We start from the raw sequence: 71,211 nt of genomic DNA on the forward strand, positions 1-71,211 counted from the left end.
AGAAGTGATTAAATAAACTACAGTATATTTTTATCTTACTCTCCTAATAATTTGTATATAAATTATAAAAGTGGTATATAAATTTTGATAAATAAAAAAGAGGAAATGTTCAGACTTTCAAACAGTGTGTTATGCCTGAGCCTTCATTGCTGAAACTCCCAACAGCATTTTCGGGCTCACAAGCACCTGATGAAGGAACCATTGTGACATAACCACTTCAAGCAGATATAAGGGGCAACAGGCTGTCAACAGTGGCAGTAGTTGGGAGCTCCCAGCTATTAAAAAGCCACAGGAAGTCTATTCTTTTATCTTCTTCAGCCTAGCCATTTGTTGTATTCCAAGACCCCTCATGTCCCAAACTACATCTATATCTGTATTTTGTTTCCCATTTATCTCGAAAAATTTCACAAACTTGATAAATGGTAAATGGTGTTTCCATGCGCTGCTCTGGTTCGCCAGAAGCAGCTTAGTCATGCTGTCCACATCACCCGGAAGCTGTACGCCGGCTCCCTCCGTCAATAAAGCGAGATGAGCGCTACAAGCCCAGAGTTGGCCATGACTGGACCTAATAGTCAGGGGTCCCTATACCTTTTACCTTTTAACTGATATATATTTCTTAACAGATATGGTTAAAAATGTTCAGCAGAGTTCACAATTAATTATTCACTAGTCTATTTTATGTCTTTTTTACTTGCAAATGGTGTCCTGCACAATACTTTCCACCAGGTATTGGGATGCTGTTGCTGTTTTAAAAAACAATTTTTATGGAGGCATCATGGTGGCTGCAACGGCACAAAACAGCTCCTGAAGCCAGCCATAGTAAACGGCTCCCAGGACTGCTGCTGCCAGCACTGCCGGCGGAAAGGAATCGGGGGTGCCTGGTGCGTCTATCAGAGGAGCCAAAACACCCTCCCATGACCTTGATTTAGCCGGGAAGGCATCCGGCCACCCACCCAACAGCCCAGAGGTTCTCTCCCAGTCCCACCAGGAGATGCTGGGGACTGAACCTGATGCCTTCTGCATGCTAAGCAGTTGTTCTACCACTGAGCTATGGCTCTAGCTCACAATATTGCTGTCAGGATAAAATGAAGAAGGTGGAGGCTGAAGTGTGTATGTTCTGTGGAGGAAAGGTGGGATAGAAGTGTAAGAAGAAATAAAGTCAGAAGAAATGTTCAGAGGTTGAAAAATTCTTGTAGGGAACATATTCCCTTATTAACAATTTCTATATGATGTAGTATCGCATCATTTAGCCTGCAATGGTCATAAGAATACCATTGTGATCTGATAACGTCCTTGCTTGGATCTCAACCTTTTTTACTCTAGTTGTCAGGTCTTTCAAAGCCCATAACAAGTCTTTTTTACTTGAAGAATTGTTGCGTTTGAGAAAAAAAAGTGGATTCCCGGACCAGTGGGTGTCTGAGACACCAAAGATCAGTTAGATCCATGTTGGCCACCATGTTGAAGAAAGCATTAGGTAGTTTCCCTTCTTTAAAGTCTGATTTTTTTATAGATCAGACAAAATCTAGGGACACCACACCATTCAAGTCACCCATCATTATTAATTTGCCATCAAATATCAAACAGTTTCTCTTCTATAGTTTTGAAGAATTCAGCTTTCTGCTTGTTAAGAGCATATACCATATTTTTCGCTCTATAAGACGCACCAGACCATAAGACGCACCTAGTTTTTGGAGGAGGAAAACAATAAAAAATATATTCTGAATCCCAGAAGCCAGAACAGCAAGAGGGATCGCTGCGCAGCAAAAGCAGCAATCCCTCTTGCTGTTCTGGCTTCTGGGATAGCTGCGCAGCCTGCATTCGCTCCATAAGACGCACACACATTTCCCCTTACTTTTTAGGAGGGAAAAAGTGAGTCTTATAGAGCAAAAAATGTGGTAATAGCCATGGTGGGTTCTGGTTGGAATTGGGATTCCTTCCTTTGGCTGGAATCCATCTGTCTTGGGAAACTGGAAGAGTGCACTTTTGGGGATGAAGTCAAACTGTTTGAGATTTACAGCGTCGGCTGCGTCTCTAGAGGCTGATATCACCCATCTCCCTTCTGCGCTATCTGAGTATAAGACAAGCCCCAATTCTGAACACTGTTTTCCAGTTAAAAAAGCTAGTCTTATACATGGAAAAGTATGGTATGTCTCTCTCCACACACACACACACCATTCCCTTGACCATCCCAACTGTAGGCCATACCAAGAAACAAAGCAAGTGGCCTCTAATTGCTCATCTAATTCCAGCACTCCAGCTCATTAACCCCTCATTTGCTGAATCTTCAGCAGACAGCGCATTTCCATTAAACCAGCGCTTTTCAAACTGTGTGTCACAACACATAGGTGTGTCAGCAGCGGTGTGTAGGTATGCTGTACAAATGCTCCCCGCGCTCCTCTTGGGGCTAGAAATTGAGGATTCTCAGGCAATCTAAACTTCACTGCATTGCAGGTCCTGGTGCATGCACAATAGGGTCAAAACACGTGTGATCCATTTAACCTGTTGGCTAATTCTCAGGGGCAGCAGTGCTATTGTTCTTTTTTAATGCTCCCTTGCATGCCAGGGCCCCCTCACCCCCAGTAGAGGGGAACAACCAGGCTTAGACAAGGAGTGTAAGTGAAGAGGGGGCCAAATAGGCCACAACTTTATTGTTTACAGAAGTGAAGGTTTTGCCTTAGGTCGTTGGGCATAACATTTGAATTCCAGTCTGACTGCTGGGTGTGTATTCTTGGGTAAACCCACTGGGGGGGGGGAGTGTCCTATGACCCACATCAAATAGAGGTATCCCCTCCCCCCAAAGTGTCCCTGTTTTAGGTGTGCTATGGCTCTAGGCCCTGCCTGGGCATCCAAAGAAGCAACTGCTCAACATACCAGTTTGCCAGTTGTTGCCAGTTGTTGCCCCGACAACGTCCACGGCCAGGCCAAGAACCAGCCAGCAGTCCATCTTGGAGGAAGTGAGATGCCTGCGCAGGAGCCCGCCTGCCATCGGCCCACTTGCACGGGGGCTGCAGCCCACTGCGGGATTGCGACGGAGTGGGGAGCGGGGCCAGGTCACAGCGGCGCCTGCGCAGTGAGGGGGCAAGCGAGCTTCCCTGATGACTCGAGGGAACTTTAAGGGTTCTTGTGGGGCCAGGCCAGCTCCAGGATCTGACGGTTCTCTCAGGCAGTGGAGCCAACAGGGCCGGAATCTGGGGCAAATGTCCATGGGCCCCAGTTGGCACAATGACCAGGACCCCCCCCCAAGTTAACTAGGCTGCCGTACCACATTTTAAATTTCATTCTGAAAACTCAGTATGCTAAAGAATGTTATTTCATTTTTAAAGGGGATGAGGAAGGGATGTATGTAGGAAGACACTCTTGGGAAATTTCCCAATGCTCCAGATATTTTGCATGTGTTAGACTAGGACCTTCCAAAGCAGGGTTCAAATCCCAACTCAGGCATGAAGTCCACTGGGTGACCTTGGGCCAGTTCCTCTCTTTCTCTCAGCCCAACACACAGTAACACATGAAACCGGTCCATTCAGTTCAGTATTGTCTACACCACCGGTCTTCAGCTAGTGGGTTGGCACCCACTAACATGCTGCAGCCCCATCCAAGGTGGGTTGCAACAAGAGAGTTGCAACACCCTGCCAATATATGGGGAAAGATTAAGAAATGGGTCCCCAAATGCATGTATGATTCAAAGTAGGTCCTGGGTCTTCAAAGGCTGAAGATACTTGGTTTGCACTGATTGGCAGCAGCCCTCCAAGATTTCAGGCGGGATCTCTTCCAGTCCCACCAGGAGATGCTGGGGACTGAACCTGATGCCTTCTGCATGCTAAGCAGTTGTTCTACCACTGAGCTATGGCCCTAGCTCACAATATTGCTGTCAGGATAAAATGGAGAAGGTGGAGGCTGAAGTGTGTATGCTCTGTGGAGGAAAGGTGTACGAAGGAATAAAGTATGTAAACTAGCCTAGAAGTGAATAAACTACAGTATATTTTTATCTTACTCTCCTAATAATTTGTATATAAATTATAAAAGTGGTATATAAATTTTGTTAAATAAAAAAGAGGAAATGTTCAGACTTTCAAACAGTGTGTTATGCCTGAGCCTTCATTGCTGAAACTCCCAATAGCATTTTTGTCCTCACAAACACCTGATGAAGGAACCATTGTGACATAACCCCTTCAAGCAGATATAAGGGGCAACAGGCTGTCAACAGTGGCAGTAGTTGGGAGCTCCCAGCTATTAAAAAGCCACAGGAAGTCTTTTCGTACTGCCTGAGGAATTAATCCCTTCTTTAACGTTCAGAGTTGCTGGATCGATTTAACAGGACTGGAGCTAACATTTTATTGGATTTGGCACCATTGATAGGGAACTGCCTGCTGCGTCCTCCGCTTTGAAATCACCCTGGTCTTTGGCCCTGAAGCACCTTCTACAGCATGTCCAACCCATCTAAGAGGCGTATGATAATGGTGTTCTACTGGGTTAGAAAGGAGCCCCTGACAGAGAAGCCGTGCTCTACCACCTCGGCCAGACCTTCTGCCTCTGCGCCAGCTTGCAACACTCCTCACATTTCACCCTACTTCACGAGGAGCAAGGCACAACCCGCTCCGCTCAGGAGGTCCAGCAGGCGCAAGGTGCCGCGACTGCCGAATCTCACCGACCCCAAGTTTTTAAGATCGGTCATTGGCAGCGTTGGCCGGAAGAGAGCCCGCAGGCGTGGCAAGCCAAAGAAGGCTCCAGCGGGAACAAGAAAAGGGGTGAGGGCTACCCTTAACCAAGGAGGGGCAGGTGGAGGCTACAATCTGCTCTCCATTTAAAGACTAAGGCTGACCGAATGCCCAACCGCCTTACCAAGTTCTGACAATTGCTACGGGTAGACGAAAGCCGCAGGGCCAGAGCCTGTTTGCCAAGCAGAAAAACTCCTGGCCAACCCCGAACAGGGCAAGGACAACATCCACGGCCAGGCCAAGAACCAGCCAGCAGCCCATCTTGGAGGAAGGGAGATCGCCCTCCGGGGAGCGGGGCCAGGTCAAGCGGCGCCTGCGCAGTGAGGGGGCAAGCGGGCTTCCCTGACGAGATTGAGGGAGCTTACAGAGAAAAACAAGCTCTAAACATAGGAGGAAAACAATTTTTAAAATAATAAGAATTGAATATGGATAGACTTTATAGGCTGCGAACCGCCCCGAGGCCTCCAGAGGAAGAGTTGTATATAATAAATAGTAATAAAATACATAAATAATTACAATATAAACGACGCTAGCAAAAAAATATATTCCCTGTTTTGTTTTATATTTTTATCTGCCGGCCTTTTCCTTGACAGGAACTCAAAGTCAGCGCCTCCGCGCCTCCGGGGGAACCGGTCCGGCGGCACACAGATTCCTCCGCCTTCCGGCCGGGCTCCCGGGGCCTCCCGACGTCACCTTCCCGCGTCGCCCAATGCGGGCGCCGGATGCGGAGGGGCGGGGCGAGCAGGCCCCGCCCCGGAGCGGCCTTCTGTTGCTAGGGCCGCGGAGTCGGGTAGCAACGGCGAGGAGAGGCCGGAGCGAGCGAGGCAGCGCGGGTGGGCCGGGAGCGGCGTGCCGGGGCCTCCTCGCTGGGCGCCGGGCCTGGCCGGGCTGCGGGGGCCATGCAGGGCTCCATGGTCCGCCGCACGCAGGAGCTGCTGGGGCGCGTGATCCGGAAGCCGCCCCTCACGGAGCGCCTTCTCAGCAAGCCCCCCTTCCGATACCTGCACGACGTGATCGGGGAGGTCAGCCTGGGCGCGGAACGGGGGCGGGGGGGGGACCGCCGAAACCGCGCGGCTTGCGCTCCCCGGTTGCCAGGCGACGAGCGGGATGGGGCTCCCCTCCCCCCGCGCCAGGATTTCTTTTCTTAAGCGCCACCTCCAAGCGGTTCACAAAAGAGGAATTCTCGAAGGTTAACAGGCTGAAGCAGATGATAAGAATTCGCCTCCGCGGTCCTGGGCATCCCTTGTTCTCGGCAGGCGGCGGAAAGAGCGCAGCCAAGGCTGTCTCATGAGGCAGGGAGTTCCAGAGGGCAGGCGGGTATCCATGCGGCGCCTGCAGCAGGGGAGGGGTCCCAGTGGGCACGTGCCGGGTAAAGCAGCTTCGTAGGTGAACTGCTCCCAAGTCCCTCAGAAGTGGGGGTGCCCATCACTTCGCCATCCCCCCAGCCCCGCGCCCCCATCACCATTCCCAGTTGTAGAATTCAGCAAGGTCGCCCACTCCCTGTCTGGTTTCTGTGCAGCTACCCCTTTTAGCAGACCACAGGTTCCAAGCCAATAAAAAGAGGCGCAGTATTATAAAACCTCAAAATTGTATATATAGCCTTTGATCTTTTTTTAAAAAATAACAATCACCCGGATGAAAAGCCCTCCCATATACGCAGGCATATGAAGCCATCCTTTCAGGCTTTTTAAATAAAAATAAAAATATGATAGTAGCAGCCAGGGTTATCCCAGGCCTAGCAGGCTAGCATAGTAGGTGGAATGCTGTTCTTTTGATTTCCACATGCCACGAAATAGCTTCACCTATGAATTTTTGTAGGTCAGGTTGCAGTTAAAGTTGCCTAGGCCACTATGGAGGGAGATAGGGGAGAGATCCTAGGGGCATTGAAGGTGGTGAAAGAATGGCATCCACCCTGCTATCCCTTCATTGCAGGTACAGTGGTACCTCGGGTTACAAACACTTCAGGTTACAAACTCCGCTAACCTGGAAGTAGTACCTTGGGTTGAGAACTTTGCCCCAGGATGAGAATGGAAATCGCATGGCGGTGGTGCGCCAACAGTGGGAGGCCCCATTAGCAAAAGTGTGCCTCAGGTTAAGAACGGTTTCGGGTTAAGAATGGACCTCCAGAACAAATTAAGTTCGTAACCCAAGGTACCACTGTAGTCTTTTAACACTGAAAAAACTACCAGATTCATTGTATCATAATTTTCTCCGCAAAATAAATTAGATGTTAAATTCTTCACTTTGGCTTGTTCCCATACTGAAAATCTTCAGAAAGACATCTAAGTAGTTTTAAGCATTTACTGAAAGTGAAAGAGTCCAGTTTGCTGGTTGATTAGTCTTATTTTTCTGTTGGCTTTCACATTTTATTTTTATTACTGCCTGGCCTTCATTAGTTACCAAATTCAGACTTAATTTTTCTGTGTTAGATCTCCCTACCCTTGGTGGTGGATCTCAAATAGTTTCCTAAGACTGTAAATGCTGACAACTTATTTGGGACTGTTCTATAGTTCTCTATTGAGGAAGGCTTCAAAAATGGCATCTCTAGAACACCGTGCAGATAGAAGCTTCACCTGCCCAAACCTGCACTTCGTTGCCATAGAGTCATATGACGTATCACACAGAGAATTTTGGAGCTCTTACATATTACCAGCCAATGATAACATAGCAACTGACCCATAATATCCCCATGACCTACTGTTGGCTTCTCCCCTGACATTTGAGCAATACCTTCCTGGTCTTGTAACTTACTAAAAACTGGTTTACTCATGCTTTTGTTTTACTCATCCAATTTACTATGTCAGTGCCTTAACTGCAAGTTGCATTTGAAATGGTAATGAAGAGAACCGTCTTCAAAACTAATTAGCACTGAAAAGTCACTCATTGTTTTGGAAGTTATCTATCATAATATTATCTGAACTGAAAATTCAAGACCATCCAGAGTCTCACAAGAATCCAAGTTCCGTTCACCTACCCATCCCACCTGCACAGATACGTATCCATGTACTTATAATATTAGTTGCTAAAAGAATGCTTAATCTCTGTACAGATAACAGTTGTAACCGAAGAGGAGTTTTGTTATAAACAAAATGTAAGAATACCATAGAGCAGAATTTCTCCAGAGGTTGTCATGCACTGTCATGATCATCTCTACCATTATCTGTGCTCCAGTAACAATTGTGTATGCTTTGGCACAACCCCCACCCCCTCCTGATAGAATTCTAATATATGTGAAGTGTCATTGAAAAGTCATAAAATCTGTAAACGTTAGAATTCCTATAGAAAATCAGACATCATAAATCAAGCTGCCTGTCAAATCCGGAAATGAAACACATTCTTTTCTTTTATAAAGGTAATTAGATCAACTGGTTTCATGAAAGGACTGTACACAGAAGCAGAGATGAAATCTGATAATGTTAAGGTATGAAAACCCTTTAATTGTTTAAACTTTTAAATTGAGAATATAATACACATGCACACTAATCTGATTATATGCCAGGAAGATCACAGTTTATGTTGAAATCTGGATAATTTTATTTAATTGTGTTGCCCTACCAGGATAAAGATGCAAAAATCGGCTTCCTTCAGAAAGCAATTGATGTTGTCATCATGGTGTCGGGGGAACCTTTGGCAGTGAAGCCTGCACGTATTGTTGCTGGGCATGAACCTGAAAGAACCAATGAACTACTCCAGGCAATTGCCAAATGCTGTCTTAATAAGGTAGGATCTCCACACAGAGCTTTATCTGTGGACTTAAATCTTACGCAAAGTTTCCCTGCAAGCACCATACCGAACTTGAGCTGGGGGGAAAAGCGAGGTTGGGGAGTCACAAGGGAAAGGCACCTTGGGGACAGTTGCTGTGGAAAAGCTACATGCCTCTCTCACCACCACCGCCACCAACTCAGTGCTTCCCTCTTGAGGTTTATCCTCCCAGTGCCCTTTGCAGTACTGTAGATACATAGCAACCAGGCATTTGTATACAAGAGTTGGCTAGTAACAGGTCTCATAACGAGTCTCCTGTTACTGAAGATCAGGCACTCATTAAGAATTCACTGTATAGTTAACTTACAGTACAATGGCATGCACTTCTACTCAAAAGGAAGTCTCTTATGCTTAATAGGTATCAATACATTGCCTGAAACTGGTTTAAAGTTAAAATCGCGAGAGCAATTTCAGAATTTCCCATCAGGCAATCTATTGCAAATCCCTGCTTGCCCTGTTGGCAGCCAGTATTGCACACTTCAATCAGGCCTGACGCTCACCCACTCTGTCCCTCCCTCCACAGCCCAGCTGCCGGCCACGGTATCAGGGCCTCGCTTAGCTGGGGGGCAGGAGACTCCCCACCCCCAAGTTGAACAGTTCAACGAAGCCCTGATGCCCCTCCGGCTCATGTGAGCCAGTGCGATGTTGGAGCTTAGTAGGGCTGGGCAATGTATTCTGGCTACTTCTTCCTCTAAAGTGGGGAGAAAGAAGCAGCCGATATACATTTAGCTGCTGATATATCACAATGTTGAAAGCCACGTATCGCCCAGCCCTAGTGCTTAATGGGGTTTACTTCCAGGTAAATGGGTACAGGTTTAGACTTTGGTTTAAGAGCCTCTCCACTGGCAAAACTTAGAAGCTGGACGTCCACCTAACTGCACTGAATTCAGTGGAACATGCTCCTTATTAAGCATAATTAGGGTTGTTGCCCTAAAAGGAATTGTTCAAAATTGAAAGGAATGATAACTAAGATTGTATACATATTTTTCTTTTAAGACAGAAAGAAATCAGCATTGTGTATAGGATAGAAATGACTACTGCCAAGATTATGCTCAGTTTAACAGGTTATCTCTTTGTAGCTATCCAGTGATGAAGCTGTTCAAAGAGTCCTTGCTGGGGAGAAAGCTGATATGAAAGGAGGGATATCATCTTCTAAAACCCAAAACAGAACAGAAGATCAAAGATCCCATAAAGAGGTGCTGTGAACAACCTTTGGGTTAAGGGGAGTATAAATAATTATTGTTGCCTGAGCAACTAGAGAGCAACAATTTAATATTTTTACATTTTATTATATAGGGAAGAGGTGACTCAGAAATAAAAGACCGAAACTCAATTCAAGACCAAAAACCCAAAGAAGAGATAAAGGAGGAAGGGAGCAGGCGAAAAGAAAGAGAAAGTGACAAACATAAGGATTACGAGAACCGGCACAAAAATCTTGATAAAGACAATTTTAAAGAAGGTGAGAAACATGAAAGAGAGAGAAATAAGAATAGGTCAAGCAAACAGGGAAGAGAGTCAGAGAAAATCAGAGACAAAGAAAAAGGAGATGGGGAAGAAGAAAAAGAGGAGCACGATAAAGAAAGGGACAGAGAAAGGAAACAACATGAGGGTGGAAGAGAAAAAGACAAATTAAGAGAAAAAGACAAAGAGAGGGCCAAGGAGAAGGAACATGAGAAGATCAGAGAAAGGGGAAAAGATCGAGAAAAAGATAAACGAAGGGAACGAGTGAAAGAGACGGAGCAGTCACGTGAACAAGGAAAGGACAAGGCAGATAAAAAGGTAAACGGATATTTTTTTTTAAAAGCATAAAGTAGCCATTGATGAGAACTGTAATTAGCAGATCTGTTGAACAATCTTTATATGTTTTTCTTTCGGTTTTGCACATGAGACTTCTGTGTGGAATAAGGCTTGCTTGTTATGAATACCTCGGGGGTAGGGAGGGTATCAAAATCCTGCACTGGGAAGAGTAAATGAATACAAATGTAACCTGGTTTGAGAGTGGCTAGTTAAACCAAAAGGCTACTGAGAGAAAAATAAGCAGTGGCTGCTTTCTCTTTGAAAACGCAAAAACTATACGAGTTTGTCGTATAAAGCCACAACGTGTGGCTCCCTTGTAAGACAAAGCTCAGGAAAAACATGGTTATCTTCATATTAGCAAAGCTAGAGATGGATTTTCAGAAATAAACCGCAGGAAAATCTAGGGGCATGCTTCAGTTGCTGAACTGATTAAGGGAGTATTATGGTATATAGTCTCTTGGTTAATAGGGTGCCCACCCTGATTGTGGAAAAAGTGTGTAAAATGTATATGGGAATAGATGTGTTAACTGTGTTTGAGGAATGAAATCCGTATTCCCAAATGCTTTTTACAATAATAGCCTAATACCTATGTCCAGTGAAGTAATGTGTGAAACAGTCCTGAACCCATCTTAGATGCTCCACCCACTTTTGCATCTGGCCCCACCCACCAGTGGCATGTAGCCCCAAAGGTTGCTCATGGGAGAATGTGACCTTCAGAATGAAAAAGGATCCCCACCTCTGGGCTAACAAACCATGGTCTAGCTCACAGCAGCAGGAGGACCAAGGGAGGAGAGTAGAACACTCAGTCTCCTAAGAACCCTCATGTTCTCATTTGGCTTAGCATAATTTGCAAACCAGCTCCTACTAACCATTGCAGTATAAAGTTCAGTATAAATATTTTTCTGTAGCTTTCAGGATCAGAGGAGAATGTAACTAAAAAACCGTTGGAACGATCTGTAAAAGATAAAGCTGAGCCTGATAAAGAAGTAAGTAATCAAGTATACGCATTTTGCAAAGCAGTTCAAATGTTTCATTTCTGTACTCAGTACAAGTGAAAATCAGCTTCTGATTTCAAAATATTAAAGCCATTTAAAAACTTACTTATTTTATTAACATATTTGGTTTGACATTGCATGAACAAACCTTGTTTTATTTATCTGTGTACAGCATTTATACCCCACTCCTCTGTCAAAAAGGCTCCCAGAGCAAACTACTGATCAGTAAAAAAAAAGACCATCCCTGCTCTTAGACCTGCAACTAAATGACACAGTACCAAAGGAAAAAGGGAGAAGAAGGAAAAAACCAAACTCAGGCCCCAGTTCTTATTTACAGAGTTCTTAGAACATTCAGCTGAGATGGGAGCTGTTCAGTGAGAGACAGAGTGAAGAGAAACTGGTCTCTGGCCAGAGTAAACGAAGGGGTCCTTCTTCCCATCTCCCCTCTGATGCCTGCAGCCTGATGCAATAGCTACTGCTGGGTGACGCAGTTGATGGTTTGGCATGTGAATGAATCCAAAGGAAGATGCTTTACAGTCAGAAACCCTTGATGGGGGTGAGATGTCCACTCAAGGGAAAAGGGACTATTCCTGACTATTTCTAATAGTCTTCCTGATTTTAATGATTCATGCTGTGGTCAGAGAAAAACATATTACAAAGAAATCACAACGTAACCTTTTTAGAATTGCGTTATTGGTTAAGTAAACCGGGTGCTTGTTCCATTTTTTTTCTTAAATATTATCATTTTACTTCTGAAAAATGCTCCCAATGTTTTTTAATATTCCAAAATTGTGTGATGCATCTTCCCCTCAAGTTTATGGGCTTCTGGGCTTGAGTGAAATTTGTAGTGCAGATGAAATGTCACAAGGGACTCAACTCCAGTTCATTGTTTGGTGCATAGTTGAAGAGATGGGTAGAAAATGGGTTCTAGATAAATTCCCATACTTACACTTTTACTGAGGTGGCCAGAGGTAAAGACAAAACTTTTAATAGTTACGTAAGAGAGGAAATTTCAGTGCCAAATAACAAGCGGTATCTGCCAAAACACAACTGTTACAAATGCCTTGTGCTCCTTTTTCGCTATATTACTCCTTCTGGGAGCTTCTCCTATTTATCTTCTTCTTCTTTATGGAAAAGTGTACATGTATTAATATAAAATATGCCATCTCTTTATCACCTCCTTCCTTACCAATAGGGAGGAGCAGCTGCTCTGACCACAGTGTTTACACCAGTGCTCAAATTAATGGGGTAGGGGAATTTATGGAATCCACACACCCCAACCCTGCTTCCTTCCCAAAATAGTAGCAAAGTGGGTTGCCACAGAAGATAAAGACGCCAGGCTCCTTCAGCACTGGTGGTGAATCTTGCTTACTCTGAAAGTGTGGAAAACTTCAGTAGACTGAAAAATTGTGAGTTGTGCCTTTTAAAATTGTGTGCTTTGTATATCTTTTCAAGAGTGAAAACGCAGCAAGATTATCAAGGCAACATTCAACAAAGGGACCAAGACAACGAGCCAAACCTGTTGGTGAAGGTAGCCAAAACAAGTCTTTTTGTTTCATTCTTTCCTTAGAATTCCTGAATTTGTAGCACTTCATAATCTACGGTCCACGTAAGGCACCAAGGAAGCCACGGTTTCCCACTACATGAACAAATGCTTCTCTTTTGTGTGCCAGAGGAGCTGGAAGCTTCTGCTTTTACTTTTTAACTAACTACAATTCTTTGTAACATGAATACAGATGTACCTTGGAAGTTGAACAGAATCTGTTCCGGAAGTCTGTTTGACTTCCAAAATGCTCAACTTCCAGGGCATGGCTTCCGATTGGCTGCAGGAAGTTCAGTTTCCAAAAGAACGTTTGAAAACTGGAACAATCACTTCCGGTTTTTTATCGTTTGGGAACCAAACGTTTGGCAACTAAGCTGTTCGAATTCCAAGGTACGACTGTAACTGTATCAGTCTGGTTTTGGGGTCAAGTGTACCCTAAGAAAGCTGGAATTACAAAGTGCTATAAAATAAAAAGCTATAAAAGTAAAGTACCTTTAGGTTACAGAGAAGTCATTTGGGGTCAGTAGGACCCCATGAGGTAAAGTACTTAAACATATAAGAAGGGGGTGTGAGATCTCACATATTTTAAAACACAAAACTGCATGTTGTTCAGTTAACATGTATATAACGTAATTAGAACAATTGCATAAACATAACAGTCTAATAATCACGAGGAGTTAATGATCCACAACAACAATAAACTTCACAGAACTTGCAGCCATGGCCCACACTACTTAAGCAGCCTGCGTACAATTTCATTTTCACACCTGTGTGAGTTGAATGGACAACATGAGTGCAAAGGAGATGCAAGGCCTTTCTCTTGGCCCCATCCCAGTCCTTTTGCAGCTCTTGTCAGCTGTTCTTGAGTTCAGCTGTAACTTCCACAGCAAGGAACTGCTACCTGGGAAGCTTACCATGTGATTTATGACCCTGGAAGATCAAGGTTCTTAATTGCAAGGGAAATCTACATGAACAGAAAAGGTCATGCGTCACAGGGACATGTACTTTAAAGTAAGAAGTGGAAATTTGCAATCTTTGTTTTGGTATGTGAAAGAGAAGGATAGGGGAGTAGGGAGCCGACTCATTCACATAGCAGGAAACTATGGTTTCCCCCCGTGTCTTTATCAGGTCTCTGCATATTTTAGTGTTTCTAAGTTTATAGTACTGGCTGCTGATGTTCTAGCAGGAGATATTTGTCAGTGTACAGCTTTGATAGTTTGAAGAAGTAGTAGCACAGCCATTTGATAAATCAGCTAGGTAACATTGTGGTGAAGATCTTGATGAAGTATCTGCATAACTCTGCCAAATCTAAACATGTCTAAATGATCTTAATAGCATGTAGTACACATTTCTCTGTGAATTCTCTCATGTCAGGGCGAAAGGAAACTAGTAAAAGTGTATCTAGTGGTGCAATTGAAAGAGCAGCTAACATGTTAAAACAGAAAATTGAGCCAGTTATTACAGCACAAGAGCCAGGTAAGAAAAGGCAAAGCTCTCTTGCTTCGTCTTTGAGCACTAACTAGATGTCAGTTTTTATAAGTGCTATAATTACAGCTTATGTTTTACCACGTATCAAATCAACATACAGTGTGTTGATGAAGTGCTTTTGAATCCAAGAGAGCTGATGTACTTTAGTCACTAAGACATTGTGCTACAAATCAAAAAGTTCCTATTGCAAACCATGTGTCTATTTAGATCTCACTGGGTGAGTCTCATTCAGATTCAGTCACTTATCTTCAGTATAGGATGATAATACTGACGTGGCCTACAATGTTGGAAGTGATGATAAGTATTTGGTAATAATACTTCTTTAATCTTTAATCGCAAGAATTGCTAATACGTTTAGGGCAGGAGTTTGCCAACCTTGTAAGTGGCAAATCATTGGGGACTCGCCAAATGCTACTGCCTTCCGTAGCAGAGACATGATGGCTAAATGGAAAATTTGCCAGCTCCTTTCCTGAATATCCCAATAAATTTTCTTCTCCTGCCTCTGATGAGAGGGAATTGGGAAGGGTATTCTGTCCCGAACTATCAGCCTAGAAACTGGAACTGTAGTTTTTGGGTTTCCAGAACTTTTGGCAAACATGTTTAGGAGAGAGTTTTTAGAGAGTGGAGGGTGAAAACTTGTATTGTCTTGAACAATGACCCAAAGTAATATATAGCACAGCAAGTTGTTTCTTTAACCAGCTTAATGGCTACCTACCACAAACTTTAATGCTAGGAATATTAATGGGAGCTAATATCATTGCAGCTACACTTGCAGATGAAAAACCGGCAACTGTTTTACATGGAAAAGCTGAGCCAGAAATTGCAGTAAAACAGAGAGGTAAGCAAAACAGTAGGCACTTTTCTGTGCTCTCTTTGGAAGGTTATCTTTTCAGAGCCATTGTTTCTTTGCACCGTAGGGCTTCATGTTTTGTTTTAACCTCTTTTTAAAAAAAATTCCCTTCCATGTCAACGCCTTCCAGGGTGTAACTTGAAGAGACTGATAGTTAAAGTATTAGCTTACCAGACATAATTATCATAATAGATTTGGAATTTTTGATTCCCCTGCCATATTTGTTGTAAAGAATAGACTCTTTTCAACATAGTTTTTTTTTTCTCTGAAGAAGAAATAGAGACTGATAAGGTCAAAAGCGGCTATTACTAATTAATAGCTTGCTGCCTGGAGCAATTTTGCCTGTTTTTTCCCTAGGGTGAAAATATGGCATCCCAGGACAAACTGAGGGAAACATGTTGTGTTTGATGTGTGTTTGCACTTTCCTGCTCCACTCCCCGAATCGTGCACCCTGACCTCACAGAATGTGAGGCTGTACCTTTCTAGTAGATGTACGGCAACAATCCAGTAATCAAGAAGAGTGTTTTGTGTTGCTGTCCTGCATAGAAACAGTGGAGTGTCTAATCCAATTTTTAATTTCTCCTAAGCATGAGGAATAATTAGTATGTATTTATGTTGCAGGTGACTCATCCAGTGATGCAGGTAAAAATTATGCTGAATTTTAACACGTAATCATTTTTTTTAATTTTTAAAGAGAATTTTAACTATAGTGAAGTAGAGCTTGGAAAGAGACAACTTTTTCATATTGGTAGATGGCTATTAATCTAATGTTAATTTGTTTTTACATTGGAATACAATAAATGTCACATAAGCAGTAAAGGAGAAATAGATTGCCAATTGGCCTTGGTTTCATATGCAATATTGAATTTATCTCTGCAGCATAATAATGACATCTGTGTGTGCTGGGAGGGGAAGTTCTGCTTATTTCAGTATTAGAAAAGAAATTAGTATTATTTATTGAATTTATATATGTTACCAGCATTTGGTATTTATACAGTTTTCAAAATGACAGACTGTTTTGTTTCATAGAAGGAGATGTTTTGAACACTGCTGCCCCTGAAAAAATTGTTGTTTCTGAAAATAGTGAAATTACTAATGAGCTTCCTCCTCAAGTCACCCAAAGGTATGTCTGTATCTTCCCTTTTATTAAAAGCTAAAAAATTTGGGGTACAATCCAGTTTATGTTATGCACTTAAATGCTACTTATTTCAGTTAGAAAGATTTGAACATTATTAATTCATTAATTTAAGTCAGTGGTGTGTAAACTTGCTTATGGTTTGGATTGTAACCCCATGAATTTAAACTGACAATGGCTTTATGACACATTAGATAGTAAATTGACCATAATCAGGGAATTCATCAGAGCCTATGAAATTGTAAAAGCTCAGATCAAACAGTAATACAGTGGTACCTCGGGATGCGAATGGGATCCGTTCCGGAGCCCCGTTTGCATCCCAAATGGAACGCAAGACGTGTCTGCGCACGCGTGGGTCGCGTTTCGCCACTTCTGCGCATGCACGTGACGTCATTTTGAGCGTCTGCGCATGCACGAGTGGCGAAACCCGGAAGTAATGCGCTCTGTTACTTCTGGGTTGCCATGGAGCGCAATTCGAATGAGCTCAACCCGAAGCACATTCAACTCGAGGTATGACTGTATTACTCAGTAAACTGTGATTTGCTAATTAAGAGGTAGCTAAGAGTTCCCGGCTCCTTTGCCCCCTTCCCCCAGAATAATTTCCTCCCTGCCCTTGTTGGCATTAAACATGGTTTAGAATTGCAAGTGCACAAATGCTAGCCTGAGAATAATAGAATTGTAGAGTTGGAAGGGATCCCAAGAGCCCTTTAGCGTTGCTAACCTTGGTTGTTAATCATAAACCACAATTTGAACCCATGGTTTGAATTCTTCTGAATTTTAGATTGTAGTTACAAGAAAACCAATTTAGGAGTAAACTGTGGTTAGCATCATGTGTATATATTTAAAGGACCAATAGCACACAACAATGGACATTTGCTCTGGAGTGGGAATGTATGTCTCCAAAACTCCTAATTTACAAACGATGGTTTTCAAGGAATCAACGTAACACCTGCACTGGACCACAATGTTGTTGAAATATGACTTACTCCTAAGTTTGTTGTTTTCTACTCTTTTGTCTTTAAAGTTTGTGGCACTTATTCTAATATGCATTATTATGCCTGAATAGAAACAACAAAGAGTAAAATTAACTGTAATACATAAATTTCAGATTAGAAACATTTGAGCTCTTACCTCTTTAGATGTAATCCAATTTGAAAGGTCGTCTTCCCCAATATAGCAGTTCCTTCTGGCATGGCATCCTTTGTTGTAATGAACGGGAGAGTCTGCGTCCAAGTCAGTGCATTCTCAGAGCTATGGAAAAAACAGTTCTTACGATGAATCTGATTTTGGATGCTCAAACTGAAACAAACATTCATATTAAGTGGAAGAAGAGCCTCCTGGAGAAGCCCAGTGACCTATCTAGTTACAGCACCCTGTTCTCAGAGGGGCCAGCTAGATGCCTGTAAAGCCTGAAAGGGCGGGCAACTGGCCTTCAGAGACTTACTCTGCCTTCTCTGCATGTGGGCCTAGAACATACCCATTGGGGCTCGGAGCCCTTGATTTCTCCATTGATTGCTTCATCCTCCCTAAGTCTGTTTCATCCTTTTTAGAAGCCGTCCAATTTCATGGCCATCACTACTACTTGGGGGAAATGCTGATTTGCATTATTAATATTAAGCTTATTAAATTATGCAAGTTGCATTCAGCAGGAAAAGATCGGCCTCGGGTTAATTTGTTATATCCCTTCAGTCATTTATCTACAGCATTGTATATCCAATCAGCATTGTTCAATCAAAATGAAATATATTTCAATTCCGTTGATTTCAGTGGAAGTGAAGTATGTGTTTTACTGTTTGGGATTGAAATCAGGGCACTGTACTGTACTTTGGCTGGATTTTGGGGGGAAGGGGGGTCTGGCTTTGAATCTCCTTGTGTTCTGATTAGAATACAATGAATTAAGAATTAAACAATTCTTTAATTGCATTGTATATTCTTTTTTAATGAAGGCACGCCACTGCTTGTTAAGATTTTTGCAAATTGCTCAAAATAAGTGGTCTCACACACTAATTTGTGTTAAGAAAGGAAATGCTCTTTACCTCCCTTTACAGAAGACTTCCACGACCCAGCAGTGCAAGGCCAGCCCCACCCCGGATAAAACGCCAAGAAAGTGCAGAGGTTTTAGCACCAGAGAGGTCAGGAAATATTTTATATTTCTGCTGTCAGATTGTTCTATAGTTTGTTTTATTATCAAATGTGAAGTCAAGTGTGTGTTAAACTTTCTAGGCCTTTAGAAGACTAGAAGATTGTCCCCAACACAATTTTTCCTATTGATGTGGTATATTCATAAATGCGGTTATTCCTCAAAAGGTTGACGTAATGTGATAGTTAGAGCAAATTAGACTGCAGTCCTACAGCATCCATGATGATGGGATACTCTTGAGTCTCTCCTGTTTCTGCATTAGAATGCTGAGAAACATAAGTGTTTCTAAGCTCAGAGGAGAAAACCTTTATTTTGTTTACAATATTGTCAATAGTTTTCATTTTCATATTTTTCCACATTTTTTGGGAAGTGGCCATAAGATAATGTAAGACTTTTCTCTGTGTGTCCCTTCCCCAGCTTTCTGCCCTGACTAGCATCAGATGAGCAGGGCTTTGGGTTTTGCAGTTCTTGTGCCACAGATTCTTTTACACCCACACACGACTGCTCTGCTCATAAATCAGTGGAACTTTAAAAAATGTAATACTAAACTGTACAAATTTCTGATCTGGTAAGTTAAAAATAATACATCTTGTGTTCTTAAAGTAGGTACAGGTTGGATCCAGATTTGAGTTATGCTTTACATTAGAATAATGTTTTACATTAGAATAAATGAGACTTAAGTTAATCGTTACCTACTGGTCCCATAGTTTTCGGTGTGGATCCAATTAAAAGTTAATGTTGTGTACATTTCAGTTCCACTCCTCACCCAACTTGCCATCTTTATGGGGGTAAATAGCTTGAAAATTCCCAAAACCTTTTTATCTGTAGACAGGACTGAATACACATTTTTCTTTTAAAGAAAGGATTCTACAGTATTTTCTGCCTTGGATGATCTCTTGCAACACCATGCCTGAAGTATAGTCCTGTTCTTCCTTTCTTTTAGAAATGGCAGTGCCAAAATAGTGACAAATGTCATTATAGACAAAGAGGAGGAAGAAGATGACGACCAGTTTGTTGTGGAGGCAGCACTGCATCTGCCTGAAATGGCAGAAATGGCAACGGTTGGTTAATACATTTTCTCATACAGATGTGAACCAAGCATTAACTTTGTGTTGTCTGCTGCTTCCTTTTGTCTCTTTCTGAATAGAGTTCCAGTGGTATGCTTTATGCTTGATACTGAAGCATGATGAATGGAAGTGAGTCTAAGCTGGAAGCACCCTCCAGCCCCATTAGGAAGTTTGTGTTGTCATAGTGTATGATTAAGGAGAGGAACAGTGAATTAACAGTTACAGGCAGCCTAGAAGCCTAAAGCCCTTGCTTCCATTTCATAATTTTGCCAGAGTATGAGGTGCCCCTGATTACCTTAGAACGGCTGCTGTGGGACCCCCTCCCCCTGTATTTTATATTATGAGGATCTGGCGCAAATCCCACTGATAGTCAAACCACATGTCATCTTGATTGGTCCATGCTCCAAGTTGTACAATTGTGCTCCCTTTTTATTTTACAAGGACGGATGATAGAATTGTAAAATACAGTTCTCAAGTTGGCAGATCAGTGGGTGTTTTTTGGTGGTAAGGTGGCAGGGAGGCAGTCGCTATTCTTAGAACAGAGAGAAAATGAATGGTCAGCTCTCGAGTATTATTGTCTCCTTACTTGTCTAGCTTTAATTTATTAACTTCCCTTTGATTTCTGTTGTTCAGGAGGCAACAGTAGAGTTGGAAGAAGATGAGAAGCATGGCAAGTCTTTTTATTTTTTTAAGGTTTTTCTTTACTTGCTTGTTTGTGATTAAGTCCCTCATAACTTGTCACTTCCTATATCCTTGTTCTTCCTTTCAAGATTCAATGCATATGCAGTCCAATTCATGCTTTCTTGTCAACTACTTGCTTTGACTTGGGATAACTTCAAAATCCCTTTCCATCCTTTTTGTTCCTTGTTCTTAATGAAATTTGGCACAAGTACAATGATTTTGACACTTGTCAGGTCTTCGATAGATCCAATGATTGTAATCCAATTAAAAATATGATGCCTTCTCTTGCTGACTTTTATTATACCTTAGTGGCCTTAAGTACATTATAGGAGTTTCAGAAAGAATGTTTCATTTCAATGTTCTCCACAGAAGAAACTAGTTGGGTGTATGAACCAAAACTGAGCCACTATAAGCACTTTTTTGCCTTTTTAGAGAGGTCTTTTGCAGTTAAGAACTATAATTTTTTATCTTCAACAGGTGGGCTTGTCAAAAGAATATTGGAAACAAAGAAAGATTATGAATTGTCCCAGTTGCCAAAATCTGCTGAGAAGGTAATCATGCAATGAACCTCAAAGAATTGAGTGTTCTTAGTTGCTTATTCTTCAGTGTTTTCATTCCAACCTCTTTTTCAACGTTGCATTGCTCTGTATCCTACAAAGTTAAACTAATGTCAACAGGTTTCCAAAGAAGGAACATTTTTAGTAACCTCTTATAAAATAAAATAAAAGTGGGACGCGGGTGGCGCTGTGGGTAAAACCTCAGCGCCTAGGACTTGCTGATCGTATGGTTGGCGGTTCGAATCCCCGCGGCGGGGTGAGCTCCCGTCTTTCGGTCCCAGTTCCTGGCCACCTAGCTGTTCGAAAGCACCCCTAAGTGCAAGTAGATAAATAGGTACCGCTTCATAGCGGGAAGGTAAACGGCGTTTCCGTGTGCGGCACTGGTGCTGGCTCGCCAGAGCAGCTTCGTCACACTGGCCACGTGACCCGGAAGTGTCTCCGGACAGCGCTGGCCCCCGGCCTCTTAAGTGAGATGGGCCCTAGAGTCGGACACGACTGGCCCGTACGGGCAGGGGTTCCTTTACGATAAAATAAAATCACCTAGCAGACACCGCCACGTTTTATGGAGCATGTATGTTCAAGGCTGTCCGGTTCAATAAAACCAGGAGCACTTTACTTCCCCCATCACTCCAGCAAACCTCTAGCACAAGTCATGTGTGCATCTGCTATGCTCTTGGAAGAATCTGCCCATTATCCTGTGCTTCCTAACAACAGACTTGTTGAGCCTGCAATAAGAAGATCATAAGAAACCCCACCAGCGGTGTTGGGTTAATGGCAGTGTGGGTTGGGCTGCACTGCTGATCTCCTTTCCCAGCATCGCATGTTGCTGCTGTGTTGCAGAGAAGGGGAGAGACGAAGCCGCAGAGAGCTTGGCACAGCAGCAGGGGTGTCAGATTGGCTCTGTTGCTGTGCCACTGCTAAGCTCCCTACTGCCTTGTCCCTCCCTCCTGGTAACTGGCAGCATGGTGCAGCACTGAGAAGCCTGATCAGCAGCTCCTGTTGGTTGCTACTGTTTGATAGCCAAACAACCATTGCTGTCATCAGGTGACAAAGTGACTTCAATATTCTTTGTTGAGTTTTGGTTATGCATAACTCTGCTGCTGAACATGCTGTGGCCTCAAGTTAGAAACCTTCATATTGACCCAAATGAATCCATCCTAACCCACAAGGCAGGGCCCAAACACAGCAAGTCATACTGGGAGAGAACCAATCATGGTTCTTTTGGACACAGTCCTTTCCTCAGGCAGGTCCAAGAGAACTAGCCTCAAAAGCACAGCTCCCTCTTCACTGCATACCCATCCTGTCTGCAGACATACCGTATTTTTCGCACCATAGGGCGCACCGGACCATAGGGCGCACCCAGTTTTTTTGGGGGGAAATAAAGGGGGGGGAAATTATTTCCCCCCAGGCGCGGGGCTGGGACGGGGGAAGCTCGAGCTTCCCCCGACCCCAGCCCCCAAACAGGCAAGTCTCCGCAAGCCGTGGGAGTGCTCCCGCTGCTTGCAGAGAGGTCCGCGAAGCCTGGACGCGCTGAGCTCAGCGCACGCAGGCTTCAGCATGCAGGCAACTCTCCGCAAGCAGCGGGAACCCAGTGCTGTCTCCCGAGTTTGTGGGGCTGGCGACGGGGAGGAGCCGGCTTCTCCCCCCACCAGCCTTCTAACCAAGTCGGGAGACAGCGGGATGGCGGCATTCCGCCTCCCCGCTGTCCCCCGAGCTTGTGGGGCTGGCGGTGGGGCTCTCCAGGCTTCAGCGAAAGCCTGCATTCGCACCATAGGACGCACACACATTTCCCCTTCATTTTTGGAGGGGAAAAAGTGCGTCCTATGGTGCGAAAAATACAGTATACCTTCTGTTGCAGGCTGCATCGTACTTATGCCCCACACATTCATTATATCTTTATTATTTGTTGAAATGTGTACATAAGCACAGTCATACCTTGGATCCCAAACGCCTTGCGACTTGAACGTTTTGGCTCCCAAATGCCGCAAACCCAGAAGTGAGTGTTCTGGCTTGCTACCGTTCTTTGGAAGCCGAATTTCTGACGCACCTTCTGCGGCTTCTGATTGCGTGCAGGAAGCTCCTGCAGCCAATCGGAAGCCGCACCTTGGTTGTCGAACGTTTTTGGAAGTTGAACAGACTTCCGGAACGGATTCCGTTCGAAAACCAAGGTACGACTGTACTTCATTGTTGCATCACTGAATCTCCCTGTGTGCTGGTGTGGATAGATTTTGGATAGATTTCCCCCAGGATTTTGACCTGGGGAAACCAGAGCTTTTAAATCCCCCTCTGCTGTGAAGCTAACTGGGTGTCTGTTTCTCAGACTGATGTACCTCACAGGAATTTTGTGGGAATAAAATAGATGGATGAGAGGAGAGTAGTTTATGCCGTCCTTAACTCCTTGAAGAAAGAATGGCATAAGAATCTATTATTATTATTATTATTATTATTATTATTATTATTATTATTATTATTATCATCATCATATGTATGTGCCATCCATCTGACTGGGTTGCCGCAGCCACTGTGTAGCTTCCAACAAAATATTCAAACACAAAAAACCTCAATCCTTAAAAGCTTCCCTTTACAGGGCTGCCTTCAGATGTCTTCTAAAAGTCAGATAGATTTTAATTTTCTTAACAGCTGATGGGAGGGCATTTCACAGGATGGGCACCACTGCTGAGAAGGCCCTCTACCTGGTTCCCTGTGTCTTTGCTTCTCACAGTGTGGGAACTGCCAGAAGGCCCTCGGAGCTGGACCTCAGTGTCTGGGCTGAATGATGGGAGTGGAGACGCTCCTTCAGGTATACTGGCCAAGGCCGTTTAGGGCTTGAAAGGTCAGCACCAACACTTTGAATTGCACTTAGAAACGTACTGGGAGCCAGTGTAGATCCTTTGAGACTGGTGTTATATGGTCCCGGCAGATCATAATGAATTCCTGTAGTGGTAGTAGTAGCTAGTGCTACTGAGGAAAAGCCTGTTGCACCCCTCTTACAGCTTTGTCATGTCCAGAGCAGGAAGCTCTCTGCTTGGAGAACTTAGTTGGTGGAGATCGCATGTAAGGTGTTTAGTCATATAGTAAGAGAGGCAGTGAACGTTAAATCCTAAGCCAAACAAGTCAAAAGCAGAATCTTAAATCGGCCTTGGATAATAATGGGCATACAGTAATGCAAATAATGTAGTTTTGGCTGTGTATCCTTTTGCATCTCAGTGCTTTAACAGAAGGTGTGCTATCTTTGAGATCATTTTTGACCATTGCACTATTTTCCAATGACAGACTTGGGCTAAGGTGAGCAATCTTTAATTATTAATTAGTATTGGTTTCATTGATGGTGTCTCAGAACACACCCATTTTCTATTTTTATCTTTTATTTTCAAATCTATCCCATATATTTAATTCACCCCTTAAACAGCAATTTCGTTCATTCGCTTCAGTCTATTTGTGTGTGTGTTTTTTAACAATTAGGAAAAACCACTTTTGTCAGAAGCAGCAAGGAGAAAAGAGAAAGATCTAGTAGCAAAAGAAATAGAGAAGTTCCGTGGATCCATTCAGGCCCTTTGTCGGAGCGCTCTCCCCCTTGGAAAAATCATGGACTATATTCAGGAAGATGTGGATGCCATGAAGAATGAACTCCAGATGTGGCAGAATGAAAATAAACAACTTGAAGAGGCCCTACAGAAAGAACAAAGGTGAGAATACTGAGAAGTTGCACGGTTGCTGCGCAATTGGTTAATCCAAAACAACATGCATAGAGTTTTGTGGTGCTAGTCAGGTCTGGGAGGGCCAGGCTGAGGGAGAAGGTGGGGCATGGAAGGTGTATCCCAGCAGTGAAGGCTTCTACTGCAGTAAAATATTATGGGCGGAATTAGAACAATCCCACAAACTTAAATGGTGTGAGCTAAGTATGTCATCATGGTAGTGGAAGCAAATGCGCAGGTGCTGTTGCCTCTGGGGTCATGTCACTGTATTAAGCTAAAGGCAAGTGAGCAACTCAGCAGCCTGACACAAGGCTTCCCACCACTTATGTGTTGACTGGCACCCAGCTGAGCAGTCAGCCAAGCTCTAGCTCCAAGGAGGTTGGGCAGGGAGGTGTAAGGAGTACAGCAGCACGGCCTGCCCTCTGCTCAAAGCAACCTCCCCTGAAAGTTGTGAGCCAAGGAGCTTCCTAGCTGCTGCCTCCACTGGGAATTGTGAGGAAGTTCCTTCCACCTGCCCTGTACACGAAGAGGACATTTGTTTGATTATATATATTTGTCAAGTCATCTCATGCAGTGATCCTCTAGGTAACATACAATATAAACATTGGAACATCCAAAATACAAACAATTCAGAATTGGGTGATTGCACTCAATCAACAATAAAGGACAAGTTATTTCCTCTGGCACACTCATATAAAAACGAAAACCCCTAAAACTTAATTTCCAGCAGATTAGAAACTAAAATTGGAGATGTTGAAATAACATTAAATTGTTAACAGGCCTGGGAGCATAAGAAGGCCACTGCCTGGTGCTGAAAAGACATTTAAATAGGTGTTAGGCAAATCTCTTTAAGGAGATGTTTCCAGATACAAGGAAGGGGCCACCACCAAGAAGGTCCTCTCTTTCCCACCTTCCTTGCTTTAGTATGAGATGACATTCATAGGAGGGCCTCTATAGATCCTGTTGGAGCTTAGGTAGGTTCACATGAGAAAAGGTGTTCCATTAGATGCTGGGGGCCCAAGTGGTGTGGAGGTTTAGAAGGTAAAGCCAGCACTTTGAATTGGTCATGGAAATAAATTGGATGTCACTGGAAGAAGGAAAGAATTGATGTAATATACTCAAAACACTTGTCCCAGTTAGCAATCTTATCACCACATTCTCCACTAGCTAGAGTTTCTAAGCTGTTGTTGTTGGCAACCCTATGAACGATACATTGCAGTTGTCCAAACGGAATGTTACTGCTGAAAGATGGACTGGAAACTTTATATATAAATAAATTCCAGTAGGTGGGCCATAAAGCAGTCAGTGGGTTAGCACTAGGCATAGGTGGGTGAGCAGAAACCCGTCAGGATTTGGGGGCTAAGACTGAAAATGCTTACCAATCTCCCTAATCTAGCATTTGTAGCTAGAGAACTACCCATATATAACAGAGGAAAGGTAGCTCTGTCAGTCACCAAACTTCTCTTTCTCTGCCTCCTGCCTCCTCTCTGCCTAGCATGCTCCCTTTATTGCATTCTTAGAAAACTCTAACCAGCGAACTTTAGAAGCCCTCCTGAGGCTACAAAACAGTTCCAAAGCCTCAGAGACAGTTATCACCTTGGACTGTTTGATATCTAAAGCAGTCTTTAGATTCTGAGGTGATCTGAATATCTCCAAGGTGGGGGTCCTTGACTCTGCATTCCATGGGAATACCCAGCCCTTCAAAGGAATTCAGGGTGTTAGCATACATGGATGATCTTGTTTTATCTGCAGGAAAGTCCTTTAATTAGAGATTGTGACTTAACTAAATGCTATTCATAGCAAGAGTATTAAAGCCCCCAATACTACTCCCCCCCCCACCCTTTTCGCAATGCAACACTGACTCTTCTCACTGGTATTAATGACAGGTGGATAGTACAAAGAAAGTTATGCGGCTGTTTCTCACCCCTGCTAGGTTATATAAAAACGCTATCTTTATGATTAGTATCTGCCTATGATGAGGTGTAAGATAAGGCTTAAGATAGCTATCATTCCTACTCATATCAGCTTTGTCAGGCAGATACCAACTGTTCTTGTTTTACAGAGTAAGATGCTTGCCTAAAATCAGTTGAGGGTTTCCCCTCTCTGAACTGGGATTTGAGTGTAGAACTCTCAGAGCTCATTCCAACCTCCTGCTTGACTTCCTCTTCCCCTACCCACTACAGTGGTACCTCAGGTTAAGTACTTAATTCGTTCCAGAGGTCTGTTCTTAACCTGAAATTGTTCTTAACCTGAAGCACCACTTTAGTTAATGGGTCCTCCTGCTGCTGCCACGCCGCTGGAGCCCAATTTCTGTTCTCATCCTGAAGCAAAGTTCTTAACCCAAAGCACTATTTCTGGGTTAGCAGAGTCTGTAACCTGAAGTGTATGTAACCTGAAGTGTATGTAACCCGAGGTACCACTGTATAGGCAAACATTAGAGTGTTTGTTGGTTGGTTGGTTGGTTTGTTTGTAGTATGTACTTTTAGTTTCTCCCCTTACATTTGCTCTCTTTGCTTCAGATGTGTTTGTCTAGCCATAATGGATTTCACAAGAATTTTTGTGTAAGTTCCGTGTTTTGTCTCAACAGTATTACAGACAGTGTTGTGGAACCATTGAAAGTAGAACTTGCGGAGCTGGATCAGTTGATCAAAGATGAACAAGATAAGATTTGTGCTAAAATGGCCAATGTTTTAAAGAATGATGAAAAAATTCAGAAGATGGTTCATAACATCAACTCAAGGAGGTGAACAATGGAACGTGAGAGCTGGAATGGATTTTCTTCTAAATAGAAGAAATAAATCTTTGTGTTGAAAGAAATCTGTTGCATACAGCAGCAAATACAGTTTCAAATAAACTTATTCACGAGATGGTGTATGGCCTCGGGAGATTTATATTGTGTAGGTGAAATTTGCCATTTATTCAATGTTTGTAAAAAGCTTTAAAAAACAGTCAATGCAAAACATTCGCTATATTTAACCTATATTGTGATAGGTTTTCTATTGTCAGCAGAGCTCACTTTCCTGGATTATTTAATAACAATATACTCTGATCAGGTTTTGTACCCTTCATGTCTGGTATATGTGTGGCATTTTGAGCAAGATATAAATATATTGTATGAAATTTTGGGTGTAGCTTGAATTTACTGTTGGAGTAGCTTGAAATATGACCTTTTGTTGGCAAACCCTTTAAGAAGAATTATTTAAAAATTCGTGCAGATCAAGAAGCGAAATTGGGTTTATCTGTATTTCCTTAAGTCATACAAATAAGATAACAAAACAAGTTTATCTGAACACGTTAATTATACTTGCCTTTATTTACGTAGTTAAGTACTTTTTCTCCAACTAAATGGCCAGTCATGTATGTTTTTACTTTAAATCATTCTGAGAGAATTTGAGCAGGGGGTGTATGCATTTTTGCATGGAGGGTTTTTTTTGGGGGGGTTCCATTTTTTTTTTGAAGAGTAGCTGCAGTACTTGCACTTGGAGACCCCATAAATCTTGGATGGTCTTGGTAATCAACCATATTTGTGGCTTCTAGCCTTGCCTAACGGAGTACTGTCTGATGTCATACTGAGTTGTGGAGATGTTCTTAAGTGCCTCTCATTGCAAAGTCAAAAATAATGCAGCTCTGGAATAGGCCTGAAACTTAACTGTTGCATTGCATTTCCAGGGTGCTAGGAACTCCTTCAAGGCATATTGAAGCAACAAATCCCAGCTCTTCTCCCAACACTTGAGACAAAAGAATCCCTGCTGTTGTCCTCTGCTTCTGGGGTGTCCCAAGCACCTTGGAAGCAAACACAACACATATAAGCCCATCCCTCCTTCTGGTTTCTTAGTTCAGGAAAGGGATAGTGTGTTTGTGCAGATCTTCTGGAGCATTTGAGTCTTTCTGAAGGGTAGCCCAGCTTCAAATTCATGAAGAGGGTTGGGACTTGTTCACGTTGCATTGCACTTGCAGAGTGCTTAGAGTGCCTTAGAAACAGCACAACTGCATGGATTTCCCATCCCACTTTAACTTCAAGCTTGGAAGGACACCTGAGGCAAGTCATGCTTGTCAAAAGCAGGTAAGGACACACCATGCTGTGTGTGCTTGTGGACTTGCTTATTGATGTCCCTGTGTCATATAAGCACAGACTACATATAATCTGAATCTTTTGAAGCTACGCCATTATTTAAGTGAATGTGATTCACGTTTCCATTCCGCCCCCACCCCGGTGGATTGGATTTGAGAAATCTCATGGTCTCTTCATTTGCATATCTACCATCTCTCCATTTTATCATAAAATTGTATTTCTTATGGCTTGCTGGATGTTGCACAGGAGAAACGTAATGTGGGATATGGTTTGAAACCTTGTACTTACTGACTGAGAAGTCTCAGAAATGTTTAAGGCTTGGAGAAAAATGCCGTGTTGCAATAGTTTAGCAAGCTATTTAATAAATTGTGTGCACTTTATCCGTCTGACGCCCTGATCAAAACATTTGGAAGTAATGACATTTATTTCCAATAAATAACACAGCTTAAGATAACAGTCTAAGCCCTTACTGAGGAATGTATATGATTTGTGTGCTGTCTAGTAGAGTTTTTGACTGAATGGTTCCTGCTGCCTTTATAAAGAAGCCATCCCAAAACTACTACAACAAATGTTTTTGCATATATTTCAAAGTAACTACAGAGCCTTAGTGTATGGTATGATTGTCATATTTGGAAAGGGATATTAGAAGTTAATTTGGGGAAAATGTCTTAAAAAGCATCAGCAGAAATGCTGAACTGTTTTCAGCTACAGTCTTTTCAAAATGCATATAATTGTATATAGGACTGAATTCAGCATTGAAAAAATCCCGTCACATTTAAGTGTGGATCTGTATATATGGTTAAAACTGTTTGTGTTAGAAGAATCCAGCATTTTCTGTATGTGAGTAAAAATGTACAGCCTAAAATATAATTTGTATTATAAATTTATTTTCTTTTTATATATAATAATTAAATGACATATTTTTTCTATGAAGAGTCGTGTTTGGATTGTAGTTATTTTTGAAAGCCAATAAAATGAGAAAGAAGACTGTTGATAGAAACAAAGTATATACACAAAGTATCAAATGTGGTGACAATAATAATAATGCAACAAAACAACAACACCATGAACTGGCTTATAAGTATAAAACCAAATTTACTAGAATAATAACTAGAATAGAAATAGACTAGTAACCATTCAAGCGGAGATACTGTAAACATGGAGTGGATAAATGTACAACTGTATCGTAACAAGTTATATGTGCAATAAACTTTATACAGTGGTACCTCGGGTTAAGAACTTAATTCTTTCTGGAGGCCTGTTCTTAACCTGAAACTGTTCTTAACCTGAAGCACCACTTTAGCTAATGGGGCCTCCAGCTGCTGCCGCACTGCCGGAGCACGATTTCTGTTCTCATCCTGAAGCTAAATTCTTAACCTGAGGTAATATTTCTGGGTTAGCGGAGTCTGTAACCTGAAGTGTATGTAACCCAAGGTTCCACTGTACAGACTGGATAAATGAACCATTCAACAAGTAGCATAAGTCCAATCACAGAACGGCAACCCCGTGCTGCCACAATGGCCAGAGTATATGAATATGAAAAACATTTTCAAAGCTGTTTTTCAAAGATTGAACTGGATGAGATGTTCTTCAATAGGTCTTGAGTTGGAAACACAAAGCAAGTGGGCAAAAGGAGACCTGTTCTCCGGATATATTACAGGTTTCGCTACACGCTGTGCCTGTGAATACTTCCTTATCCTGAGCAAACCATTTTGTATGACTGGCTTTTCGGACTTGATGAAGTGTGCTACCCTCGAATGGTTACAAGTCTATCTCTATTCTAGTTATTATTCTAGTAAATTTGGTTTTATACTTATAAGCCAGTTTGTGGTGGTGTCGTTTTGTTGCATGTTATGTAAACAGTCCATGGTGACTGCAGGGGCACTTGCTCCCTGCTGCAAGGTCTTTTCCACCTGGCCTGGAGGGCAAGGCCCAGACTCCAGCTCCTGGGGGGCACTCCTCCATCTAAACTGAAGGCTGGCCAGTCAGCTTCCTGGTTTTTTGGGGGGAGTGCCCAGGGGGCATGATCCTACCCTCTCTCACACTGAATGGTGTGAGGTCTTCTCAGCATCGCTCACACCTCCAACCAGGCATTACCCAAGCTATCTGGGCCCATGGACACATTTACAAGCCAAATAAACTCATGAGCACCTCGTGTGCTGCAACCAAGCACACATGGCAAGTGTGGTGTAGTGGTCAGAATGTTGGACTGAGACCTGACAGACCCGGGTTCAAATCCCCGCTGAGCCGTGAAGTTCATTACGTGACTTGGGGCAGTCACTGTCTCTCAACCTACCATATACCTTGCAGGAGAAAACGGGTAAGAGGAGAACCACGAGTGCCACTTTGAGCTCCTTGGAGGAAAGTTGGGATATATTTATTCCTATTTATGGAAAAACTTGAGGTCATCGCACAGCCCTTGCTGGAGGATCTGCAATGTCGCATCACAATCGACGCAGCAGGTTTTAAACAACTGAAGGGGGAATTACCATTTTAAACCAGAAGCAGTTTGACTGCTAGAATGAATGAGGTGACGCTGAGAGGAGGAAAGTGGCAGTTTAAAACAAGATTTGTATCTAGTGAGAAGGAAGTTTGGGAAGCACTCTGTTGTGTTAGCCTTTTGGTGTTGTATCCATCTCTGTTCTTTCTCTTTGTTCAAACTGGTTGGTTTTTCACTGAGCCTGGTCTAAATGTGAAATGGAACCATCCCACCACTTTTTATGCACAACTTTTCTTTCACACAAAAGCTCAACAGCTGTTCTGAAGCGAAAAAAGCAAAGCAAGCATTCTCCTACACAAACACACAGAGAGACAGAAAAAAGCAGGCAGGCCATCTGCCACACCTGAACAATGCCTGTTCTCCATCTAAAACGCCCCTCTAGATTTTCCAGATGTTGTTGGTGGGCTTGTGGAAAGGACCAGCAACCATAGTGAAAGCAAACATGACAAGATGCTGCGGATAATGCTGTGTTTACTTTCTCTAAAGTTCTGTGTATTTTGTACAAAACAACAGGTAACAAAAACTTAAGAAATGCTTATAGAATTGTTAGTCTATTTTTTAAAAATAAAAATCTAATATAAATGCTGCAGCGCTACAAAAACATGCAGATTTCTCTTCCATTTGTCTGGTTTATTTTTTACACAGCATTTTAGTTCTTGGAAGTTTATCATAATTTATTATTTATTACACAGAGCTCTCCAAACAACTTACAGCACATTTGTTTTATTATATTTTGAAAGCATGGCTTGAGGTAATAAGACCCCATATGTATACAGATTTCCTACTGTGCAGGAAAGTATAACCAGAGTTCCCACTTTTTTTCTTTCTTTTTTAAAAATTATAGACTCCTTTTCATCCATCAGATTACACAGCAGTGTTTGATAATAAAAATACAATACAGTAAAAACAATATATTCATCTGCCGGCAGAAGGACAGCAAAGAGGGAGCCAGACTTGCTTCTCCAGGGTAGGAGTTCCAGAGTCTGGGATCCGCCACCTTCAAATACCTGAAGGGCTGTCAGGTTTGTTAACCCTGTTGTTTGACAGACAGAGACAGACAGACAGACAGACAGACAGACAGACAGACACACACACACACACACACACACACACGAGGTGTGCTGCTTCTGAACATGAATGTTCCATTTAGCTACTGCAACCAATTGCCTTCAATCGGCTTCACCTTCACAAATTTGTCAAATCCCCTTTAGAACCATTTAATTGTGTAGTCACATCAGGTGCGAGTGAATTCCATGCATATGGACTGTGTGGAAGAAGAAGTTTCTTTTTACCTGTCCTGAATCAGGAGTGCCAACTTTGCCCTGCAACTGTGGGCACCTGGGGCTGTGGGTGCCATGAAGCCTGAGTGGCCCTGGCACCAAAGTCTGTGGGTGCCCAGCCCCTTCACGGACAAATTTGTGGGTGCTTGGGCACCCAGGGTTCCTCTGTCCTGAATCTACTGCCCATCAATCTCACTGGCTTTCTAGTGTTCTGATAGAGAAACGATTCTGTATTCACGTTATTAGTGTTTGTTTCATAAAAGTTGTTAAGTTGTGGGTGAACATATCAGACGACACAGCGATTCTTCAAACAGCTCTTGTTTATTCAGAGGCCAGAACAGAACTGAAATGAAGGGTTCAGCCAGCCTGCTTATATACAGCTCCACTACAACGTAACTGTAACAACTTTCTAAAACTATCCAATCACTGCACTCACTTTCAATCCCCTATTTGCATAAGTATCTACAGTACCCCCCTGCTGGCCCAGGGTGAGAACTTCAGTACATAACAAAAGTTATACACTGAAAGGATTTGCTGAATTAATAAATTAGAAATTGGAATACAGAAAGGGGAGGTATGAGGAAGTCAGGGAAGTAAGTTATAAGAAAATAAGGGATTGAAATTATACTTGTTTTTATTTTTGTCTGTATTATTGTTTTCTTTTGTTTTTATATAATTTTTGAAACTTTAATAAAAATCTTCTTTTAAAAAAAGTTATACACTGATTGTAAAACAAAACAAAACTTCAAAGCGTTCCCCCCCCAAAAGATAAAACAATAAAATTGTCAGAAATTTACAAGCAAACTTTAAAACACACAGGAGCTAAAACAGATTGACATTCACACCAGCTTTCTAATCATCTGGGCAAGCTTGTCTAAACAGGAATGTTTTTTTTAAGCAGGCCCCTCTGGAAAGAGCGCAGTGAGGGCGCCTGCCTGGTGTCACGAGGCAGGGAGTTCCGAAGGGCAGGCGCAGCCCCGCCAAAAGGCAGAGTTCTCACAACTTGACCAGCCTCTATCCTGTCTCCTCTCAGGCATCTTTTAAAAACGAAAACCTATCGAGCCCCCAAACGCTTCATGCTCCGACCCCGCGCGAAACCCAGAGGGGAAAGACTGCCGCGAACCACCTTAACTTCCGCGAACCACCTTAAGCCGAAGCGGGAATCCCTGGCGTGGTGGCCTTTCCGCCAATGGGGCGAGAGCGAAGGCGGCGCCGGGAGGAGGCGGCAGGAGAGGCCGGCCAGGCCGCGCTCCCTGCGGGGCTGATGGCCGAGGCGAGGCCGGCGGGGGAGGCCGAGGGGAGCCCCGAAGCCCCAGGGGCTCCTCCGGGGGCCGCGCGGGGCCAGGCAGGTAACGTCTTCCTTTCAGGGGGATCTGACACGCAAAAAAGGGTCAAACGCGTGTGTGTGTGTTCGTGTGTATGCGTTCATTCCTTCATGTCAGTCAGGGGCTGCCGACCCCTCAGGACTCTTTCCAGTAAGTGGTGCATATTTATTCCGATATTGAATTTTCCACTATCAGAGCGGACTTCGAAAACGCTGAACAAACAAAAATCAGGTTTCTGCTTAAATTTACCAGGATCCTCAAGACACTTAAGCGGCTCCCTGGGCATTGGAGGCACTTGAGACGCATCCAGTGCACATCTTGCTCCTATTCGCAACCTGTTACTTCTGATCCCCCACGCTTCTCTTTTGAGGGAGGGATGGTTTGCGCGTGATTTTCAGTAGTTATTCACTGGGAAATAGCCTTGCTAATGTAACTAGTTTCATCCTCACCATGATCTACTGGAGGGATTTGATAAGAGTAAGCAGGTTGTATGCAAAAGCCAGTGCTTTCAAAAAAAAGCTTGTGCTTTTTTGTTTTTGGAAACCCTCTGCTGGGTTACTGTGGTCACTTTTGTGGGCTGGGACATCAAATGACCTGTATTCTTAGCTCAGCTGCCAGATGAATCTGGGGGAAATGTTGCTCCGTGTCCCCTGCTATTTGTTTCGGTAAAATAGGGATAATGGTGGTGCCATGGGCGTAGCTGGGAGGGCAGGCTCCTCACCCCCCATCAATCAAAATTAATAAAAATCAATATAAATCCAAGGTTCTGTTCCCTGCTAACAAAATTCCTGGCTACGCCCATTGGTGGTGCTTTGATTTTCTATAAACATTGAATGCTGAATGCAATACAGCAATACAGAAGCCCTTGCCACTCCTCCTTGGGTTTTACCCTCATTGCAATAGTGTTCAGTGTGGTGGAAAGAAAAGATACAAATTTAATAAATTAACTAAGCACAGTTCTTTACTCTTATATTCAAAGGGTAAATTGGGAGACATAGCAGTGTGAGTATAGAATCTGCTTCCTCACCCAAATACAGGAAGCAAGGAATGTCAGATGAGCGTTTGTGTGTGGAAATGCTTCAAACAGGCTTTTCTGTGTATATCTGGGGCTTTGCTGAGATTAACTTTCATGAGCAAATTTAAATGAGCAAATTTAAGCAATGAGCAAATTTCATGAGCAAATTTAAAGCACTTTACTGTCTTGAACATCTACAGATATTTGCCTTTTTTGAAAAAGGCATCAGCCACTCCTCTATAACACCAGCAAACACACACACACACACACACACACACACACACACACACGAGAGAGAGAGAGAGAGAGAGAGAGAGAGAGAGAGAGAGAGAGAGAGAGAGAGAGAGAGAGAGAGAGAACATTGTATTATTAGTAGGATATGTTACAGAATACCTGCAGAATATTTAACAGGGAAATATCTCTGAATCTTACACATGCAATTATAATTTCATTTCACCTAATCAGATCACAGCGACTTGTTTGGGGAAGAAATGTAATTGTCTGCTAATGGATTCCCAGGCCGCACAGTTGTTCTCAGTCATTCTAGCAAATGGGTTTGAAGATTGTGGCTTTTAATGCAGCAAGCAATTATTCTTAATTCATGTTTGCTTTACTTCCTGGGATTCCCAGAAAATGTCGATAATAGATTTCATCACAGGTTCTTATACATAGTTACTAAACTAATTTTTCATGTTGTTTTCTAGATGATGTGGTGATAGATAAGTCTTTGTATTGCAGTCTGTATGAGTCTGAAGGAAAACACTCCAAACATAGGTTTACAATCTCAGTGAGAGAATTAGGACTCGATTGCTGATGTCTAATTATGTTAGTTTCCCTGTTTTCTCTAGGTAGTTGCTAATATAATTCAACTGAAAATTGGTTTTTGTGAACATATTTATTTGTATCTTGATCCTGTAGGCAAGGAGTGCCAGATGATTGTGTTCATTTACTTTTGTTCTGAAGCTCCAAGCTACGTAACAACTCTAAACATCACAAAGCACTTTGTATGTTACACGTATCTTTTGTCTGCATTGTGCTAGGTCACATCTCAAGGAGTCCTTGAGCAAAGGAGACTGCTCAGAATATATCTAGGGACATTTTGCCTCATGCCTATTTGGCTGAGTATAATGGAGGAGCCATATTATGAAACATGTTAGGCAACTTTACAAATCTTTGATATTTTTAAATGTGATGGTAAGTGGCTCAAACACCTATTCACTGCATGCAAAGGCATTTGTTTTCAGGACATATTGGATTGTAAAAAATAATTATTCGGATGTTTGGAGACAGTAGGATAGTGCTATGTCCCACAATGGTCTCTTGTCATATAGGTTTTGCTGATGTTTTAGCTGTTTTCTTCCCAACCTATAGAACCTATAAAAGTACACCTTATACTTGATAGTCCTGCCACATGACCTTCAAATATCTGGAAAAAGCAACAACCAGTCTGTACAGGGTCTCAAAGAGGTTGAAAATATCTCAGGCCCCACCTGACCCTCTTATGCAGGGCTTCTCCACACTTACCTCTCCTCTGTGCCTTTACCGCTGAATCAGAGCAAACAGCAATTCACAGAAAACCTGAATTGCCATTGGTCACACTTCAGCTTTAAAGAGCGGGTTTTTACAGATAATGTTTTGGGGCGAAAGAAAGAGCGGTTGGATATGGAGCTTTAAAGCACAGACCTGAGCAAAAGGTAAATGTGGTTGAGTCCTCTCTTGTGGCCCTGCTTCTTTCTCATCCGCAGTGGGGGGTTACTCCGGTGACCATAGCAGAACCTCCTGGTCAGGGCTGAGCTCCTGCTGAGTTTTATGAGCTAAAGCAGCAACAATCTCTCCAGCACAGGTCGCAATCTGAAGGAGTGGCTGAAGGAACAATTCTGTGACCACCCCATCGAGCACTGTGAGGACACCCGGCTGCATGATGCCGCTTATGTGGGAGACTTGCAAACCATTAAAAGCCTGTTGGAGGAAGAGAGCTTCCAAAGGTAGCTCTCAGTTTTACTGAAATGGAGCATGGAGTCTCAGGTGATAAATCAAACACTTTAGCCCTGAGTACATTTTAGCCTCATGCAAATAGTCACTGAGGAACACTGAGGGTTCAAAGGGATGTATGAAGATGGGGATCTCCTACTGATCATCCTCCTGGGCTCTGTATGTTCCAGGTTCCATCTGCACATTTATTCCATGTATCAGATCTGTTCTGTCCATTTTTGTACAGTTCAGATTATGGGTAGCCTTCCTTATGAATTACTCAGGCGTACGTAATTCTGGGTGTATGTATCTAAGCTGGGGTTGCGTAGACCGTATTTTTCGCTCTATAAGGCGCACCAAACCATAAGACACACCTAGTTTTTGGAGGAGGAAAACAAGAAAAAAAAAATCTGAATTTCAGAAGCCAGAACAACAAGAGGGATCGCTGCGCAGCGAAAGCAGCGATCCCTCTTGCTGTTCTGGCTTCTGGGATAGCAGCACAGCCTGCACTCGCTCCATAAGACGCACACACATTTCCCCTTACTTTTTAGGAGGGAAAAAGTGAGTCTTATACAGCAAAAAATATGGTAGGTTTGGGTGTGCATGTGTGCAGTCAGTGACAGACTGTTTGCATTAAATGGATACTGGACGGGGCTGATTGGAATTGTAGTCCAAAACAACTGAAGAGTGGCAGGTTAGCAAAGGCTGCATGTGATTGTGCCTTATATATCTATTTAGACGTGATTTTATTCCCACGTGGGTGGCGCTGTGGGTAAAACCTCAGCGCCTAGGACTTGCCAATCGTATGGTCGGCGGTTCGAATCCCCGCGGTGGGGTGCGCTCCCGTTGCTCGGTCCCAGCTCCTGCCCACCTAGCAGTTCGAAAGCACCCTTAAGTGCAAGTAGATAAATAGGCACCGCTTTATAGTGGGAAGGTAAACGGCGTTTCCGTGTGCTGTGTTGGTGCTGGCTCGCCAGAGCAGCTTCGTCACGCTGGCCACGTGACCTGGAAGTGTCCTCGGACAGCGCTGGCCCCCGGCCTCTTGAGTGAGATGGGCGCACAACCCTAGAGTCGGACACGACTGGCCCATACGGGCAGGGGTACCTTTACCTTTACCTTTATTCCCACGCTGTCAGAAAATTGTTGTTATGGATAACATAGGACATCCAGGGAAAGAATCCAGGGAGAGGAAAGTTGGTGTTTGTTCTCAATTTTTGCCCCACACTTGCTGAGAACAGTGCATGCTCACGGGGGGAAGCAAGGCAAGATCCAGGCACGCTCATGAATTACTTAGTTGTGCTGCTTTTGCTTTCTTCAGCCGCATCAATGAGAAATCCGTGTGGTGTTGTGGTTGGCTGCCTTGTACGCCGCTGCGGATTGCTGCCACGGCAGGACATGGAAACTGTGTGGATTTCCTGATTCAGAAAGGGGCAGAGATTGATCTTGTGGACGTGAAAGGGCAAACTGCCCTGTACGTAGCTGTTGTGAATGGGCATCTGGAATGCGCACAGATCCTTCTGCAAGCTGGAGCTGATCCCAATGGGAGCCGTCACCACCGCAGCACCCCCGTGTATCATGCTGCCCGGGTAGGCAGCACGGACATCCTGAGAGAGCTGATCAGGTAAGTGCAGAGTGATTTTGCTTCATCTTTGCCCAGGAGCCAGTTGCCGGTCAGCCAAATAGGGTATGTTTGTTCAATTCCAACAGGCAGCAATTGTCAGTGAGAGAAGATAGGCAGAGTTGGGGGAGGGTCCTCAGAAAATGGAAAGACTTGAGAATTCCATTTTTAGGGTAGGAGAAATTCAGAATCCTTTCAAATACCTACACTTCTTCTTTTTCTTCTTTGCAAAATTTAAGGTGTTACCATTCTGACAAAAACGTGCTCAAGACGGCACACTTCTATTCTTCCCTTCCTGACCATTCTGAGAATAAGAACATATATGAGTTATTCGCACAGCAGCTGCAACATCCCATGCTGATGGCTGACATGTGGAACAGGGATTGCAGGTCATAGAATCATAGAGTTGGAAGAGACCACAAGGGCCATCGAGTCCAACCCCCTGCCAAGCAGGAAACACCATCAGAGCACTCCTGACATATGGTTGTCAAGCCTCTGCTTAAAGACCTCCAAAGAAGGAGACTCCACCACACTCCTTGGCAGCAAATTCCACTGTCGAACAGCTCTTACTGTCAGGAAGTTCTTCTTAATGTTTAGGTGGAATCTTCTTTCTTGTAGTTTGGAACCATTGCTCCTTGTCCGCTTCTCTGGAGCAGCAGAAAACAACCTTTCTCCCTCCTCTATGTGACATCCTTTTATATATTTGAACATGGCTATCATATCACCCCTTAACCTCCTCTTCTCCAGGCTAAACATGCCCGGCTCCCTTAGCCGTTCCTCATAAGGCATCGTTTCCAGGCCTTTGACCATTTTGGTTGCCCTCCTCTGGACACGTTCCAGTTTGTCAGTGTCCTTCTTTAACTGTGGTGCCCAGAACTGAACACAGTACTCCAGGTGAGGTCTGACCAGAGCAGAATACAGTGGCACTATTACTTCCCTTGATCTAGATGCTATACTCCTATTGATGCAGCCCAGAATGTCCATTCTTGAAGGTCTGGCTTTCCATCTTCTCTCTTGTCAAAGTTAAACATTTGAAGTCCCATTTTGACCCCACCTCCCCACCCTCAAGGCAGCTGGTAAAGAATGAGTCATAAAAACATCAAAGATGGTTAAAAATATGTCTCACCACTACAATGACATTGTAGCCAGCAAAATTCAAAGAGAGAAGCAACAAAGCCAGAAACAAACCAGACAGATTACAGCCTTCACCAGTAACACATTGCCTTAACCTGGGGTCTGAAGGCAGATAAAGAGTTGGCATTCCAGGGCAAATACGTCCAGAGCCAGCCAAACAAACAAATAACCCCTGGGATTGCCACCTAGTGTGTACTCAAGAGCCACTCACACCACCAGTCCCAAGTCTCTAATAGGTGTGCCTTCCGATAAACTTGTTGAAGGATAGGAGATAAATGCCTACAATAGATAAGATAGATACACACTCTTAAACACCCATTAATTAAACACCACTTTACTTAGGTGTACACATAAAATTTTCTGTATAGAAATCTGAAAAGCTGATGTTTGAAGTGTCATGTTGCAGTGGAGGCAGCTGAGCCATTCAGTTCTGTGAGCCAAACCACATGTGATGGTGGCAGAACCACATGTCAGAACCACATCCAGGGTTTCTTGCATCTCTATGATCTATATGAATTTTGGTGTAAGGTGATGGTGTGCAGATTTATACTTCTGCTGCAAGGACTCTTAGCCAGCAATATTAAATGTAGACTTTGGAAAGCTTTCAAGTTTAAAATTAACTGACCCTAGCCAATATCTTCTCATTAAATAATTTCTCTTTCAAGATGACTATGCTAATACCAGATTGTCAAGTTGAAATGCAGCTATTAATCAGTTTAAATTGCTTTGTGGAAAGCTTAAAATATCAATTATGCCACTCATACTACAGAAAATGCACTCGTCCAATAAAATACAGATACATAACATATGCCCAGCTGCTAAAGCAAGCAAACAAAATTCCACATCCAGTCTAGCTTGACCCTAAGAATTATGACCTAAGCAAATATACTTTCGGGGGGGAAGGGACTGTCCTATGTTAGAACATCTCTCCAACATTTTTGACCTGGGTACATGATAAACCATCCATCTGACACATGCCCTAGTTTAGCAATGCATGCAGCTACACTGAAAGCACACCTGTGTCCCCATTTCCAATTCACAGAGCATGTGGCTTATCTGAGATGGCTTTTCATGTGTCTGTGCGGGAAAAGAAATATTAGAAGGTCTAAGGAGTGAGCTTCTGCTTCCCATCCCTCAACTAGACTGCAATACAGTGGTGCCCCGCAAGACGAATGCCTCGCTAAACGAAAAACCCGCAAGACGAAAGGGTTTTCCGATTTTTAGCGGCTTTGCAAGACGAATTTCCCTATGGGCGCCTTCTCCTCTGTTCCCGGACCTGTCCTAAGGCTTGCGGTGGGAGGTCTGGGAACAGAGGACAAGGCGCGAAGGGCTTCTCCTCTGTTCCCGGGGTTTGCAGTGGGAGGAGGGTTTTTCCTCCCCACCGCCAACATTCAGAACAGCATTCTTCTGAAGGCTGGCGGGGGGCAAAAGTCTTTGTCCCCCCTGCCTGCCTTCCCGGGGGCTTTTAAATCGCCCCGGGACAGCGGAGAATTCCTCCGCTGTCCCGGGGCGATTTTAAAATGCTGGCGGGCGGCAGCGCTGCCGCCCGCCAGCATTTTAAGATCGCCCCGGACAGCGGTCCCGGGAAAGCAGGCGGGGGGAAGCAAAGACTTTCGCCCTCGCCGGCCTTCAGAAGAGGTCGGGGGACAGACTGTCCCCGGACCTGGTCTGAAGGCGGTTTCCATAGGAACGCATTGATTTTCAATGCATTCCTATGGGAAACCGTGCTTCGCAAGACGAAAAACTCGCAAGACGAAAAGACTTGCGGAACGAATTAATTTCGTCTTGCGAGGCACCACTGTACAACTTTCCAGGTGCATGTCGGATTTGTCTCCTGACAGCCATTCAGAAGCAGGGACACCATTTTTTATTTGGGGTGGTGAGAAAGAAGGTTCACAGCAAGATTCAGTAGGCCATTCTTGGATGTTTTCAAAATTAAATTGCAAAACAAAAACAGTTGGAGCCAAAAAACCAGGATGAGCAGAAAGCAAATAGCCACTACCACTGTTTTGCAATTACTTGGGCAAGTGTTGCTCAAACTGATAAGTTCTACAGCAGTTCTTATCCTTTCAAACACTCGTACAGAATCAGAAAACATCTTACAGATTTAGTTTCACTTGTCAGCCTTTTCATGGGCAACACTCTGGCGTGAGAGGCCATGGATGCTTTAGCTAAAGATTCCAGCATTGCATGGGCTTGGGCTTGGTGACTGGGGTCCCTTCCAACTCCACAGTTCCAGGATTCTATCAGGTAGAACAGCCTTTTCATGAGTAGGAGGCTCTTTCCTCATCATGTGAAAGGGTTCTGGAGAATTCCCTCTCCTGAAAGGCCAAATCAGAAAACAAAAACTGTAAGCAGACCATGTGCCACCCCATGATTTCACGTAGCCTGACTAGTCTCTGAGCATGCAGATAGTGCTGACTGACTTCATAGGGAATTGTCTGCGTTCTTCAAAGTGGTATTTTCCAGCTTCGCAATGACTAGTAAGTTCTACATACAGACATAACCAGGACTTTCCCCCACAAACCTGGCACAGAATAATATCACCCTTTCCTTATTAACCAGGGAGTGGAGGTAGAATGGAAATATATAATTAGGAAAGCAGAACCTCATTCTTAGACTGTTTGGATGGGAAGGTAAAGTTATTCCTAAGTCATATAATTACTCCATAGGGACATTTGGAGACTCTGCTTAGAGTGGAATCCTCTTCCTGGTTACAGCAGAGCCAAACACAACTGCTCTGCTTCTGGTGACTTTTGCCTTGGCAAGCGCAACTAGTCTGCAGGATTTACATTTCAAACAAACATGTTGCTCTCAGTGATAGCTTTGAAATCCTGCTCAACTCTTTGAGATCTGTCTAGCAATAAACAGAAAACGAATACTTGGCCATTTATTTGACGAGCTGCCATTTCCCGCCTTCCCGTTTTGCTGCTGCTGTCCATACTTTTCTACTCTGCCAGCCGTTATTATCACAAAAGGTTGGTTTCCTGAAGGTGTGTGCATCTTTGTGTCTGTCAATAGTGAAAGTCATATGAGGAGATCTCTAGAAGGCAACAAGTTCGGAAATGCTGTTGGTGTTTGTGTGAGTTGACAGCACTGGAACAGTCACATTAAAGGGCCAAAGAGGCAGGACAAGTGGTAAGCGACCAAAAATGGGGCTACCCCAGTGGCATCCCCAATTCCCCCCCCTCTCCCCCTTGAGTTGGTATGGGATAGAGGAGGAAGATCAGCACAGTAATACTACTACTTCATATTAATAGAGTACTTCTAATATTCAAAGTACTTAATATGCATGATCTAAAACAGTCCTCTAGTGTTGTTATTATTATTTGCATATAGCAGGTAGGGGGAATGAAGGCAAAAGGCAGAGGCTTACCTAAAACCGTTTTGTGAGTTCATGGCTCTAGTAAGAATTGCACCAGCTGTCTCACAGCCCTGTCTCTTAGCCATTGCTCACTTCTGGTTAGGGAAGACGTGTGAGTCCAGCCCAGAGAATCTAGCCAAGGCCTATTGCAGCTCCCGCTGCTGAAAGCTGAGCTGCTCATGTTCTTTGCCTTTTTTATTGACTTAGCAATGACTGCCTTGTGGGAATTCTATGGTTGTGGTCAGTATTCAGATATCAGAAGGTAAAGTTAGTGTGTACATTGCAGCCACCAATTTTCCATTTCAAAACAGCATCAACTTGACCCCTGCACTCATTTCCAACAAGGCCAGGAAAGGTGCAATATGCCTTTTAATGCAGCCTCCTTCCTGAATACTGAGACACTGCATGACTGTGAATTTGTTTTAGGTTGACCCCTGGCCCACACCTATTTTTGGGAGTGGGAAGGAATTATTATTATTATTAATATTTTATTTATACCCCGCCCATCTGACTGGGTTGCCCAGGAAGGATTCAAAATACAGTGATACCTTGGGTTACAGATGCATCAGGTTACAGGCACTTCAGGTTACAGACTCCACTAACCCAGAAATAGTACCTCGGTTTAAGAACTTTGCTTCAGGATGAAAACAGAAATTGTGCAGCGGCGGCACAGCGGCAGCAGGAGGCCTCATTAGCTAAAATGGTGCTTCAGGTTAAGAACACTTTCAGATTAAGAACGGACCTCTGGAACGAATTAAGTTCTTAACCTGAGGTACCACTGTACATTACAGGGCAGAATCTCAAACCTCATGATCTTATCAGTAATAAACGCTGAAGGATTTTGTCAACACTTAACCTAAATTCTTCCGAAATCTCCCTTAAGTTATGGATATGGCATACTGTGGCCTGCACTGAGGAGGGTGATCCATGCATGGGGAGAATTGTACTTAACTGAGGCAGGAGATCGGCTGGAATACCTGTAGTAACTTCTGGTTCTGTGCTTCTGCAGTCCAACAGGACTGGCTCTTTTAAGGAATCTGTGTCCCCTCATCCCTCTCTGTTGGGCCACATTTTAGACAACCTCAATCTTATGCTTCCCAAAATAGTCAGGATAGCATATGTGATTTTTCATTTTAGTCAGGGAGAGCTCAGTCTGGGCTTTCCCCCAGTTTACCCACAGAGGGCGGCACAATTCTTTCGCACCAGCACATCTCTGGAGTCTTGGCTTTCATAGTTTACATTCTGAATATTGCTAAACGCTCTCTGTTTCAATCTTGCCATGTGAAAGCTATCCTAGCAACTAGCAAGCTGGCTACTTGGCAGATATATATTCTTGTCTGTAACCACATGAGGTGAAAAGCAGATTTAATTGGCACTACCTTTAGAGAAGGATTTAACAAAGCCTCTTTGCCTCACCCTGATGCTCATGTGAATTTGTAGCTTCTGAAACTGAGGAGGGAGAGACAGGAATCGTCAGTGCAGTGAGAGGCAAAGAGGGCAAGGTGGCCAGACGGCTAAAGAAAAACCCAGCCTGAACCTGACAGCGCAGGGAGCCAGTATAGCAACCGAGAGCAACATCTGATGATGTAGTTATAGTCAGAGAATCGTAGAATTGATGAGCAGGAAGGGACTCCAAGGGTCCTCTAGTCCACTCCCTGCAATGCAGGATTCTTAGCTAAAGCATCCATGACAGATGGCCATCCAACCTCTGCTTAAAAATCTCCAAGGAAGGAGAGTCCACCACCTCTCCTGGGAGTCCGTTCCACTGCCAAACAGCTCTTACTGTCTGAAAGTTCTTCCTGATGTTTCACTAGCTTGAATCCACTGGTTCAGTTCCTACTCTCCTGTGCAGAAGAAAACCAGCTTGTTCATCCTCCATGTGACAGACCTTGAGATATTTGAAGAGGCTATCATATCTCCTCAGTCTCCTTTTTTGCAGGCTAGACATACCCAGCTCCTTCAACAGTTCCTCATCAGATTTGGTTGGCAGAGCCTTGAGCACCTTGGTCACCCTCCTCTGTACCTGGATCCCCCCTCCCCCTTTTGAAGATAGGGACAGCATGTGCCCACCTGCGGTCTGCAGGGACCTCACCTGTTCTCCAAGAATTCTCGGAGATTATAGACAGAAGCTCTGAGATTACATCCTCAAACTCCTTTAGTACCCTTCAGTGAAGCTCCTCAGGCCCTGGAGATTTAAGTTCATTTAAAGTAGCCAGGTGTTCCCTTACTACCTCTTTTCCCATCTTGGGCTGCAGCTCCCTCCTTACATCATTTACTCTGTTATCACCAAGTTGGGCATCGCTTTCCTTTTGGGTGAAGACAGAGGCAAAGTAGGCCTTCACTCTGCCACCCAGTAGCATTTCTCCGTCTTCTCCATGCAGAGAACCTACCACTTGCTAGGCTCTCATCTTACTTCGGACATAGCCAAAGAAACCTTTTATTATTATTTTTAACCTCTCTTGTAAGCCTGAGCTCATTTTGAGCTTTGACCCAGCTGGCCTTCCCTGGGCAACCATGCTACTTGTGTATACTCCTCCTTTGTGATTTCCCCTTTCTTCCATTTCTTCTCCAAGCTCCTTATGCAGCCACACCAGTTTCTTTAGTGCCTCATGCTGTTGTCTGCGGATTGCACCTATTGTATTTATTGCATTTATATCCTACCTTTTTCTCCAAGGAGCTCAAGGTGGTGTTCTTGGTTTTCCTCCTGCTCCTTTAATCCCCACAGCAACCCAGTGAGGCAGGTGAAGCTGAACCAGTAAGCTTCATATCCAAGTGGGGATTTGAACCTTGAATCGCCAGGACCAAGGCTGACACTGAAAACACTGCACCCCACTGGCTCTCACCTAACGCTAGAGGTACATAATCTGGTGGAGGACGACCATCTCCTGCTCGACTTCACAAGGTTTTATTCCTATCCCGCTTGGTCCAAGGCACATAAAGTCCAACAGGGCAGGATTTTGCAGGTTGCCTAGCCACCATCTCGCCGCCACAAAAGAGCTTAATGAAAGCAGGGTTGCCATAGTCTTTCCCAATGAATTTCATTTTCTTTCCTCAGGTATGGCGCTGATGTGGATGTAAATCACCATCTGATCTCAGGGACCCCCAGCCCATCTTCCCGGCCGCTCACATCCCTGGTGGTCTGCCCGTTGTACATTAGCGCAGCCTATCACAACCTGCCATGCTTCCGGTTGATTCTGCAAGCGGGAGCCAACCCAGATTTTAACTCCTGTGGCCCCGTCAACATCCAGGGCTTCTCCAGGGGCTCTGCGGTGTGTGTCATGGATGCAGTCTTGAGACATGGGTGTGATGTGGCGTTTGTCAACCTCTTGATTGACTTCGGTGCCAACTTGAATCTGGTGAAATGGGAGACTCTGGGAGAAGGAGCTACAGGAAGGATCAAAGTGAACCCAGAAGCCTTGCAGGTGTTCAAAGAAGCCAGGAGTGAGTGGAAAACGTTATTTTGGCATTCATATTCTATCCCTGCAAAAGGAGTGCGTAGTGAACTGAAAGTACCTCTATTAGGGTTGTCAGCTGGTTTAAATTTTCATTGGGGATTTTTTTAACTGATGAAAATGGGGAAATGTTTTTAATACATAACATGGAAATTTAATAGTATCTGAATGTGATTTTCATTTAAATAATTATAGTAATTTATATAGAATTTTCCATATGAATTTCAAAAGCAGCACACAAACAAAAAGCTAATAAAACACCCATAAAATAAAATAATTTAACTAAAACAGTAAAAACAAAAAAGAAACACAGCTACAATCCACATTAGAGCCAGAACAATTAATGAATTCATTTTCAAAGGTCAACTGAGACAGAAATCTTTTTGCCTATTTTCAGTAAGTTAGCAAGGAGGAAGCTGTAGGAATCTTGTTGTGACCCATAGTACTGGGGTCCCTACAAGGAAGCCCTACTCCTTGCAAACAAGGTTTTAGAGATTTTACTTTGGTCAATTGGTGCATAAAGTTTGTTTACTGTAAACAAACAAATAAATCTAGGCTCCTCATAAGATGGAATTCAGAGGAGGAGCTCATCACTGCTGCAGAGGTGGGTGTGGCATGGACAGTGCTATTTTTCTATTAAAAGAAGTGCCGGAACTCACCGTGGACACCTCCCTCACTCTTAGAATGGCCATGGCGCCCAGCTGAGGGGGGCCAGAACTGAGTTCTGGTGAATTCTGGCTGAAAAAAAGCTCTGCGTATGGAAATCATGCAGGAGGCGACATAATAAGGATTAAATAATCATCAGAAATCATCTATTTATACCCTGCTCTTCTACTAAAAGTAGAAGAGTGCAGAATACCACATAACAATAAAACCATATATTATTAAATTTGACAGGTAGTACAGATACAACTACAATAAAACCTGTTTTAGTCTTTACAAGTAAGAACCAGCCCTTTGAGTTGGGCCTGGGAACTGACAGCTTTCCGTGTCATGTGGCCAGCAGGACTAAACTGCTTCTGGTGCAATGGGACACTGTGATGGAAACCAGAGCGCACGGAAACACTGTTTACCTTCCCACCACAGCGATACCTATTTATCTACTTGCACTGGTGTGCTTTTGAACTGCTAGGTTGGCAGGAGCTGGGACAGAGCAACAGGAGATCACCCCATTGTGCGGATTCAAACTGCCAACCTTCTGATCGGCAAGCAAAAGAGGCTTGGTGGTTTAGACCACAGCGCTACCTGCTCCCTTAGGGTGCCTGCCTAATATCAATGGGTAGGGAGTTCCAGCTGTAGGTACTGCTGCACTGAATGATCAATTCCTTGCAAGTCCAGAACAAACCTTATGAAGTATGTGTAAAAGTGCCAGTTCTTCAGATCAAAGCAGTTCTTCAGATACAAAGTAAGGCAATCCTTCAGGTAAACTTGAACCTAAGCTACTGAGGGCTTTTTATATACTAATATACCTTGAATATGGCCTGGTAACAAATGGGCAGCTAGTTCAGATTTGTGAGCAGCAGTGATATCCAACCAGCTCCTTCCTGCAGAGTCGCTGCTTAGTTCTTTCTCTCCCTGCTTATGGCTTTTCCACACTTCCACTTGTCTCGTGCCTAGAAAGCAGGGGACTGAGCGTTTGCTACTCCACTTTCCAGGAAAACCCACTCTTTAGTGCTGAATCGGAGCAAACACCAATTTGTGGGAAGCCCAATTGACATTCTCTCCAGTTCAGCACTGCAGAGTGGGTTTTCCCTGGGTGAAAGCTTAGAGCTGGGTGCCCCTCTCACTTCTGCATGCAGCCTAAAGGTATTAACTAGGCATAGGTGTTTGTGGGACTAGGAGTTGTGGGTCTGCTGTGGTACTCAGTTGTTTCTTTTTCTCTCCTTGTCTCTTTCTCGTGTGTTGCGTCACAGGCTGCCCTAGGAGTCTGATGTCTTTGTGCCGCGTGGCAGTACGAAGGACACTCGGGAAACGGCGTCTGCACCTGATCCATACTCTTCCAGTGCCAGACCAAATCATAAATTTTTTACTCCATAAACAGTAGTAAGGTCTCCTTGGATGTTTTAGAGGACAATTCCCTTCCTTCATTGTTTCCTCCCCCCCTTTAATGAGGATTTTGCTTTTTTAAGAGTGAGCAATTGAAAACAGGAAGAACTGTTTGTGTTTGTTTAATGCTATAAAATTATTTTCATGATATTATTTCTGTTAATTATTCTCTATAATTTGGGTTTTAGCAAAGCTGCTTCCTGGTGAATTTGATCTGATGTGTTACAGTGCTTCACGTATCATGAAAAAGATAAGACATGGTCCTATAGCTTTAGTGCAGACAGTATTTGTCTTTAGTGGTGTGGATGTGTTTATTTAAAGCACGTGCTGTTATTCCAAAAACAGCTCAAGGTATTTATTTAGCAGGCATTGTGGCAAGGCTCTGCCTCGGGGCTGCCACAGACACCTCACCCTTCTCCATCCTGGGATGAGGCAGCAACTCAGCCAGAGGGAGGCCAGGCAGTGGCATAGCGTGGGGGGTGCAGGGGGGGCCGGCCGCACCGGGCGCAACATCTGGGGGTTAGGGTTAGGGGCGCAAATCCACGGGTTAGGGGGCGCAAATTACTTGCCTTGCCCCGGGTGCTGACAACCCACGCTACGCCACTGAGGCCAGGTGAGCAGTCCTGCTCTTCTGAGGGCTCAGGATGAGTTCTGCAGTCATAGGCAGCAGAAAGTAGTTCAGGGTCGCAATCTACATGGTTTTGGTTCCAAGACTTACCTCATCTCTCGCCATACGGCCAACTCCAACAACCTACATATTCCCAGTCGTGCCTTCCCTATACAAATGACATATATGTTTTAAAATGCACTCATCTGATTTTTTCATGCTATTCAAATAATCACCAGTAAATTATTGTTGCTCTTGATGATTAGCTGTTGTGGAATTTATTTCTGTTTCTTTTCAGCACAGTGTAAAGTATACTAAAAATCTTGTCCATCAGTAGCATGAGGTAACCACAGTTCTGAAGCATTTTATCTTAAGGCGAATGCAGCGTTTTCTGATGTCCAAAATATGTACCTTTGGCTACTAATGCTATTCGTATTTATTATTCACAAAGCACCTGCATTTTTCTATGTGCTGTAAAAATATTTAAAATATTGGTTGTATCCAGTGTAGTGCAAGCAGAGTTCCTCCTACAACAGGACCCCAAGGCTTTGGATCAGATTTTGAGGATGCACAGAGTGGATGCCCAGGGTGCAGGAATCATAGAAGAGTTGGAAGGAATCTCAGCCAAAGCATCCATGACAGATGGCCATCCAACATTTGCTTAAAAACCTCCAAGGAAGGAGAGTCTTTCACCACCGGAGGGAGTCTGTTCCACTGTTGAACAGCTCTTCCCGCTGGAAAGTTCTTCCTGATGTTTAGTCTGACTCTCCTTTCTTGTAACTTGAAGCCATGGGTTCGAGTCCTACCCTCCAGAGCAGGAGAAAACAAGCTTGCTCTGTCTTTCATGTGACAGCCCTTGAGATATTTGGAAGGGAGAGTCTTGTTGTGCATACAGAAGGCGCTTCCAGCGGTGCCCTCTTACTGTTGGATACAACCATAGTCCATGACCACAGGTTTACAATCTACCACCCGACTTTTTCTTGGTTAACAGGACTTGAGTCTGATCAGCTGCATTGATCACTGCCATTGCACAAAGAGAAAACTGAAGGATCACAGGGAGGGTGGAAACCATTGTTTTCCTTATATAGACAGAGACATCTCAAACCCAGTGTGTAAACAGAAATAAATAAATAAATAAATAAATAAATATGTGTGGGCCGGATTGGGGTCATGCTTGCAGAAGGGGCTGCATAAATAGGTTTTCTATGCAGGACCTGTACCCTCCCTTTTTGCAAAGCCAAAGTTGCATGTGAGAATCCTACATGCGCTGTGCATTGGGTATAGGCTCCTATGCAAATGAGGTCTTGAATGTGGGCTGATAATGCAGTCCTGGGTCTCCCTCCATGCAGTCCTTTATACTGGATGGCCATCTGCCTGGGGCTTCAGAGTTTGCTGATTCAGTGCGCTGCTGTTGCGAATCAATGCTTTCTAAATACCACTATAAGGGAATCCCAGGACATTTTACCCACACATCCCATTCTTCACAATCTCTAACTGTTTTCAGGCTATTGTCTTTATCTTCAGTGTCTGTGCCTCATCAGAGCTAATATTAATACAGTGGTGCCTCGCAAGACGAAATTAATCCGTTCCGTGAGGCTCTTCGTATAGCGGTTTTTTCGTCTTGCAAAGCAAGCCCATTGACAGCTTAGCGGATTAGCGCTATTAGCGGTTTTTAACGGCTTATCAGCTTAGCGGATCAGCTGATAAGCGACTTAGCTGCTTAGAAAAAGGGGGGGGGAGGGAAAAAAACCCGCAGGAACTCGCAAGACATTTTCGTCTTGCGAAGCAAGCCCATAGGGAAATTCGTTTTGCGAAGCGCCTCCAAAACGGAAAACCCTTTCGTCTAGGGGGTTTTCCGTCTTGCGAGGCGTTCGTCTTGCGGGGCACCGCTGTATTTTGTTGGAAGCCACCCAGAGGGTAACCCAGCCAGATGGGCGGGGCATTAATAATAATAATTTATTATAATAATAATTTATTATTCAGGATCATTCTTGACAATATTAAACCTGGTATAATTAAAACTCCAAACTGCAGTGGTGGAGGGTTCTTTTCTCTCCTTTCACTCCCATTCAGCAATGAAATCAAACTTTCTAAACTTTCCAAACTTTCTATGAGCTCATTCATTTAAGAATCTGAAAACAAATCTATTGAACACTGTAACAAATCCATTTACTAATTGTACTATTAGGGTATAGAAAATCTGGCAACCTAAACTTACACCTATTATTTCATTAATCCCAATATCACACCACCCAGCAAAGGGGGAGAGAAGCAATTTGAACATTGGGAATCCATAGGATTATATACATAATGAGATTTGTATAGCAGTAATCAACCTGTATCTATTAACCAAATAAAAATACCTTTGTCAAATCTTAACAGTAACAATCTATTTTAATCAAACAACATGTAAAAACACAAGCTCTGAAACTCTTTAGACAACTAGAAAATTTATTAAATGCAGAGGGGCAAAAGGATTAGATTCTAAACTGTACTCTATATTGCTCAATGTAACTTATGGATCTATGGAACCCCTTTTAAAAATGAGGAAATTATTGCACAGATGGTAACGCACCCCTTTGCAAATGTAAAAAAAACTATTCTATATCACCTAATTGTTGGAGGGGTTACAATAAACTTGGTACGTATTATCTTTTATGGTGGGAATGTTAGTTGGTGCGAGATTTTTGGAATTTAATTTTGACAAAGATGATAAGTATCATACCCACCAACATTTCTTTGATGAAAATAGGGCTATCTCTTTCTATACCAGGAAGCTTCTCCCGTGTTTGATCTCCCACGCACATAGACGTCATAGACACATCTACATGGGTCACTTGGAGCCAATTACCACGTCTCCGCTGAACCTACCTTGCAGAATTGTTGCAAAGAAAAAATGTGCGAGGAAAGGGATCGTGTACAACAATGAAATAAACTGCCTTGAGTCCCTGACAGGGAAAAAGGTGGGAAATGGTGGTTGTTGTTAGTAGTAGTAGTTGTAGTAGTAACAGTAACAGTAGTAACCATGAGAATGATCAGGAACACACCAGACAGTAAATCCTATTGAACTCAGTGGGACTTAGTTCTGAGTAAACACACTTTGGATTGCAGTGTGGGGCAGCCATTGAATGGTTTCAGCGCCATTGAATATAGCGGGACTTACTTGTGAGTAGACAGTGGAAGGCTCAACTTACAATAAAGAAATCAAGGCTCCTTGTGTTTCCTAAAAGTGGCTGATTGTGAAAGCATTGCAAATAAAGAATTTAAAGTGGATTGGTGAACTTTTCCTTCAAAATTATAGGAAGGGCTTTGCTTGCTAGCTTCACCTTTTCCTTCACTTGGTGCAACAATCTTATTTTCGGTATAAACAGGACTCTGTTTTTTGCAGTTACCACCCCACCCCCACTTTTAATTGTTCTCTGAGACATGGAGGCGAGGAAAAGGGAAAAGTAGGACATTCCAGGATCAGTTCAGAAACCAGGATGGCTTCTGTAATTCCAGGACTGTCCCTAGAAAACTGGGACACTTGAAGGGAGTGAAATACTACTAAGGAAACTATTGTTTGTTGTCCAAAATTAATGTTACTGGACATTTTTTATGATACCAATAGTATTGGTCTTCTATTTGATATAGGCAGCACAAACTGGAAGTGCAACTCAATGCAAAACAGCCCCAAATCCTACACTGAACGCTTGGTACCACTCACTCTGGAATATAGCTGTAATGGAGAAAATAATGTATAATTTGAGATTTCAGCAAGGACTAGAACCTCCAGACAGTTTTAATATGATTTGGCATTACTTTATGACATATACAGCAAAACCTTCATTTCTCAAGTCAACCCTCGTCAAAAGCCGGGCAAATCTGGAATTATGATCTGATAGTCTCTACTTGGACTTCATTTAAAGTCATGTGCAACTATTCATTCTGCATGCCTATTTTATAGTTTTGGTTTCCATTTTTGTCTTTATCATTATGCTTACCTTTACTGGTCAGGCAGCACTGCATGGCAGGGCCTCTCTCCCCACCATGAGCTGGGAAGGGATGGGGATTTCCCCCAGGCCCAGAACAAGTGGGCTTTGTGCTGATCTGGGAAGTGGATCAAAGGCTGCTGGCTGACTGGCCAATGGCAGGCAAGCCTCTCCGCTGGCTCCATCCCTGGGGCAGCTTGGATTAGGCACTCATCCCTCACTTCAGTCCACCTCAGGAACACTGCTGGCGCCCAGCTCCTCCCTTGGTTGATTGTGGGATCTCATTGTTGATCATTGCTGGACCTGGAGAGGAGACTGTAGCCTTTCCCTCTCCAGTCCTAAGGGGATCCAGAAGTAGTTGCTTCTGTCCAAAATCCCAAGCGGGACCATAGTGCTCCTCAGGGCGGCAACCCTTGGCCTCAGGTTGACCCCTAACAGGCAGGCTGGAGATCATGTGGCCGTACCCAATGCCTTTCCAAAGACCATTGCATCTGTCATCAATAAAGCTGTGGCCTGATTTGACCCAATAGCTATGTTGTCCGGTGTATTGCTTGGGTAGAATTCATGGGTGAGGGGAGGCAACTTGTTCATGAAATTGCTATCTCTGTTTACGTACGTTATAAAATGAAATAATAATAACAAACTTTGCAAACCAACCCCCCCCCCCCAATATTGGCTTATTCTAAAGCGTTGTTGAAAGAATAGAAAGGTTATAACATGCCCTTTATTCATTATCAAGGGGTGTGTGAATGCTGAGCTCTAGTCTTATTTTAACTAGGCATGTAATCCAGGCCTTGTTTTTGCTGGACCTGGGCTTTTCTGCATGTGCCTCTTTTTGTTTCCAGCCATCAAAAATCTTTTGCCACAGCATTTTACCAGAGATCTTGGGAACCATGAGGGCCAGAAACTTATTTCAGTTTGAGATTCTTGGAGCAGTGGAGCTTATTGCTCCGTGACCATCACCACTTAACTTTTCATGGGTTCTGGCCGGCTCGCAGAGCCTCCCCCCTCCCCCCACTGGTTTCCTTTGGGACCCAGTTGCTTTTATTTTCTTCCTGTGAATCTGGCTCAACATCAAGCGGTGTGATTGCACCGTAGGAAAGTTGTGCCCTCTGGTTTTTGAATTATAAATGGAAAAGCCATACTGTTTTTGGAATAAACAGCACTAGTCATTAGAAGGTCTGGCAAGTTACTATTGCATTACAACAGAATGAGGAATTATTTTAGTAGAGAAAAGCCCCCAGAAACAGACAGTCAATTGTCACCTTTTCCAGGGTGGAAATCTTTTATTTTCTTTGCTAATGCCATACAGACCATAAATTAGAATTCCAGGTGAAAGGTAAGGCTACATTTCAAAGGCAATTAGTGGAAGTCTTGTGAGCGCTGCCCAGAGACGTTACTGACAGCTCTTCCTCATCAGATGGAGTAAATTGGAAGCCTTCTGGAAGCCTCTCCTAGCACTGATGCTCAACTTCATGCACATCAAATAAAGATTTCCCTGAAGCAACAATGGCCACATTCCCACAACTAGCTAACCATTTCAGTACAACTTCAATGCACTCCTAAATCATTTTCTCACTGAGGATCAGTTCTGACAAAACACTGATGGTCAATGTGCTCAAATAAATGATGGGGAGGGAACCCTTCTCAAACCAACAGCCTACTTGTATGAGTTGGGTAATGTCAGCTAAGTTGCCATTTTTCCAGTTCACGGGAAAAGAAGGGGCAATCTTTTTTTGTGTTATTTGTTGCCAGATTACCACCACATAAAAATAAAACTCATAAATTGAATGAGTAATCTATATCTAATTGCAAGTATTCCAAAAAGAAACAATTATTTTACGTTGTAATATACAGTTACTGACTCACATTTGTGTACATGAAAAAGTAAATCTGAACCCTGAGCAAAAGCTGCCAGAGTGGGTGTGTTGCCGCAACCTATGCTCCACCCACATCAGTCTCTTTTTACATGCATCATTTGATTTGTATGCCGCCTTTCCACAGTTCAAACCATGCTTAAGGCGGCTTACAACATGGAATCATAGAACTGTAGAGATGGAAGGGACCCCAAGGGTCATCTAGTCCACCCCCAGCAATGCAGGAATCTGAACTCAAGCAGCCATGACAGATGGCCACCCAACCTCTGCTTAAAAACCTCCAAGGAAGGAGAGTCCACACCTCCTAGTAAGTTTCCAAGCGCACTTCAAAGTGTTGGTGCTGACCTCTAAAGCCCCAAACGGCCAGTATACCTGAAGGAGCGTCTCCACCCCCATCATTCAGCCCGGACACTGAGTTCCAGCTCTGAGGGCCTTCTGGCAGTTCCCTCATTACAAGAAGTGAGGTTACAGGGAAGCAGGCAGAGGGCCTTCTCGGTAGTGGCACCCTCCTTGTGGAAAGCCCTCCCATCAAATGTCAAGGAAATAAACAACTATCTGACTTTTAGAAAACATCTGAAGGCAGCCCTGTTTAGCGAAGTTTTTAATGTTTAATGCTGTATTGTGTTTTTAATATTCTGTTGGGAGGCGCCGAGAGTGGCTGGGGAAACCAGGGGTATAAATAAAATAAACAATAATAATAATAATAACAATAATCCCAAGGGAGTCTGTTCCACTGTATGAATATACCATAAGCATAAATGCCACTGCAAACATTAACTTACTAGACTGCCAAACACAAATTGGCCCAGGTGCCAATACTTATTAGTATGCAAGATGTTTTTAACTGTGACACAACCTCTTCCTTGGAAGCTAGAACTTGATGGGCCAATTGGGGTGGGGTGCCTGGGGTGCAGGAACTCACAATGAACGCCTCCCTCGTTCTCTTAGAATGGCAAGGCTGCCCACTTGAGAGGTGCTGAAACTGAGTTCTGGTGAGTTCCAGCTGAAGAAAAGCTCAGCTTGGCATGGAGGGAGGTTGTTATTCAGCAGGATAATGAGGCTTTGAGAGTACAGATGCCAGAAGTCCCAAATCAGGAGGTTCTGTCTCAAGAGATCCTGATCTGATGGGCTCAATCTGTGGGTCAGGCATGGTCCAGTCTTGAGGCTTCTCCCTCTGCCTCCAGTACTAGTGGTCTGAGGGATCCAGCTGACCCCTCCTCATTTTAGCTTGAGTCACAACACAGGCTTCTGCTTGGTGGTGGGGATATCTCAGAAGATGAGATATAAGAGGAGCATGAGAAGCGCTTGGGGTTCTCAACCCTTCTAGCAACTTCCACTGGTGTTTGGAGAACTCAGTCTCATTCCACCTGGAGATCCAGATAGCTTCATGAAGCCTCTCTTTCGGTCCGTCCATCGTTCATGTGATGTTTTATGCACATGGCTGGACATCGTGAGGAAGACAAGGAGGCAAAGTCTTCATAGGTTTCACAGTTATTATTGAAGTTTTACTTCTGTTAGTTCAATTTATCTCCTGAAAGTTTCACATCTTTTAATTTCTCATTGATTTTTCAGTGAGAGAGTAAATTTAGTCGCACTGTTAATGCTTTTGATTTCACTTGTTTCCAGCAATTATGTGCAATGATTTTAAAAAAATGTTTTCCATTCTGAAAGTGAATTTTGCCTCACTATTTGTATATGCATAATATGGAAGATTCTTTCATTTCAAATCTCATTTGAAGCAGGGCTTGCTCTCTATTCTGTCAATTTGCTTCAATACTACACTCCTCCTTATGCATTACTAAAACTCTGTTTTCTATTTTTCCTTCATCAGTTTTGGCCATTTCCACATCATCTCCTCCCCTGAATCCACCTCTATGAAAACAGTTTTCACCATCAACTGCTAAGAGAGATCTATAATGCTGAAGTGCCTCCTGTCAGAGACCCCAACCACTGAAAAATTACCATGCATGTTGGAAGTAGATGTGCTGATGGGACTCCGTGCTGACATGGGGCCACCCTTGCCAAGGCCCTTTCTTGTCACCACCTGTGTAGAGCAGCCCCAATGCAGATTTGGATAACATGGGACAAGAAAGGCTTCTGAACTGTTTGGAACAACCATAGGATCTCCCTTTGCTAGTGGAAGAGACTCTTCGGTGGGTGGCAGTAGTCTGCCACCCTCGCCCACTCAGTCCTCTGTGTCTGGGTTGGTCTTCCTGCCATAGGACCTGACCTTTTATGCAGCTCCTGAAGGCAAGGCAAAAAGGGGCCTGGCTTTCACCTTGCAGTGAAGCTCCCCACCCTGAGGAAAATAGAAATACACCCAGTTTATTTATTTGTTTAAATAAATTTTACGCAAGAGAGATAATTCAGCCTTGCTAGCACTGAATTACTCAGCTGAGCCAACCAAGGCTAAATTCTGCTGAAGGGCTGAGCAAGGAAGACAAGGGCAGATGAGAACTGTTTTAGCTGCTAGATACAGTTTTTTTGAGTTCCTTGCTGGTTAGAAGAAGCACAAGTCAAGGTCTGTGTCTGACACTGTGCAAGGATGCTTTGAGTCAGGAACAGGGGTTGGGGAAGGGTTATCCTGCTTTCTTTCATTTTTGGGGCATATGTATGCCCCTCACCTAAATAAAAGTACCACATGGCGTCCTGAGTTGTTCTGCTTCCTCTGTCGGCTAACACCAGTCAGCATTGGAAGTCTGCCCTGCAGGCCCTATGGATTGTGGCGTACAGTGAAAGGCTAGCGGAGCTGGGCTTGGCAGCCAATCTCATCTTGGCAAAAACTGTGGAAGCCCCCTGCTTGGAGAGGCACCAGGTTGGGCAGCATGAGTTGGATGAGGCAGCAGGAAGAGGGAAAAAAACTTTCAGGATGCATTGGGGCCCTCACTGGTGCCAGTGTTACTGAACTGACATTTACACTGGTGCGAGGGCCATGGGATTGTCCTGCCAGTTTTTGTATAATAGATGAGAACAACTGGCTCTTGTGGAGAAAACGGCTACCGATACAGGACAATAGCAAGGAGCAAAGCATACTTTGTGTTCATTTGGTTTGCTTCTTAGTGTGGAGTGTCTGATGGAGAATTTGGGCAGTTGGGAAATTTGCTCTTTAAAAAAACTCCCTATAAAAAGGTAATTGTTAAAATTAATTTCTTACCAGAACTTACATGTCTCTAGCTGCTTCTGCCTTGGTGCCCTCTCTCTCCTCCTGCCTTCCCTGGACCATGCCAGGCCACCACAGCTTTCCCTTCTTTTGGGTGCAGATCTTTTGGATTCTGTTATTTCCCAGAGCTTTGTATGTTGTGTCGGCTGTAATGTGCAGGTGTGTCACAGAAACACTCCTCCCAGGGCTCGAAAGGAGTTAGTTTAACCTCCGGTTTGCTTTGCTGTTGTATAGTTGTTTAGTTCTGTCCGACTCTTCGTGACCCCATGGACCAGAGCACGCCAGGCACTCCTGTCTTCCACTGCCTCCCGCAGTTTGGTCAAACTCATGCTGGTAGCTTCGAGAACACTGTCCAACCATCTCGTCCTCTGCCGGTTTGCTAGTAAAGCTGAATTACTGTGTCATGAAATGATGCACGCCTAAAAAGTGTGTCACCAACACGAAAAATTTGGAAAGCTCTGTTCTTTCTTTTTCAAAGAATTAATCTGTGTAATGCAACTGCAATTGTTCTTTTATAGAGGTGTTAGGTCTTGGAAAGTTCAAATGGTGCTGATAAGGGGGCCAAATTGAACCGCCTGAGAGGAGAGGTGTTTTCATTTTTTAATAGCACTGGTCTCTCTCCACATCATGTGCTGCAGCAGGGCTGGAGTTTTATAGGCCTTTATACTAACTAGAGAATTGGGTGTTTTATAATGCATTTGCTTATCCCAGGTTGCTGTAACTGTTCCCCAGCTGCCCTTTGCTTAAGAGAGTGTCTCCTTTACTTACCCACCTGCCTTTTTCTCCAGCTGAAAGAACAAAAAAACTAAACAGGTTTGGTGCTCAGCTTGTTGCTGAATGGAACATTTAAATGCAGCATGTGGAGAAAATGTTGACAGGGTGGAAGAGACTTTAGATTTGTTTTCTAAATACTATATGGCTCTGATGGCCAAAGAAGCAAGAAGACCCAGGAGGCCACTCAGCAAACCTCCTGTTGTTTTAGATTTAACATGAAAGCAGCTGTGGGACCCCTAAATCAGAGCAGAGGAGCAATGCTGAGAAAAGGGTGGTTTAACTCTTTCATCTCCACACCACTTCCCCAGTCTTCACCACCACTACCCCGGCTGCTATTATCCCACATAGGGCTTTCTGGGGGTCCTTGGGCAAAGACCATCAGTTGATCTCCTGGCCCTTCCCTCAAACCACACACCTCCCCCTTTGCTCTACTCCTTTAAGCAAAATGAAATTTTGCCCAATATGGCAACTCCTCTGTGTAAAGAAAACCATTCCTCATAAAGCCTGGTTTCCAGACCCTTGATCACCTTGGTAACCTTCCTCTGCACACGTTTCAGCTTGGCAACATTCTTCTTAAATTGCCCAGAATTGGGTACAGTATTCCAGATGTGGTCTGACCAAGGCAGAATAGAGTAGGACTATTACTTCCCTTAATCTGAACACTATACTTCTGTTCATGCAGCCTAGAATAGTATTAAAAGGTAAAGGGACCCCTGACAAGTAAGTCCAGTCACGAACATCTCTGGGCTTGTGGCGCTCATCTCGCTTTACAGGCTGAGGGAGCCAGCGTTTGTCTGCTTCCGCAGACAGTTTTTCAGGGTCATGTGGCCAGCATGACTAAGCCGCTTCTGGCGAAACCAGAGCAGCGTACAGAAACACTGTTTACCTTCCTGCCAGAGCGGTACCTATTTATCTACTTGCACTGTGTGCTTTTGAACTGCTAGGTTGGCAGGAGCAGGAACCGAACAACAGGAGCTATACCCGTTGCAGGGATTCAAACCACCGACCTTTTGATCAGCAAGCCCAAGCGGCACAGTGGTTTAACCCACAACACCACCCATGTCCCTAGAATAGTATTACCTTAGCTTATTTTGCTGCTGCATCACACTGTTGACTCATGATAAGCCTGTGGTCTACCAAGACCTCTAGATCCTTTCCACATGTACTGCTAGTAAGACAGGTGTCCCCAATCCTATATTTGTGCATCTGGTTCTTCCTGCCTAAGTGCAGAACCTTACATTTGTCCCTATTGAAATTCATTTTGTTACCTTGCACCCAGTTCTCCAATCTGTTACGGTCATTTTTAACTTTGATTCTGTCTTCTGCAGCATTGGCTACCCCTCCCAATTTGGTGTCATCTGCAAACCTGATGAGCATCCCCTCAATTCCTTCATCTAAGTCATTTATGAAAATGTTGAAGAACAACGGGCCCAGGAAAGAACATTGCAGCGCCCCACTTGTCATTAGTGAGGACTATTTGGTTTCAGTCAGTCAGCCTTGATAAACCCACATTTTACCAGCTTCCTCACAGGAGTATCACAGGGGACTTTGTCAAATGCCTTACTGAAGTCAAGACACGCTATGTTTGCAGCATTTCCCTGATTTACCAAACTTGTAACTCCATCAAAAAAAGAAATGAATCATAGAATCATTGAATCATAGAATCATAGAGTTGGAAGAGACCACAAGGGCCATCGAGTCCAACCCCCTGCCAAGCAGGAAACACCATCAGAGCACTCCTGACATATGGTTGTCAAGCCTCTGCTTAAAGCTCTTACTGTCAGGAAGTTCTTCCTAATGTTTAGGTGGAATCTTCTTTCTTGTAGTTTGGATCCATTGCTCCGTGTCCGCTTCTCTGGAGCAGCAGAAAACAACCTTTCTCCCTCGTCTATGTGACATCCTTTTATATATTTGAACATGGCTATCATATCACCCCTTAACCTCCTCTTCTCCAGGCTAAACATGCCCAGCTCCCTTAGCCGTTCCTCATAAGGCATCATTTCCAGGCCTTTGACCATTTTGGTTGCCCTCCTCTGGACACGTTCCAGTTTGTCAGTGTCCTTCTTGAACTGTGGTGCCCAGAACTGGACACAGTACTCCAGGTGAGGTCTGACCAGAGCAGAATACAGTGGCACTATTACTTCCCTTGATCTAGATGCTATACTCCTATTGATGCAGCCCAGAATTGCATTGGCTTTTTTAGCTGCCGCGTCACACTGTTGGCTCATGTCAAGTTTGTGGTCAACCAAGACTCCTAGATCCTTTTCACATGTACTGCTCTCAAGCCAGGTGTCACCCATCTTGTATTTGTGCCTCTCTTTTTTTTGCCCAAGTGCAATACTTTACATTTCTCCCTGTTAAAATTCATCTTGTTTGTTTTGGCCCAGTTCTCTAATCTGTCAATGTCGTTTTGAAGTGTGATCCTGTCCTCTGGGGTGTTAGCCACCCCTCCCAGTTTGGTGTCATTTGCAAATTTGATCAGGATGCCCTTGAGTCCATCATCCAAGTCGTTGATAAAGATGTTGAATAAGACCAGGCCCAAGACAGAACCCTGTGGCACCCCACTAGTCACTCTTCTCCAGGATGAAGAGGAACCATTGATGAGCACCCTTTGGGTTCGGTCAGTCAGCCAGTTACAAATCCACTGAGTGGTAGCATAGTCAAGACCACATTTTACCAGCTTCTTTACAAGAATATCATGGGGCACCTTGTCAAATGCCTTGCTGAAATCAAGGTAGGCTACATCCACTGTGTTCCCTTCATCTACCAGGGTTGTAATTCTGTCAAAAAATGAGATCAGGTTAGTCTGACATGACTTATTTTTCAGAAATCCATGCTGACTATTGGTGATCACAGCATTCCTTTCTAGGTGCTCACAGACTGTTTGCTTAATGATCTGCTCCAGAATCTTCCCTGGTATTGATGTCAGACTGACTGGGCGGTAATTATTTGGGTCCTCTCTTTTCCCCTTTTTGAAAATAGGGACAACATTTGCCCTATTGAGATTCTTCTGACATGGCCTGTTTTTTGAGAAACCCATCTTGGTAATCACAGCTTCCTTTCCTAAGTGCTCACTGACTGACCGATGAATTATATGTTCTAGGACCTTTCCTGATATTGAGGTCAAGCTCACTGGTTGGTAGTTACCTGGGTCCCCCCCCCCTTTTTAAAGATGGGAACAACATTTGCCGTCAGTCTGCAGGGACCTTCCCTGTTCTCCGATAATTCTCAAAGATTATAGACAGAGGCTCTGAGATTACATCCACAAGATCCTTTTGTACCCTTTGGTGTAGCTTATCAGGCCCTGGAGATCGGAATTCATTTAAAGTAGCTAGGTGTTCCCTTACCACCCCTTTTCCTATATTGGGCTGCAAAGTAGGTGCTGAGCAATTTTGCCTTCTCTTTGTCACCCAATAGCAATTGCTTGATCTTTCTCTTGTTTCAAACATAGCCAAAGAAACCTTTATTGTTATTCTTAATCTCTCTTGCAAGACAAAGCTCATTCTGAGCTTTAGCCAGCTTGACTTCCCCCCTGCAATTGTTGGTTACCTGTGTGTACTCCTCCTTTGTGATTTCCCCTTTCTTCCATTTCATATCCCGTACATGCCCTTCTTAAATCTCAGCTCATCTGCAGCCACACCGGTTTCCTTAGATGCCCCCATTTTTCTTTCTTGTTGGAATTGTATGCATTTGGGCCTTCAATATTTCACCCTTAAGAAGCTCCCATAGTCCTGTGCACACCATTGAGACAGCACTTTGTGCTGCTAAATTCCCCTGCTAAACTCCCTCACAAACTCCCCTGTTTGCAAGTCCTTTTTGCAGGCTCTTGGTCCAGAGCTCCCAGAAGCTGCATTCAGCTAAGACTGCTAACTTCTCCCTCAATTGAAAAGTTCAGCTAGAAAAGCATAAGAAGAAAGCAGCAAAGTGACTAAGTAGAATGAAGTGGCAGCAGGAGGCCACCACCAGCCTGGGTAAAGTAAACACCTCAAAAAACTTCCCTACAGATGCTCTAAATAATGCATTATTGAAATTACAGTTAAATAATGCCAACAATCAAGTGTGATATTCTGCAAAGCAGACATCTGAAAAACGTCATGTTGTACTCACATACAACTAAACCAGTTCGTTTGCTTCTTCTGAATTGGCATAGCAAGGCTGTGGATAAATCTCATAAGCACTAAAGCAGAATATGGGATGGGAAAATGTGCCTGTCTTTGTGGAAAGGGCTGGCAAGGGATGTCCTTCCCAAATCCTGCCTGAAGACTTCCCCCTCCTCTCTCCCTTCAGAGCCCAGCAAAGAGAATGATTCCTATTCCAGGCTTTCAGGCTTCCACGCTAATTTAACCTGAAACATTTCCTGCTTTGCGAGAGGGAAGCAGGGGCGAAAGCTGCCTATTTGAAAGGGGAACTGAAAAGAATATCAGCAATTTTATGGCTGCTCTGTTTCTTGGCAGCACATGGGGGGACAGCCTCCCTGCCCCCAAGGGGAGAAGGTGGAACAATGCAAACATTGGCTCAGGGTTAGTTTGTTTTTATTGCAAGTTTGTCCTCATGGTGTTTCTTTCCCATATTAATTTTATTAATATTCATGCACTCATTCTCAGGCCATTGTTTCTACGCGACACAGCAGCTCCCTCTCATGAAGCCTGAACTACAACAATATCAAGGCATCTGAAGGCAACAGCCATCTTCATGATCAACCAAAGTGCACTTCATAACTAAAAGAATATGCATAAACTGCTGGACTATAGTATGAATCACAGAATTGTAGAGTTGGGAGGGACTCCAAGTCATCAAGTCCAACCCCCTGCAGTGCAGGAATCTCAACTGATGCGTCCAAGACAAAGGGCCATCCAACCCTTGCTTAAAAACTTCCAGTGAAGCAGAGTCCACAACTTCCCAAAGGAGTCTTTTCCACTGTCAAACAACACTTACTGTCAGCACCTTATTCCTGAAGTTTAGTTGGAATCGCCTTTCTTTTAACTTGAATCCATTGGTTCAGTTCTTACTCCCTGTGCAGGAGAACATAAGTTTGCATCATCTTAGCCTTTAGATATTTGGAGATGGCTATTGTATCTCCCCTCAGTCTCCTCTTTTCCAGGCCAAACATACCCAGATACTTCAACCGTTTCCCGAACCCTTGATCATCTAGGTTGCCGTCCTCTGCACATGTTCCAGCTTGTCAACATCCTTCTTAAATCGTAGTGCCCAGAATTGGTCAAAATATTTCAGGTGTGGTCTGACCAAGGCAGAATAGAGCGGTGCTATTACTTCCCTTGATTGGGACTCTATACTTCTGTCAATGCAGCTGAAAATAGCATTAGCTTTTTTTGCTGCTGCACCACACTGTTGTCTCATGTTTTTAAATAATTTTTATTAATTTTCAGTTGCTAAAATCCAATGACAGCCACATTTTATTAGTATCAAATTATATTTCATACCCATATATATATCAGTTATAAAGCCAATTATACAATTTGTGTGATTTCCCGTATGCTGGGTTTTGGGGTACAAAGTTCTTATTTCTTTCTGCTTCCAAAATCTTGATTAATCCAATTACATTCAGTCCTGATCTTAGTCTCTTATCAATAGCTGCAGAGTTCTTGACTTACACATTTAATAAATTTTATTTCCACAGAAGGAGTTCTATATCCTGTAAATTGCCTGTGTGAGAAGTCCCCCCCCCCCATTTGTTTCTTCAATTTTCCTGTTCTGATCATGTCCTATGCAGCTTCTCTACTTCTCTTTCTCACCCTTTCTCTTCCTCTGTTTCCATTTAATTTCAGCTGCGTCACACGCCATCTTGGTTTGTTTGAGTATAGAGAAGAAGTAATCTGGTGTCCCCGCCATAGCTCTGGGCGATTCTCCAGTTTCTCCTTCTCCTCCAACCTTTAAATCACTAACCATCTAGTGTCCTGCCAGAGCTATGGCCAATCTTCTAAGCCCATAGTCCAAATTGCGATAAGTGGAAGTTCAGTGCTTTAAATCATTTCAATGTTCTCACACAGTTCTATTTTCATATTAATCCATAAATATAATCTTGTTCTCTTTTTCTCCTCTTGCTTTTTAGCAGTTTGTTGGCATTCAGGGGGAGGTTTGCCGAATCATTTAAGTAGCAATCATGGGATATATAAAGAAAGGGCAAAGGCTCCTCTCCCTGCTCACATACAGTATTTTTCTATGAAGGAAATAATCTTTCCAGTTCAAAACGTTGCAACTCAGTAGCTGATTCACTTGGCAGTTTATAATCTTGTCCCATCCACCCTGCACACGTCTGTAAATTAGAGCCAGTTTCATCCTAATAAACAGAAGAGCCTCTGCATCTTAATGGCTGCATTGGGGGGTTACTGATAGGCGAAGTGCTTTGGCACCCAGTGTCTTCCTGCCTTGCGCATTCCAGGTATCAAGATGATCTGTGGATGAAGCTCACTCCCCCGGGCCCTGGAGGGGAACTTGCAAGGACAACTACCCTAAAATCATCCTTGTTTATCTTCGCTAATGATCTCCACTAATGTAGGAGCTGCACCCATTAAGGCAGGAAGCCCTGGAAGTCTGTTGTCTCATGTTAAGCTTGTGGTCTACTAAGACCCCTAGATCATGGGTAGGCAACCTAAGGCCCGGGGGCCAGAACTGGCCCAATCGCCTTCTCAATCCGGCCCGAGGATGGTCCACGAATCAGTGTGTTTTTCCATGAGTAGAATGTGTGCTTTTATTTAAAATGCATCTCTGGATTATTTGTGGGGCCTACCTGGTGTTTTTACATGAGTAGAATGTGTGCTTTTATATAAAATGCATCTCTGGGTTATTTGTGGGCATAGGAATTCGTTCATCCCCCCCCAAAAAAATACTCCGGCCCCCCACAAAGTCTGAGGGACAGTGGACCGGCCCCCTGCTGAAAAAGTTTTCTGACCCCTGCCCTAGATCCTTTTCACAAGCCTGGTATCCCCTATCTTATATCGGTGCAGGTGGCTCTTCCTGCCTAAGCGCAGAACCTTACATTTGTCCCTGTAGAAATACATTTTGTTAGTTTGGGCCCAGTTCTGTTAAGCTCATATTGAATCCCGATTCTCTCCCCTTCCCTCACTTCTACAGAATGCGCCTTGCTCCACTACACACCACTGGGCGCAGGTCTCCCCTTCCATCCCCCACCCCACCCTGCCTGGGGTGCGTGTGTTGGCTGCCCAAGGGAGGAAGGGCAGTAACAACTTGCAGAAAATATTGTGGAGCCCAGTCTCCCTAAATATTTTATTAGGGGGCGAAGGGACTAGGGCCCCATAGAGCTGGTGCCTGTGCCCAGGAAAGTGCCCATCAGAGAGCAGGCAGTAGAGATGAGGATAGTTAGAGGGCTGGGTGAGTTTTCTGCTTGACCAGAGCTCAGAAACAAAATACTACAAACGCCCTGTTTTATGGCTTGTCCTCCTGGTTTGTTTGAAGAGAAATCACACTTCAGTCTAAGCCAGCATCTGGTTTGTTTCCTCCTGGTGCAGGAAGGAGGGGGCAAGTGCAATGGGAGCAGTGCTGTGCACCAGCACACTAGCTCATTCCTAGCAAACCATAGGCCATTTAACTATGTTGTTGTTGTTTAGTCGTTTAGTCATGTCCGCCTCTTCGTGACCCCCTGGACCAGAGCACGCCAGGCACTCCTGTCTTCCACAGCCTCCTGCAGTTTGGTCAAACTGATACTGGTAGCTTCGAGAACACTGCCCCTCCATCTCGTCCTCTGTCATCCCCTTCTCCTTGTGCCCTCCATCTTTCCCAACATCAGGGTCTTTTCCAGGGAGTCTTCTCTTCTCATGAGGTGGCCAAAGTCTTGGAGCCTCAGCTTCAGGATCTGTCCTTCCAGTGAGCACTCAGGGCTGATTTCCTTCAGAATGGAGAGGTTTGATCTTCTGGCAGTCCATGGGACTCTCAAGAGTCTCCTCCAGTACCAGAATTCAAAAGCATCCATTCTTTGGCAATCAGCCTTCTTGATGGTCCAGCTCTCACTTCCAGTCATCACTACTGGAAAAACCATAGCTTTAACTATATGGACCTTTGTTGGCAAGGTGATGTCTCTGCTTTTTAAGATGCTGTCTATGTTGAACCAAACCACTAGCTGAAAAAAACAACAGTGCATATTTCCGGGAGCCAAAAAGACTGCAAGTTGAACGCTGGCAAAATGCAATGAATTCACATTGGAAGAATAGTTTAACAAGCAGACATCTGATTTCCATGTAACAAATCTGTGCAATTATAGGATCATGATGCAAATGATGACGATGACTATGATGTGATTGTCTGGAAGGTCCTTAGCAACTGCTGCAAATATTGAAAGGTGAGAAAAAAACAACAACCTTTGTAAGCTGGGGCTTCTGGATTCATTGCAGATGAAGTTGGGCTCTGGTTATGCATGGCTGAAAACCAGCCACTTTACTTCACAGCACCTAGGAGGCATTTTGTTGCCTCACCCCCCACAGCTACTGTCACAGATGAGAAAGATCAAAGCCTGTGTTGAAAATAGTAGAAAGAAGGGAGGGGGGCTGGTATTGTACATCTGGAAGCCAGAAGGAGCTCCAAGCAATCCAGAGAAGGAAGCTGGAAACGGCTGCCTAGTCTGCGAAAAAACAACAACAACACTGTGTCCTGCTGCGTGGCACTGGTCTGTATTCTATCTTTGCTTCTTTGCATAAATGATGACTTTAGAAAGCATGTAGAAACAGAACAGGGCTGCAAGTTGGATTCCATGGAACCAGAGTTCTCAGTATGACCTAGAGGGTACCTGCTGGGGCGCAGGGGGGACGGGACCCAAACTTGCGCAAGGGACCCAAACTTGAGTCACAAACTGTGCCACAAGTGGCAGGCAGCAATCCATGGTGGCCCTTTGGGATCTCCTGTTCAGAAAAGATAATACCTATTCAGAGTCTCATTTTATCATGTCAAAGAGAGCAAAGTAAACAGTATCAGATATTGACTGCATTAAGATCTACAAGGTTTAACAAGATATAATTTCTACTGTGACAACCACCCTCCTGTATGCATGGATATCACTGCCTTCACTTGGACAGAATATGTATTAAAGTGATACCTCGGGCCCTGTTAACGAACTATTTGGTTTACAAACTACACACACACACACACACACACAAAAGTAGTGTTCTGGTTTGTGAACTTTACCTCTCTATGAATGGAAGCCGAACAGTGGAAGGGCACCAGTAGCGAGAGGCCTTATTAGGGAAAGCGCGCCTCGGTTTAAGAACGGATTTGATTTAAGAACGGACTTCAGGAATCGATTAAGTTCATAAACCAAGGTACCACTGTACTTGTTTTGTTCTGGGGGTTTTATTATGAACATATTAAAGTTCTCCTTTCTCCTAGGGATTGCCCAACAGAGGAATACTGGCCTACTTTTTAGGGCTGCTTTTAAGGATTACAACAAGATTTCAGTATGTCAGAAAGCAACACTATTAAGTCCCATGTTTGTGTAAAGTGAAGCTTTGCTCCAAATACTACAATTTTTTATTTGCAAAATACATTTGGGGAGCATAATTTTTTTAGCTGCTAGTGCAGAAATGGTCACTCTTTATCAATTTTTGGAAAATTGGCCCATTGTTTGAAAATTTGACCAGTGAGACATGCTGAGTATTGCTTCTAAAATGTTGTATGACATCCATTTGCTTATCTTGCATGACATGTTAGAAGCTTTACAGTATATCTGAATAAATCGAATTAAAAATATTTTCATTTGTGCCATTCTTCTGTTTTCAAAATAAAGCTATCTGAGGAGCTTGAGGCCTTGCAGGCAGGTGAGAGGGGAGTGGAAGGGAGGAAGGCAGGACAGACCATGTGCTCCATAATTTAAAGCATCTTTAGCCAAGTGGTTCAGTGAAAAGGATGTGGCTAAAACAAACTTTTAAAAAAGAATGCAGAAAGGGATCAAAGTGCGTATACAAATTTATTCCTTGTGCCAGAGAAGACTTTTCTTCTCTCATGTCAAAAAAAGGTGATGGTTTGACCTGTGATGAAAAATTAATAAATATCCACAATAAATAAACACACTGCATGCTTTTTGACATGAGCATCTGAGCAAGGCTGCTGTAAATCTTGAATTTTTATTTTAATCTGACAGCACACTTGATCTTGCACTGAATGTAGTATTACTAGTCTCAGATCAATAGATAAAATGCCTACAGTAACCTAACTGGTTTACAACTCATGAAACTTGAGGTTTTTGCATGGTTCAGGGTTGGCATCGTGCCTTTTACAGCTGTGCAGGAGCCATAAATCCAACAGGTTAAGCCTTTTCTAATATGGAAATACATTTGTGGGGAAAGCTTTCTGTCATTCAGACTTGCAGGTCCAGGCATCGTGCTCCCCAGTTCCCAACCCCAGAGCATTAAAAGACCACTGAGATTGGTTTGGATCAAAGCAGGTCACAACTTTATTGAATACAGATGAAAGAGGTTTGGCTTGGGCAGGGGGCAATTAAACACTTCCAGCCCAACTGCCGGAAGTGAGGCATAGGTAGATCCAGGCAGGGGGTCCTAAGACAAACATCAAATAGGGTGACCCCCCACAGGGACCGCCATCTGGGGGGGGTCATTGGCCCTGGCCCCCGGCTGAGTGTGAGGACATGGCGACTCCCCCCGGATCCCATTAACAGGATACCCCAGTGCTTTCTCCCCTCCCTCCAAGGCACGACCAGCAGCATGAACCAAGGGTGGGGGTGGGGAACCCGACAAAGGAGAAGCAGCTGGGCCCCCAGGTGTGGGCTGTTGAAATGACCAGGGATAAGACCCCATGGAAGCCTCCTCATTCTGTTGACTCGGCTTCCTCGCCCACCCATGTCTGAGCCCACCCATTTGTCAATCGCGGGTGCTGGCTAGGATCCTGCTCCTGTTGGCAGCGGGGGCTCATGCCCATATCAAGATAGGAAGCCGATGTTGGAAAATAAAACCCCAAGGTGGTTGTCGCCAATGGAGGCGAAGGCTGTGAAAAAGCTTAATATGGAGTCCAAATGGCCGAAATATTGGGAAATTTTGGAACAAGAAGGGGACAAATTGAAATTGCAGAGTTTTGAGAAATTAAAAGATAAAGTGCGAGACTGGCTTCATTATTATCAAATAATGCAGCTTTATAAGATGGACAGGAAAATTGGCTTCCAGGTGGAAAAATCAAAATTGGAAACAGAATTGTTAGAATCCAATACAAAAAATTTGTCAAAAATGTATAACTTGCTGTTGAAATGGAATACGCAGGATGAAACGGTGAAATCAGCCATGATTAAGTGGGCACAAGATATTGGTCATAACATTATGTTTGCTGACTGGGAAAAGTTGTGGACCACCGGGATGAAATTTACGGCATGTAATGCCCTAAGAGAGAATATTATGAAAATGATTTATAGGTGGTACATGACCCCAGTCAAGCTTGCAAAAATTTACCACTTGCCTGATAATAAATGTTGGAAATGTAAAGAAAATGAAGGTACTTTCTTCCACCTTTGGTGGACGTGCCCAAAGATTAAGGCGTTCTGGGAAATGATATATAATGAACTGAAAAAGGTATTTAAATATACTTTTCTGAAGAAACCAGAGGCCTTTCTCTTGGGTATTGTCGGCCAAATGGTGCTAAAGAAGGATAGAACATTCTTTATGTATGCCACAACAGCAGCAAGAATACTCATTGCAAAGTATTGGAAGACACAAGATCTACCCACCTTGGAAGAATGGCAGATGAAGGTGATAGACTATATGGGACTGGCAGAAATGACTGGCAGAATCCGAGACCAGGGGAGAGAGACAGCGGAAGAAGATTGGAAGAAATTTAAGGATTATCTTAGGAAACATTGCAAAATTAATGAATGTTAGAATGACGTTGGTTTAGAAATTAAATGGTTTTCAGCTGGAATGGATAAGTAATAAGAAAAGAAGGGCCAAAAACTAAACAAAAATTAAGGGAAAGGATTTGCTGAACTAATAAAATAGAAATTGGAATGCAGAGAGGGGAGGTATGAGGAAGTCGGGAAAGTAAGTTATAAGAAAAAAAGGGATTGAAACTATATTTGTTCTTTCTTTTTGTCTGTTTTTTATTATTGTTTTGTTTTGTCTTTATAAAACTTTTGAAAAATTTAATAAAAATCTTTTTTAAAAAAAAAGATAGGAAGCCGATGCTGCCATTCCCTCCCTGGGGCCTTGGGGAAGCATCTGCCGCCCCAAAAGAGGGTGAGTGGGATTTGACATCTTTCCGCTGGGCCTGCAAGATGGAGCTGTTCCGCCTGGTCTTCGGCTTGGACTCACTCTGACCCCTTATATGGGATTTGGTATATAAATTTCCCCTTGGCTTTTTTGCAGGCCCATGTAGGACCAGCATGGATAGCTGGCTTGGGTGAATATCTGATGTTTCCTCCCATTATGGTCTTGGGTGTCGCTGTGGGTTAAACCACAGAGCCTAGGGCTTGCCGATCAGAAGGTCAGCGGTTTGAATCCCTGCGATGGGGTGAGCTCCCGTTGCTCGGTCCCTGCTCTTGCCAACCTAGCAGTTTGAAAGCATGTCAAAGTGCAAGTAGATAAATAGGTACCACTCCGGCAGGAAGGTAAATAGCGTTTCCGTGCGCTGCTCTGGTTCGCCAGAAGTGGCTTAGT

General features: G+C 43.7%; 2 protein-coding genes across 8 annotated transcripts; both read left to right on the plus strand.

Moving 5' to 3' along the window:
• The first annotated feature begins 5,562 nt into the window (after positions 1-5,562).
• On the plus strand, positions 5,563-27,292 carry TRAF3IP1 (TRAF3 interacting protein 1). 5 transcript variants are annotated; one of them, XM_081920136.1, is made up of 17 exons: positions 5,564-5,737; positions 8,068-8,136; positions 8,274-8,435; positions 9,557-9,673; positions 9,774-10,256; positions 11,183-11,260; positions 12,725-12,800; positions 14,187-14,288; positions 15,064-15,138; positions 15,772-15,792; positions 16,180-16,273; positions 18,334-18,417; positions 19,369-19,486; positions 20,126-20,162; positions 20,651-20,724; positions 24,193-24,416; positions 27,013-27,292. In XM_081920136.1, exons 1-17 carry the CDS (start codon positions 5,615-5,617, stop codon positions 27,170-27,172), a joined length of 2,097 nt encoding a protein of 698 aa, XP_081776262.1. In that variant the 5' UTR covers positions 5,564-5,614; the 3' UTR covers positions 27,173-27,292. The 5 variants fall into 5 exon arrangements, with proteins under 5 accessions (XP_081776263.1, XP_081776265.1, XP_081776262.1 ...); XM_081920140.1 differs by lacking the exon at positions 5,564-5,737 and adding an exon at positions 6,077-6,101; XM_081920137.1 differs by lacking the exon at positions 15,772-15,792 and having other exon boundaries at positions 5,563-5,737.
• A 6,159-nt stretch (positions 27,293-33,451) lies between these two features.
• On the plus strand, positions 33,452-48,355 carry ASB1 (ankyrin repeat and SOCS box containing 1). 3 transcript variants are annotated; one of them, XM_081895565.1, is made up of 6 exons: positions 33,452-33,626; positions 36,461-36,602; positions 37,907-38,209; positions 45,379-45,441; positions 45,760-46,145; positions 48,070-48,355. In XM_081895565.1, exons 1-6 carry the CDS (start codon positions 33,467-33,469, stop codon positions 48,198-48,200), a joined length of 1,185 nt encoding a protein of 394 aa, XP_081751691.1. In that variant the 5' UTR covers positions 33,452-33,466; the 3' UTR covers positions 48,201-48,355. The 3 variants fall into 3 exon arrangements, with proteins under 3 accessions (XP_081751691.1, XP_081751692.1, XP_081751693.1); XM_081895566.1 differs by having other exon boundaries at positions 45,430-45,441; XM_081895567.1 differs by lacking the exon at positions 45,379-45,441.
• The last annotated feature ends 22,856 nt before the right edge of the window (positions 48,356-71,211 follow it).

Source organism: Podarcis melisellensis, assembly GCF_964234715.1.
Source record: "Podarcis melisellensis genome assembly, chromosome: 1".
In the NCBI taxonomy this organism is placed as follows: Eukaryota; Metazoa; Chordata; class Lepidosauria; order Squamata; family Lacertidae; genus Podarcis; species Podarcis melisellensis.

What these genes read in the sequence shown, in the direction of transcription:
- ASB1 (XM_081895565.1), top strand. Translation starts at nt 33,467, where the DNA reads ATGGGGCGAGAGCGAAGGCGGCGCCGGGAGGAGGCGGCAGGAGAGGCC. An exon ending in ATCCTGAGAGAGCTGATCAG is followed by an intron (nt 38,210 to 45,378) that starts GTAAGTGCAGAG and finishes TTTTTCTCCAAG; the next exon opens with GAGCTCAAGGTGGTGTTCTT. An exon ending in GGTGTTCAAAGAAGCCAGGA is followed by an intron (nt 46,146 to 48,069) that starts GTGAGTGGAAAA and finishes GTTGCGTCACAG; the next exon opens with GCTGCCCTAGGAGTCTGATG.
- TRAF3IP1 (XM_081920136.1), top strand. Translation starts at nt 5,615, where the DNA reads ATGCAGGGCTCCATGGTCCGCCGCACGCAGGAGCTGCTGGGGCGCGTG. An exon ending in AATTGCAGTAAAACAGAGAG is followed by an intron (nt 15,139 to 15,771) that starts GTAAGCAAAACA and finishes TTTATGTTGCAG; the next exon opens with GTGACTCATCCAGTGATGCA. An exon ending in TGACTCATCCAGTGATGCAG is followed by an intron (nt 15,793 to 16,179) that starts GTAAAAATTATG and finishes TTTGTTTCATAG; the next exon opens with AAGGAGATGTTTTGAACACT.